Source organism: Gossypium hirsutum, chromosome D06 (genome assembly GCF_007990345.1).
Source record: "Gossypium hirsutum isolate 1008001.06 chromosome D06, Gossypium_hirsutum_v2.1, whole genome shotgun sequence".
Lineage (NCBI taxonomy): Eukaryota > Viridiplantae > Streptophyta > Magnoliopsida > Malvales > Malvaceae > Gossypium > Gossypium hirsutum.
The window spans coordinates 32,630,786-32,702,874 of NC_053442.1; the positions used below are offsets into that span (position 1 = coordinate 32,630,786).

General features: G+C 33.8%; 2 protein-coding genes and 1 long non-coding RNA gene across 9 annotated transcripts; 2 read left to right on the top strand and 1 right to left on the bottom strand.

Moving 5' to 3' along the window:
* Positions 1-4,454: 4,454 nt before the first annotated feature.
* LOC121218489 (uncharacterized) lies at positions 4,455-4,920 on the top strand. The gene is made up of 3 exons (XR_005914756.1): positions 4,455-4,490; positions 4,599-4,665; positions 4,745-4,920. It is a non-coding gene; the product is annotated as an uncharacterized lncRNA (long non-coding RNA).
* A 28,610-nt stretch (positions 4,921-33,530) lies between these two features.
* Positions 33,531-48,495, top strand: LOC107901771 (SWI/SNF-related matrix-associated actin-dependent regulator of chromatin subfamily A-like protein 1). Of its 7 annotated transcripts, XM_016827914.2 has the most exons (24): positions 33,534-33,848; positions 33,973-34,027; positions 34,125-34,219; positions 34,296-34,351; positions 34,461-34,536; positions 34,646-34,803; positions 34,896-34,949; positions 35,106-35,172; positions 36,085-36,168; positions 36,264-36,305; positions 36,402-36,557; positions 42,812-42,889; positions 43,361-43,429; positions 43,529-43,594; positions 43,691-43,819; positions 44,365-44,421; positions 44,870-44,959; positions 45,091-45,156; positions 45,761-45,829; positions 45,904-46,008; positions 46,160-46,285; positions 47,671-47,729; positions 47,837-47,873; positions 48,011-48,495. In XM_016827914.2, exons 1-24 carry the CDS (start codon positions 33,696-33,698, stop codon positions 48,206-48,208), a joined length of 2,145 nt encoding a protein of 714 aa, XP_016683403.2. In that variant the 5' UTR covers positions 33,534-33,695; the 3' UTR covers positions 48,209-48,495. The 7 variants fall into 7 exon arrangements, 6 of the variants coding, with proteins under 6 accessions (XP_016683405.2, XP_016683407.2, XP_016683403.2 ...); XR_001685410.2 differs by lacking the exon at positions 48,011-48,495 and having other exon boundaries at positions 33,531-33,848; positions 46,224-46,285; XM_016827916.2 differs by lacking the exons at positions 47,671-47,729; positions 47,837-47,873; positions 48,011-48,495 and adding an exon at positions 46,832-47,650 and having other exon boundaries at positions 33,531-33,848.
* Positions 48,496-55,335: 6,840 nt separating this feature from the next.
* Positions 55,336-55,825, bottom strand: LOC121218347 (uncharacterized). The gene is made up of 2 exons (XM_041095472.1): positions 55,769-55,825; positions 55,336-55,690 (listed from the first exon to the last, which is right to left on the bottom strand). Exons 1-2 carry the CDS (start codon positions 55,769-55,771, stop codon positions 55,358-55,360), a joined length of 336 nt encoding a protein of 111 aa, XP_040951406.1. The 5' UTR covers positions 55,772-55,825; the 3' UTR covers positions 55,336-55,357.
* Between the last annotated feature and the right edge of the window lie 16,264 nt (positions 55,826-72,089).

Genomic DNA, 72,089 nt, shown 5'->3' on the forward strand with positions numbered 1-72,089 from the left:
GAAAAAGAATAAGGATAGAGTGATGTTGATTTGGAAAGGTTGAGATTATCCATAATCAAACCTTACTGTCAATAATGCCTTGACAAAATCATGTCTACTTTATTGTACAGAAGAGTTCTAAAATGGCCTACCTCTCGCGAGGACAAAACCTCAAGTTACCTTGCCTGTATCTATAAGCTTTTTAGATATCTTGCATGGGTTCCTTCTGTATGATCGTGACTCTATGTCTAGAGTCGACTACAAGTGTCACTCGAATACTTGCTTATTTCATTCAACTTTAATCCAACTAATCCAACCCTTTTGGAATTAGACTCAGTTTTTAGCATGCGAACAACCTTCTATGTTTAGAGATCGTTGCATTTTAATTTAAGAAATAAGAAGAATCAGATGAAACAGTAAAGTAAATGAGATATATGCGGCATTCATAAACAGTTATGGGTTCATTGAAAGTAATCCCAACCCTATGAGATTTAGCTCATAGGCTGGGAATTAAAATTCCAAACCACAATATTATCTGACATCGTGTTCAACTACTACAATTCTTTGCTTTTGATTATTGTTGCCAAAATAATGTTTCAGCCTCTATCCATTTACTTTGAACTTGAATCTTATTCAAGAACTCTGTTATCAATCTCCTCATCTCTTATTCTTCAACTTAACTCTAGCGGATACATCCCTTAGTTTCTATTCATTATACCAAGGGTGTCACACTTCACACTGAGGTCATATCTTGCCTTTCATATCTTCTGTACCACTCTCGTATTCCTCGTCTTATTCTTTCATGATTCCTTAACCATTCCCGTTGTATAGGGCCTTTCAGACAGAAGGTTATAGGTTTGCCAAATACTCTGGTGGACTCTAGTCTCGTTGTTATTACCATGTTACTATACTGGGTTAATGATAACACTTCTTATGGAGCTTTTTTTTCAGAGTTTGTCATACTTATCGTTCCTCTAGAAGACTTCATACGTCATTTTATCAGAGTTCGACATGGGTTCTTTTTTGTACGTTCAGAGTCTGCTATAATGGCATTTCTTTCAAATGGTTGCCATAAGGGTCATTTTTTAGATGGTGCCATGAAGCCATTCCTTTTCAGAGATAGCCATACAAGCTTCCTTATCTAGAAGTTGCCACGAATGTTTCCTTTTCATTAAGTACACACCACAAAGGCTTTCCTTTCAGAGTCTCGCCACAAAGGCATCCTTTAAGAGGTTCACCACGAAGGCTTACCCTTCTAGAGTTTTACCATAAATGTTGTCCTTTAACAGGTTCACCATAAAGGCTTACCTTTTTGGAGTTTGGCCACAAAGCTTGTCCTTTACTTGTTGTTTTAAACAATAGTGTAACACCCCAAAATAGGGCCTAAGAGTTTTAGGGATATTTTAAGAATTTTAGCCTTAAAATATTTAAAATTTTGTGACATGGTTTATCAGTAATTTCTTTTACTATTATTTTTAGAAAATTAAATCAATTTCTAAAAATGAGTTTTAAATACCTTTAATTTTGAAAAAAGGACTGATTTGTAAAAAAAATTAAAACTTAGAGTTTTTAAGAGGAATTAGACCAGATTTTAAAATCCAACCTAAAAACCCCTATTTATAGTTTTATTTTCACATTAGTCTTCTTCTCCTCTTATACTTATACCGTCCATAGCTCTCCCAACTCTGCCAATCGATTGTGAATTACAAATCCTAATTCCTTGTGATCTCTATCATCTCTTAAGTTATAAATCTCCATAGAAGTTAAGAAAAACACCCAAAATCACCATTGATATCTCCATTGTCAAGCTTGTGAGTTTTTCGGGTTTTTCATCAAACACTCAGTTTTTTATTGTCTAAGGTAACAATTCAAATTCTAAATAGTTTTAAATGTTATTTAGTCTTTAAAACTAAATTTTTAGCCATTAAATCGCAAGGTTTGAATAAAGTCAAAAATTATCTCGTTAATGGTGGATTTCAGGATTTTGGGTAAAAACATGGTTTCAAAGTGTTTTTCAACTTATTTTGACATGATTAGAAGGTTTCTAAACTTACTTTAAGGTTTCGTTAAATATTTCTAAAATTTTAATGAATTTTCAAAAAGTAGCCATAAAACATGTTGAAAAAGTCGATACTATGAATTGAGTATTTTATTGTATTTTAAAGGTTGGGAATTAGTCATAGGTGAATTATAAGATGAAAAAAATTTGTTTTAAGCAAAAAGATTGAGTATAGATTGAGATATTTGAGTTTTAAGTTGGCTATATTAAAGGTTTCGGTTACAGGAGAACATAGCTTAGGCTTATGTTTTTGATTGCTTATGGTGAGTCTTTAGTTGATTTTTGAATGTATTGTTGTGTGAATTATTGTGTTGAAGCTTTAAATTTGTTAGGACCTTTCACGAGTAGAGATAAAGGCAAGGGAAAGCTAGTTTAAGCTTTCGGCATTTCGGTGAAAGCGTAATTGATAAGTGTTTAGGATAATTGCTTGTGGATATGATTCAATGTGTTATTTGGGAATTTAGTAGTAGCCTAAACCCCTACACTAAATTCCGAGTGTAAGCTTTCTCATACCTATGTTATCTTCTGAACTATGTGCTTATGTATTTGTGAATATGTGAATTGAGATGAGATGCTATAACATGTGATATGTGGTGATGATAACTAATGTGAAAGTGCAAATGAGCACTACAGCAAAACAAGTTTTTAGCGGCTTTTGGATAAAAACACCGCTATAGATAGAGCATTAGCGGCGCTTTTTAAAAAAGCCGCTATAGATCAAACATTAGCGGCGCTTTTTGAAAAACACCGCAAAAAATAAGCACAACGTCGTCGTTTTTTGTTGAGCAGTGGCATTAACGACGCTTTTTTAAAAACATCGCTATAGATCAAGCATTAGCAGCGTAAACGCCGCTATTGATCGAGCATTAGCGGCGCTTTTTGAAAAACACTGCAAAAAATTCAGTAAGACGCCATTGATATTTAGTGGCATTAGCGGCGCTTTTTGTAAAAGCCGCTATAGATCAAGCTTTAGAGGTGCTTTATCAAAAACGCCGCAAAAAACATTTTATCTGTCTATTTATTATTTAACTGGTTTATTTATATTAATTAAAATACAATTTATTTTTAATTGAATATTTAAATTCTTCAAAAAAAATAATGACACGTAGAAAAAATTTGAAAGTAAAAACATAGAAAAATATTTGTTAAAAATGAAAAAATTTAAAATACTATTATTTAAAATAATTTTAAAGTTTTTTGGGTACATGACTGATTTTTTTAATTTATATATTAAATAATTTCTTATATAATTTTAAAAGAGATAGTATTAATTTTAAAATATTGAATTAATTATCATTATAGTTTAGGGTTTATGGTTGACGGTTTAAGGTTTAGGAGTTACTATTTTAAGGTTTATGGATTATGGGTTTAGGGATTATGATTTAAGGTTTATGGTTTAAGGGTTATGGTTTAGGGGTTTAGGGTTCAGGGGTTATGTTTTATGATTTAGGGTTTAGGGAATAGAAATTAAAGGTTTAGGGTTTAGATTAATTAGTATTTTTAATTTATATATTAAATAATTTCTTATATAATTGTAAAAGAGATAATATTAATTTTAATATATTAAAATTATGGTTATATTTTAAATTATTTAAGAGATAATAGATCAACTTTATATATATTAAATGGTTTAGGATTTAAGGTTTACTTGAGATTTGTTAAATGATGAAATTTTATACAATCAATTAATGCTTTTATATTTAAAGATATTTAATCTAAACCATTTGATATATTTAAATATTAAATTTAAAAAAATTGATAAATAAATAAATAAAAAGTAACATGATTGATATGGATAGGTAACTATCTATTTTGGATAGGACCAAATTATAACAAATAAAAAAATACAAAAACTAAAATCATTCCACTTCAAACATCTAGCAAAATAGTTATATTTTAGTTAGGAAGAGATATCTCTAATAAAATGGAGATTAGATCGGAAAAGAATAATATAAAATCATTATTAACGTCTCAATCTTTAATAGAAATTTGATATGTGAGAGATTGATTGCTTACATTGGATAATTCTAACTTAATAATTAATTGCAGTCATTTAATCATTTTTTTTCTTAGTAAAATATACGATATTTATTTTGAGAGTACTTGGTTTTTTTATAAAAATCCAATTTATAAAAAATAGTAATAATAAATCTTTTATAAAATCACTTAACTAATAATTTTTAGCAAACAAAATAAAAAAATTTTAGCAGAACAAAACGGCGTCATTTTGTTCAAAATGAAATGATTTTTTGCGGCATTTTTTATGAAAAACGCCGCAAAAGTTAATCAAAATACCACTCACTACCAAAAAATGATTTTTGGTTACCCGCTCATTACTCCCTCTTCTTCTCATCTCCGTCGCGCGCCCTAAATCCCCCAAATAAAAGTTTGTACTTAATTCTTTTTCCCTTTTAATCTTAAAATTCCATGAGTTCCTTAGCCCCAACATCTCGTAATACCGTTCAAATCCCTAAACCTTTTCTTTTTCTCTCTATGAATTTATATATATGCATATAACAAATGATTCATTGATTTGGGGTTTTGTTTCTTTCTGAATCAGGACAAAAGGGTTTTTCGATCTATACCAAAAGACCACAGGGATTGATCTATGGAATTCCCATTATGAGGTTTACAATTTAGTTTTTAAGCTTTGTGGGGTTCTTTTTGTTGTTGTTCTTTATTCCATTTTTGTGTGTGTTTTTGCAGAGAATGGAAGAAAATTACAGGAGGTTGAAGGAGATAAACAAGAAGTTGAGAATGGAGATTAGGTGTAATGAAAATTATAGCCCTTTCCCATGGTGTATATATATATAAACCAAAGCTAGGGTTTATTTGTCAATGAAAAAAAGGGTTCATGCTTTTTTTGTTGTTGTTGATTAAGGGAACGAGGTTTTTATTTATTTATTTATTTGCAGGCAGAGAATGGGTGGAGACTTGAATGAACTTAACATTAATGACCTGCAAGCTCTTGAAGCTAAAATGGATTCTTAATATTATGATCATCCAATAGTTGAATGAAATGTAGGGTAAAGCAGGTTTCGCACTTTTTTAATATAGATTTTTTTTTTCAATTTGGTACATTTATTTAGTAAAGTTATATATTTTGGTTCCAAAAAGTAGTGATATAAAATTTTTAGTGTTTAATTCTGGTTTTAAGGTTAATTCAATGAAAGTTAATTATTAGTATTACTAGTGTTGAATTTTCATGATTTTGTTAATAAAATAGATTTAATTTTAATTGTGAATTTGTTTGATTTTGTGTTTAATTTGTTAAATAAGTATGATACTTCTGTTATTTTGGGTTATAGAGTTGAATTGAAGAAAGCTAATTGTTGATATTATTCATTAAGGGTAAGTATTGTAACACCCCAAATCCAGTCTAAACATTATGACGGAATCTGGCGATGTCTCATTGTAACACCCCTTACCCGTATTCGATGCCAGAATAGGGTACGAGGCATTACCAGAACACATACACTTATAAACATGTTAAACCGAGTTATAAAATTTCATTCAAATTTAAACTCTTCAAATTTTTAACATGCTTTTATAAATCATCACGTTATAACTTCAAAATACTATATTTATAACAAATCGGGCTTCTGAAACCCAATACATACTCATGCAATTCAATACTTCATTTCCATTTCATTTAATTCACGATTCTCATGTTCATGATTCAATTCAATTTCTCAATCCAATATACATTTCAATACCACAATAATTCATTTAATTCAAATCATATCATTTGCAATTTCCATTTAATTCACGTACAATTCAATTTCATTAAGTTCAATACTAATACATATTTATCGTTTAACTTAACGTCCCTTTTTTGCATAATTTTACACTTCAAGCATGAACCTAGTATTTCATTTCCTTTTCACTCCCGTTTCCTATGCATATCACACAAGATATAAACATTACACTCAACCATAGTCGCAAGCTAGTCTTTTTGAAGACTAACCACATGATAAACCATTTTAATAAAGATTACAAACTTTAAACCTTACCACCCTTTTAAGATCACAAGCATATTTCCATCTAGACTTTTACCATCTTAATGCATAATTTTATAAATTTAATGTGGCGTAATCCAAGCACAACTTGGCTAAAGCCTAAGCATACACACCAAACATGCTAGCCAAATAAATATATAGTATAAGCATTATAAGCATGGATAAGAACCGCCTTTATTTACCAACATGAGTTAACTCATAAACCATTTCTAACATTGCTACATACCAAATCATATACCAAGTATACCACATACACATACTATGAAACTTTATTTTCTCACATGAACTTTAACTATAACTAATAATGCACAATTATAAACATCATTTCTTTTCAATCGTTTATCGATTATAATCGAGCATATGGCCAATTATACACAAATCATTCATATGTTCTTCCAATTTTCCTCCTCCTCCTCTCCATTCCACATCCTTAATGTGTATAACACACTTAAACAACATTAACTACAATTTCACTATTCACTCACATGTATATTCAAAGCTGTCTACTCGGGTCAGAGTCACTAAATTATTTTTAACTAGAGCTACAAAACTCCAAATTAAAATCTGTAAATTTTTCCTGAAACTAGATTCACATATATTTTTACCATAAAATTTTAAGAATATTTGGTTTAGCCTAATAGTACAGTTTATTCTTTAAAGTTTCCCCTGTTTCACTGCCCGACAGTTCTGACCTCTCTTCACTAAAAATTAATTATCTCATTGTACAGAATTTGGATATTGTTTCTGCTTATTTCTCTTAAAAATATATTCATTCAGTATTCTAAACATATTAACTTTATCCCATAATTATTTTTTTACAATTTTTGACAATTTTCCAAAGTTAGAATAGGGGATTCCAAACTCATTCTGACTCTATCTAACTAAACTTCAAATATCTCAAAATATATAACTCTTTTACTTTCTCTGTTTCTTTTATTTGAAAATAGACTCATTCATCTTCAATTTCATATATTATTTAGCCTCTAATTCAATCTCCACCATTTTTGGTAATTTTTCAAAGTCACACAACTGTTGCTGTCTAAACTCTTTTATTGCTAAATGTACTCTTTCATAATTTCACTTTTGCACTTTCAATCACAATTCAATTGAAAATTCACTTTTCCATTTCTAAGTCGATATTCAATTCAATTCCACACCTATATTCATTATTCAATTACACTTAGTTAATTTTCCGATGAACACTTCGAAATAATAACAGATACTCGATGGATTCAGCACATAGCAACCACCTTATTAATCAATGATGTCCGGTGGAATTAGCACATAGCAACCACCTTACTAATCAATGATGTTCGGTTCACATAGTAGCCTGCACATAGTACTACACATGTGACCATTACCATCCGATACACGTAGTAGCCTGCACATAGTACCACACACGTGATCGAAACTATCCGGTACGCATAGTAGCCTGCACATAGTACTACACATGTGACCTATCATTCCGGTACACGTAGTAGCCCGCATATAGTACTACACACGTGACCATCACTTTCACTTTTACATAGTGGCCTACACACAATCCGTGCCACACATGTGATCATTTCTGTCACTTCATTTGTATCCTTTTTTATTCCAAAGGTTCATTCGGGAATTTTTCACTTTTTCTCACTTTTTCTTTTTATCGATGAATTTTAATTTCTCGTCTTTCTTGATTTATAACAATACATTTAACTTATATAACCTTCACACTATTCATTCCAGCCCAAAAATCATACTTTGACAAAAATTACGTTTTTGCCCCTAAAGTTTCACAAAATTATGATTTTGCCCCTAGGCTCGTAAAATAATTTTTATTCAATTTCCTTGCATTTTAGGCCTTGTTGAACCATTTTCATAACTATAGCAGTCCACAATACTCACTTATTCACACACTTGTGACATATGTTATAACTTTTACAAATTAATCCTTTTAGGCATTTTCATCAAAAATTACTTAGTACAAATCGTTTATCACACCCCAAACATTCATATTCTTCCATAAAACATCATAATATATGCATAACATTCATGGGAAAATTTTTAAACACAAACCCTAGTTCAAAACAATGGTAAAAATAGGTAAATTTTGTTACGGAGATTTCAAAAACGTAAAAATCATTAAAAACGGGGATAGAACAGACTTACAATCGAGCTTGGAAGCTTGAAAAACCCTAGCCATGGTTTCCCCATGCAATTTTCGGCCTAGGGGTTGAAAATGGACAAAAATTGGCTTTTAATTTTGTTTTTAATTCATTTTAATAACTAAATGACCAAAATGCCCTTAAAGAAAAACTTTAGAAACATGCCTAACCATACCCATTTTTGCCCACCAACTTAACCAATGGATTAATTACCATATAAAGACCTCCAATTTAAAATTTCATAACAATTGGACACCTCGAACATATAGAACTCAACTTTTTCACTTTTTACAATTTAGTCCTTTTGACTAAATTGAGTGCCCAAATGTCAAAATTTTTGAACGAAACTTTCACAATCCATTTTGTGAAATATTAGACCATAAAAATATAATGAAAATAATATTTTTCTCTTCAAATTTGTGGTCCCAAAACCACTATTCCGACTAGCCCCAAATTTGGGCTGTTACAAGTATAATTTTTGGTAGTTGAATTTGGATTCAATGTTCAAATTGATACATATGTTTATTTTTGCTCATATTAGTACCCAAATTTGACTTTCGTCACACCTTTTAATTTGTTTTTGTAACTTCATTGAAATTGGATGAAGTGGACCAAACATCAAGTTACATGTAATAGGTACATCAGATAATTATGTGGCATGTGTGTCACGTGTCTAAACTTAAGTGGTCCACGTCATCTAAATTTGACTAAGTTACAAAAATAGGTTGTCAAATGTGTGATGAAAGCCAAATTTAGATACCAATTTAAACAAAAGAAAAAAACACGTGTCAATTTCAACATTAAAACCAAATTTAGATACCGAAAAAATATATTTACCTATTAATAAATTTAAAGATACCATGTTAAACTCGAGTGCCAGACCATGTATTAATTTTCTTTTTGTGGTTCATTACAATGAGGCAAAGCTTGATGGTCAAGATGGAATAGTTGAAACCGGAGGATATTATGAATCAACAATGGGACTACTACCAAATGGAGCGTCTAATTTATATGCACTTCGCCTTTACCAAAACCAACAGCCTCCACTTGTTCTTCACCATGGAACCAATAATCTTCGCCTTTATCAAAATAGTGTAGTTTATAAGTTTAAATCGGTATAAATAAATATAATTTTCCTTTTAGCTCGTTTCTTTTTTACTTGTTTTTTTTCTTTAATAAATTAGTAAATACTTCAAGAAAGCAGCAATGGCATTTTTGCTGAAATATAAACAAGCCTCTATTGTCCAATGTGAGTTCGAACAATTAATTTTCAGTATGGTGATCTTGGCTTTGCTTAAATATCTTATAACCATGCAAGATTTGTCTATACAATACTGTCAAAGTTTAATATAAGCAAGTTAGAGAGGAATCGAGAAAAGAAGCACTTCATGTAGGAGACAAACAAGCTTTGGCTTTTTGTAAGTCTGTGTCCCCTGTATATGGTTGCTGCTTTCTTGAAGTATTTACTAATTTAAAAGAATCAGGAAAGTCGTTTTCTAGAAGTTGTTTATATTTCATGTGAATTTGGGCAGTAGAGTATACTTATGGTTTACTTGTAATTTAGGATTAATTATGCTTTATATGAGCAGCTTGATGCTGGGGATATGGAGTGGACGAGAGATGTGTACAGGTATCTTTATGTTCTTGCAATGGATTTATGGTTCTGTTGGTTGCTACTGTTGCTAAATTGCAAGTGAAATAATTGCTTTACTAATAAATCTTGTCAATTGAACTCTGCAAGAAATTTTCCAGTTGCCTACTATTTGAATGTTTGCATGTTTTGGTTTCATGTTCTGCTAATAGTCCATTTCATTACCCTGTAATGTGCCGATAAAAAGGGAAAAAGGAAGGAAGAAAATCTAAAATTTAACATTTGACATTAGCTTTGTTGCACCTTTTTTCTCATTGAGTGTTCTATTTCTTTGTGTTATCAGTATCTTCGTTCTTTTCATGGTAGTGTTTTTGTCCATATTTCCTTGGTTTGTATTGGTGCCTCTCTTCTGGTTTATTTGTAAGACAACTCATTATATCTAAAATGTCATGAGAAATGATGTTGTTTAAAATAGAGAGAACACATTTCAACATTTGCATTGTTTCTCTTTGACATGAGTTAATGTATTATCTTGTGATTATATGGTGGTGGTTTTATAGTAGTCAGTAGGTAGTGAATTATTGTTACATTTATAGCATGCATCAAATGTTATTTTGATTTTTTATCTTGTCTCCCTCATCCATAGGCATATGGTGTATTCTAAAGAATCATTCAGTTTTTGGGTGTTTTTCATCTTTCATATTTGTGGTTGGTTATAATAGACATTGAATGGTTCCTCATTAATTTAAAAATTTTCCAGGGAGTGCCTTAAGCTTATTCCACACGAGAAGTTTTCTTTTGCAAAGATCTGGCTTCTTGCTGCACAGTTTGGAATAAGACAGCTCAATCTCAAGGGTGCGCGACAAATTTTGGGAAATGCTATTGGAAAGGCACCTAAAGATAAGGTAAATGTTCAGCTTATGCTGAAAGTTTATAAATTTGACTACTTTTAACATGAACTTTTCTCATTATGTTGTTTAGTTCAAATTTAGATCTTTAAGAAGTATATTAAAATTGAGCTACAACTTGGTAATATTGACCATTGCCGAAAACTGTATGAGAAGTATCTAGAGTGGGCACCTGAGAACTGCTATGCATGGAGCAAATATACTGAATTAGAAAGATCTTTAGCTGAAACAGAGTGGGCAAAACCTATTTTTGAGCTTGCTATCTTAGACATTAGTTTTCTTATTGTAAGAATATTTTTAACATTGTAACTTTTAACATTATTGTAAGAATATTTTGAATTATACTTCAATTATCAATTTATATAATGTATCTTTCGTTGAATTTGAAGTATTATTTAGATTTGCTGTTTTTGGTTGGATTTCATGCTACAGGATGAAAATTGAATATTACAAATTTGCCAAAGTTAGTGGCCTTTTCTCATAAACGTCGCTAGTGGTGTTTGTGATAAAAACGCCGTTAAATGTCATGTTCTTTAGCGGAGTTTGTGATAAAAGCGTCGCTACAGGTCATGTTCTTTAGCGGCGTTTATCGGTAAAGCGCCGCTAAAGGTCATGTTCTTTGGCGGCATTTTCTTCACATAAACGTCGTAAAATTTAGCGACGTTGTCTATAGCAATTTTTTTGCAGCACTTGTGAAAGCACCGCAAATAGTTTTAGCAGCGCTCCTAACAAACGCCGCTAAAAGCCTGTTCTGCTGCAGTGGTGTACATGTGATGTATATGTTAAATGTTAGTGATAGTATTTTGCTAAAAATGTAAATATGTTCTAATAGTGCACGGATAATTGGTGAGTGATATGTGATTGATTTCAGATATTTTGGCCTTATGATCTTGAAATTGTTGGATATAGTTAACATGTTATAGGATTGTGAGTACTCACCTATATGTATAGTGATTTTAGGCGTTCAAAGCCCTGGGACATGTTGGAGGGATAAGAGAATGTGAGCTAAGCCTCATTCAATGGGATATGTGAGGGGAAATAAGGAGAGTGTTAGTTTTATGCTTCACTTTTGGGACATGTTTGACTCTATGAGTCTATGTGGTGTGTTGGAGATCCGTATATCCGATGAGTAGTAATAGTGCCCACTTTTACGTTTCATAGTTCAAGTGCCAATTTATCTATAAACGTGTTTTTGAGTATTATAATATATGCTTGAATGTTATGTGATTATATGAGTATTGTGATATATGCTTGAATGTTATGTGATTATATGATTATGGTGATATATGCTTGAATGTTATGTGATTATATGAGTATGGTGATATATGCTTAAATGTTATATGATTATAATTGTAATGTGATATGTGCTTAAAAGTGAATATGATTACCATGTAAGTGAACTAGTAAATAATGCATGAGTAAGAATAATATGACACTAGAGTTGGAACTGCTAAGGTTGTGCTATATTATTGTTTCGTTAATGCTGATGAATTGTTTGCATGGTAGTTGTTTTAGGCATTCACTGAGTTTGTTAAGCTCACCCACTCCTTTTAAACCCTTGTAGAGTAGTTAAGTGCTAGTGTGAGCGGTGTGGTTACCAGGGGTGATCTAATTCTTTGTCATCAAGCACATATGCAAGGTATGCTTTGCACCCTTTTCTTACATATTTCTGTGCCAACATTGCTGATATTACAGCTGGCATCCCCTCCAAGTCCGCAGACTCAATTCGGACTACTTCGTTATTTGCGCACCTCAAATCAATAGTCTTGCTCTTGCAATTCACAATCGCATCATGCGCGGTCAACCAATCCAACCCAAGGATAACATCAAATTCATCAAACGGCAAAAGCATCAATTCCGCTGGAAAACAGGAACCTCGAATTTCCAGGGGACATTTCTTACACACTTTGTCGACAAGCACGTAACGACCCAAGGGATTTGACACCCGAATTACGAACTCAGTAGACTCAATAGGTAAAGTCTTACTGGATGCTAAGGTTTCACATATGTAAGAATGAGTAGAACCGGGGTCAATCAAAGCAATTACATTAGTATCAAAGAGGGTGAATGTACCGGTAATAACATCAGGCGAAGAAGCATCCTCGCGGGCACGTATAGCATAAGCTCTAGCAGGCGCACGGGCTTCGGATCTGGTTATATCATCTCTAGATCCTCTCTGACCACCACCAGCATTGCCCATATTTCCAGATGGTCTACCTCGAGCAGTGGTAGCACCCGGTCTCCCACTCTGATTTGCATTCTGTCCCGACAACCTCGGGCAATCTTTAATGAAGTGGTCCACTGATCCGCATTTGTAACAGGAGCGGTCAGGAAATCTACAACTCCCCGAATGCCATTTACCGCAATATCGGCATTTCGTCCTGTCTCGACGTTCATTCCCAACACTGGCGACCGAAGTGCCTCGTGTACCCACAGGGGGTCGATCACGATCTCGTCCAAAAAGGCCCGAAGTGCCTCTAAACTGGCCCGCATCATCTCGAAATCTCTTCGATGTCTGTTGAAGAGACCTCCCCGAGGATGTTTTACGAAACTCTCCAGTTCCCTCATCAACTCTTTGCTTTTCTTTTCTAAGCTCTTCGGCTTTACAAGCTCGTTCAACAAGTACCACGAACTCTTGTATTTCAAGAACGCCAACGAACATTTTTATATCTTCATTCAGCCCATCCTCGAAGCGTTTACACATAACAGCTTCGGACGAAACACATTCCCGAGCGTATTTGCTAAGTCTAACAAATTTTCGCTCGTAATCAGTAACCGACATGGAGCCTTGCTTAAGCTCAAGAAATTCCTTCCGTTTTTGATCAACAAATCTCTGACTGATATACTTTTTCCGAAACTCAGTTTGGAAAAACTCCCAAGTTACTTGCTCTCGGGGCACAATAGAAGTCAGAGTACTCCACCAATAGTAGGCAGAATCACGTAGCAAGGAGATAGCACACTTTAGGCATTCATCGGGTGTACAAGATAGCTCATCGAGTACCCGGATAGTGTTGTCCAGCCAAAATTCAGCTTGCTCGGCATCATCGCTATCCATAGCCTTAAATTCAGTAGCCCCATGTTTTCGGATTCTGTCAACTGGGGCTTATGTGACCTTATTTGGTCCGTTACCGGTGGTATTGTAGGTGCGGGGGTAGTATTTGTTCGGGAATGGAGGTTGTGGAACAGCCATATTAGTTCGAATGTATTGGTTAAACCAATCATTCATCACGCTATAGAATGCTTGTCTAGCTTCATCATTCTGATTACTAGCATTAGGTTGAGAGTTTGCCGGCACTGTCCCTTGTGCGGGAGCAGGCGCTACACTCTCAAGATCATCAGCTACCTCTCGGTCACGATCGGGATCCATTACTATAAATAAACACATTTACAATTGTCGGAAATCACCACACTATCAAGTAATCACATAAAATGGCATGTATAGCTAGACCCAAAACATTACGGTAGTCCTAGAATCGACTAAACCGTAGCTCTGATACCAATAAAATGTAACACCCCGAACCCGAGACCGACACCGGAGTCGGACACGAGATGTTAACAAACTTTGAAAAATTTTTCCAGACACTGCCCAGTCTGAGTACTAGTCGCTTCAAAAATCATATCTTGAGTTTCACAACTTAAAAATCAGTTTTGTGATTTTTCCCTGAAACTAGACTCATGTCCCCACCTATGGATTTTTTTCTAGAATTTTTGGTTGGGCCAACTAGTACAGTTTATTAGTCAAAGTCTCCCATGTTACAGGGGTCGACTACACTGACCTTTTCCCATTACAACTGGGATATCTCTCTGCACAGAGCTTCAATACTGATGCCGTTTGTTTCTATGGAAACTAGACTCAGAGAGGAATCCATACATATATGGTATGACCCCTAATTATCTCTGGTCAATTTATAGTGAATTTCCAAAGGCGGAACAGTGAATCCAGAAACTGTTCTGGCCCTGTTCCACAAGAACCCGAATATCTCTTTCTGTACTGTTCCTATAATTGTTTCGTTACTTCCATATGAAAGTAGATTCATCAAGGTTCGATTACATAATTTATTCACTATTTAATTCCACTCCTACGAATTCTTGTGATTTTTTTCCAATCCACACCACTGCTGCTATCAGCTTCTGTTTTCAAAGTGAACCTTACCTAATTTGGGGTTTCATGGACCAACTAGGGCCTTGTCATACATAAGCCCACATATGATCATACTTAGCCATTCTAGTGGCTGATCATTTGCTCAACACTTCCATTCCAACATAGTTACATCATGAAACCATCTATACATTCATAAATACGAATGGTCTAATGCCATACTCCACTTCTACAAGCCATCTTCGCATGGCTGTACACTTATACATTTCATAAAGTACTCGAAAGACAACAATGGGTAGTCCTATACATGCCATAACAAAATTCAACCAAAATAGTACCCAAAAGAGCCTTTGATAGTGTGGGCGACTTCGACTTCAAGATCCCGAGTCCGATAGCTGGAGAACCAAAAATCTATAAAACAGAGGAGCAATGTAACGAGTAAGCAATTTATGCTTAGTAAGTTTGAGCAAGGAATTCCAGCATGCACAAAGAATAACACACATTTAGCTAAACGGAATATTTCATAATACGCAATTTACCGATATCAAACTTGCTTCACAACATTAACAACCCTTATGTACATACACAATAAACTAACTTGGCCGAAGGCCGGTAGCTCGTTTATCAACTGAGCGAACATTTATTTGTAAGGGCTCGATTAAATTCAACACATACGTAACATATCCCCATATTGGGATGTTTTTCGAGTATTCGCTGGAATTTTACAGCAAGCTCATTCATTACCAAATCACGTACCTTCGGGATTTAACCGGATATAGCTCCTCGTTCAAATGCCTTCGGGACATAGCCCGGTTTTAGTAACTCACACAATGCCTTCGGGACATAACCCGGATTTAACAACTCGCACGAATGCCTTCGGGACTTAACCCGAATTTAATAACTCGCACGAATGCCTTCGGGACTTAACCCGGATTTAATAACTCGCACGAATGCCTTCGGGACTTAACCCGGATTTAGTATCTCGCACAAAGGCCTTCGGATCTTAATCCGGATATATTCACTTAGCACAAAGCCTTCGGGACTTAGCCCGGACAGCATTCAATTAATCATGCACATCTAACAATAATTCATAGCACATTCATATTTCATTTTCGTTTACGAAACTCAAACACAAGGCACATATTGTCCTTGCACATTCGGCTCAATAGCCACACATAGAGCATGATTTAATCACATCGAAATTTAAGCTCTCTTACTCAAGAACTTACCTCGGGTGTTGTCGAACGATTCCGCTAGCTATTCAACCACTTTTTCCTTCCCTTTATCGGTTTTATTTCCCCTTTGCTCTTGAGCTTAATCAAACAAATAAATTGATTTCATCATTTTAGGCATCAAAAGATGAACACAAGGCACTTAGCCCATATTTATACATTAGACATTAAAGTCTCATACATGCAAAAATCATGCATCAACACCACATATTAGCTAATTTCTTGCCCTTGACCGAATATGCATGTCCATTTTTGGGGTCGATTTCAACACTTAATACACACATGTACACACTAGTAAAGCATCCTCCCCCTTTTCATCAATTTAACACATGCATTGCTCATTAACATGCAAAGTTACATTCGGCCTTAGCACACATCTTGCTAGCCGATTCTTCTCCATTTAGCAACCAATGCACATATGTGCTCACACAACAAAAAATGCTAAAAAGGAGGTTCAAGAATCATCAAGCCATCATCACATGCATCATTAACAAGCTTCATATTTTGCATGCAATGGCATTAACACAACCTCCACCTAGGCCGAATCTTAACTCATCCTCATGCCTCATCACCACAACATCAAACATCAACCAAGAATGATTCATCCATGGTCAAGTGCCATTTCCATCACATAGCAAGATTTAGACCATGGGTTAGGTAGAACTCAAGCTAACAACTAAAACATGCATGCCTCTCATGGAACATCATCAAACATACCTTAGCCTAGCTACATGCATGGCCGAATCTCTTCACCTTTCTTCTTCTTTCCTCCTTAAAATTTTTGGCCAAGGATGAACCAAAGGATGAGAAAATTTTTCTTTGTTTTTCTTTCTAGTTTTTGGCAAGCATGAAGATGAGAAAAGGATGAACAAAATTCCCCCTTTCTCTTGTTTAGCTCACGGCAATGGGGGGAACAAACACCACACACACATTTTTTTTTCTTTTGTTTTCCATTTCTTTATTACCCATACTCCTTATTTTATTCTTCCACTAACAAAACATGTTTCATGACATGTTTTGCCCATCCTTCCTTGTCATGGCCGGCCACTACTCATTAGGGGGGAATTTGACATGCAAGTCCCCCCCTTTGTCCACATGCACTAGTAGGTCCTCACACATTGACCTATCACATTTTAGAATTTTCTCACATAAGTCCTATTGACTAAATTCACATGAAATCAACCAAATTGAAGCTTGAAATTTTCACACATTCATAATTACATATTCTACACAATAAGTATCATATTCAAACATTTCGGTGACTCGGTTTAGCGGTCCCGAAACCACTTCCCGACTAGGGTCAACTTTGGGCTGTCACAAAACTCACACATAGTGAGGTTTGCCCCTCATCATTCTGGGACACATAGAGAACCACAATAGGTATTAACCTTCCTTAAAATTTCCTATATGATGCCATAACCCACTAGTTACAGTTTTACACAATATGGTCTTCTTCCCATATGATGTCATAACCCAATAGTTACGGTCTTACACAATATGGTCTTCTTTCAATATGAGGCCATAACCCACCAATTATGGTCATACACGATATGGTTTTTCAGCGCCATGGCCATGGACATGTCTTTTCAAAGATTCGTGTTTTTAGTCTCGATAGACCCCTTTGACAACTCTGAAGATAGACAAAGACTCATCATGCATCGACTCACTCATGATAGACATTATTTTGCTTACCAGAAACACATACACTTCTTATTAGACTCATTCTTACTTTTAGACATAAGCACATCATAGTCATTCAGATTCATAAGTCTTACATTTCTTATCAATATCATCACATCATACTTTCTAGGCTTAAATCTCATGGTTTTATATCTTTTCACCAAAGTTTCTAGAATGCATAACACAAATGCAATAGTCAGTTTAGGGACTCACTTGATACCCACGAAAAGTAACTTGATCTCCAGGTCCAAACATCCATCCTCAAACTTTCAAAAATCACTATTTATAAGACATAGGTATGCCATCAGAACTCATGCACATAACCTTTATTTTCTTCTAAAACCTAAATAACCCCAATGCAAGTTCTTTCTTCTTCTTTTTTCTATTCACGAATATATAACAAGACGTACTCTCAAAACAAGGCTACATGTGGGTCCAAAATACTTACCCGAGATAAGAAAATAATCCCTACGTAAAAACCTCAATCCTTAGTTTTAGTTTAACAAGACAAGTTTGTGATCAACTCCAAAGCAAGTTAAAAGTGTTGTTTTCAACAGAAGGAAAAAATGTAACTTTTCTTTCTTCAGAAGCTCACTTAAATATATAAATTATTATTCTCATAGTGGAACTTGACACATTTCTCTAAGTTTCTAAAATGCCCTTATTATTGGCTTACAGCTGTAGAGAAGCGTGTACAAGAATCCAAAAATCTTTTCATATCTATGACATCGTTCAGTCCTAACTATCTTGCTAGTAAGTAACTTATACATTAGCTAGACAAACTGAGCGTCCCTTAACTTTGGCAACATCCCTTATAACCCAAGAACCCTTAATTTATTCACCAATATTTCCTTCTACACATACACACACCTCCCGGAGAACATCCCTTACCTTACATCCAATCGTTGTCTATGCGCCCTATGAGTGCATTAGAAACATCTATGCGCCCTACGAGTGCATTAGAAACATCATTCGGGTGGCTAGTATTATGCCAATGAAATTGCCTTTGGGCTACTCACCCAGACTCAGGACTAGCCAAGTCTGGGTGTTACAATATTGCCATATCCATGAACAATTCCTTTTACAATCAAATGCCAATCCATGAGCTTATACCAATTCAATACCATTCATTACTCGAACACTTACATATAGTTAACTTTGTTAGTATTCCATCTAATTCCATATCCAATTAAAAACACTTATCGGTCTAACTACCTTTTAATCTCTTTTCTGGAGTCCTTTGACTCATTCACATTTGTTTTCGGTCCTCATGATCATCACAATTCACATAGAACATAAGTGAGATAATAATATCAACCATATCATTCCACAATGGCATTTATCAAGTTTTCCATTTATAACCCTATTAACACGACTTGGACTCGAACGGATATAGGGATCGTCTAACCAACAAACCAAACTAGTAGTATAGTGAATCATTTGACAAACAGAAGTAGGGTAAATTGGCACATAAAGTGCATATTGGTGTACATAGCACATACCGGCCCATGAAGTGCATCTTGACACATGAAGTGCATCCTGGTGCATAAGCACATACTCTCATACACAACCAAATCCTATGACATGCCAACTATATCCGACTTGGCCCAACTAGTTAATAGGATACCAATGTTCAATGGTATACAGCATGATACATATACCAATTCTTATTTATATGCATATGCATAAGCCAATTTCATTATTAAACACATATATTTCATATCATATAACATACCTCATTTCAATTTTTATACCACATATTGCAATTTAAGTATTTCATGACATTTTCCATTTTATCCATTTTAGTCATCTATTTCGATTGTTAGCTTAAATAATCAAACTGAAATTGCCAAGAGGGGGTGAATTGGCTTTCTAAAATTTTTTGGAAGCTAGAGAATAATGATAGAAAATTTTGACATAAGAATTTAGAGTGGTTCGACCCCAATTGCCTACTTCACTACCTTAGCGAACTACTAAGGATTTCCCAAATTCAATAATTTGATAACCTTTGAGTGTAACATCTCAGAATTGAGCTTAGGAGTTTGGGGTCTGGCGAGCTGGGGTTGCCAGTGGGCTTGGCAAGTTGCAATAATTGGTTTGGGCCTAGCAAATTGAGGTCGCCAACGGGCCTGGCTAGCTAAAATTGTTGGTTTGGGTTGAGAGCCAAAATTAGGAGTAACCAAAGGGAAATTATACCAAAGTTAGGAAGTTAACTTATTTTCCTCTTCACAACATCATTCATCCGCATAACTTTTTCCTACTTATACTACGACTAGGGCAACCTAAGAACATCAAAACACTTAGTGCCTATAAATTAAGCCATTTTCATTAAAAATTCCATATTCTTTTGGATGAAAATACTCTATCAAATTTCTTCATCCATTACTTCTTTCTTTTGTTTTCAAGTTTCTACGAAAACAAGAACCCAGCACTTAGCTCTTAGGATTAAAGTTAAGACACCATTTCTCTAATAGGTTAGACATATAGAAGTAATTAAGAAAGTTCGCAACAAAGGAAACTAGGTTCAACAAATGACTAGCATGTGTGAACCTAGGTTCGCTTATGTTTATGTATGAGTTTTAATGTTCTTTGATTGTTAGTAACTTGTTTATGTTTGTAAAACTGATACGAGTCAGAAAGGCCCAACTCAAGCTCAAGAACGTGATGGGCTTAAACTACCACAAGGCCCAATAACGAGATCAAAGGCCAAGCAAATGCGTACGAAACTAAATGAACCATTCAAGACTTCATTAGCAAGGCCTTAGATGCATATACGAAGGAAAAAGAAAATCAAGATTCACTTTCTTGTTTTCAAGAAAATCAAGAAATCGAATCTTGGTCCAATTTTGCTGTTTTGAGCGATTTTAAGAATCAAGAAAATCAAGATTTCAAATCTTGGAAATCTTGGTCCAAGAAATCGAATCTTGCAGCCAAGGCGCATTGGATCTCAGTTACGAGCATCAACGAACCAATTTTGAGAAAGAACGGATTACAAGCCCAAGTTCTTGAAGATACGGCCCAATAAGATGTTTCAAGCCGAATCCAGAAATTTAAATCAGACTTAGTTGAAAATCAGGCCAAATTGTCAAAGTGGCCCAATTTGTTAAGTTTTAATTCTTTAAATACTTAGTTTAAATATTTTACTTTATAAATTAATTTCTATGTAAACATTCAATCCAAGAGGCCCATTTAAAAAGCCTTGGCCGAATTTTCCTTTAAAATCAAATATGTAAGGCTTGGCCGGCCACACATTACACATTACATTAAAATTTCAGATTTTTGTTGAGTGAAAATTCTCTTAGAGTTTCTCCAAGAATTCTCTCTTGAGTTTTCTTTAGAAGTAGTTTTAACAATCTTTCTGATTGTGGGAGCCATCTTCAGCCTTCTTCTTGCCGTGTGCTTACATCGGAGTGGAGATTAGAGCCGTTTGAAGGGAGTTGTGAAATATTTTTTCAATTTCTAGGCTTCTTAGGACTTTTCCTTATCTTTATTGTTGTTTATTTTTCTTTAAATTTTTCTGCTTGTGCCGATTCATTGATTAACTTGTTTTATTCATTCTTGTTGCGTTTCCAGCCTTTTTCAATCTTCAAGAAGCTGATCGGCACCCTTCTTGGCAGCAAGAAAATATTTTCTATTCATAATTTGCAATTGATCTTGTCGCCCAATTATCCTATCTATGATTCAATTCGGTTTGCTGAGTTTTTGAATTAACTTGCTATTTTGTTTTCAATTGTCAGATTCGGCTGATTGGATTCTTTCTTAAAGCTTAATTTCGTGTTCTTGGCTTCCAAGAATCCCTTATTAATAAGTGTTTCGATTCTTGGTTGATTCTTTATTGTTTTGGGGTTTTTGTTTCAGATCTAGAATTCTAAGATTTAATTTTTTCTGTTTCGTTTCAAATCTAAGCGTCTAAAGCTTTCATAGGATTTTCCCGTGACTTGACAACTCGATCTTGGTCCGCACGCAACCCTCTATCAAAACCTGTGAACCCAACAGAACCATCTGCAAGCAAAGACAAGGGAAAGGCAAAGCTTGTTTAAAACTTTCAACAAATTGGTAAGTGTTCAGGGATTACCACTTTTATGTGTGAACCATAAAGTTAATCAGGAGCTTAGGGTTTTATCCTAGGTTTCGAGAGTAAGTCTTCTCTATATTCTTGCTTTGTGATTGTGATTATATATGATTTTTTATGAACAATGATATATGAGCTCTATATTACAAGCTAATTATGAACAATGTTTTGCGAGCTTCTCATGACCTGCTAGCTCTATGTTTAGTAAATGTTTTGACACTATAATCTTCTTAAACGATTGGATATAATGGCATATCATAGGATTTTGAGTACTCACCATTGTGTTTTGTGTTTTGGGCGAGAGCCCCTAGGATTTCGCACGATATATTGTGATTATATATGTGTTTTGATCACACGATATGTAGCGGTGAGGCGAGTGATCTAGGCGAAGCATAAACATTGGAAAGGTGGTACAAGCGAACTCTGGACATAAAGGAAATATGGGATTTCGCTTGGGCTTAGATATATTTTCTTTCTCTATGTTGACTTTGTCGATCATTCTAGGACTTAGGTTTTTTATGTTTTTCTTTATGTTCTTAGATACCTCTTGCAAACCGATAAAACTATATATACAAACCTAAATTTCAAGTATAAAATTATAGTCTAAGTCTAGTTTATGTTTTTCTTAATTTACAAATTCATTTTTAAGTCTTTAATTTCTTACAGTGTGTTCACTATAAGCAAAAAACATGGAATAACCAAAATTGACTAACTTATATTGAGTTCACTAAGGTTGATGCAAAGTGACAGGGTTATCAAACTATGCAAAGTGCGAACCCTGATAATTGACGAACCGGTACTTGTGAACCTTTAATAATTTTTTAAATATGTTTGTAGTATCTAAATATGTAGGGGTTGTTTGCGAAACTTACCCCATTTTAAGGAGTTTTGATTTATGAAGACTTAAAATGTGCGAGCTACACTGAGAGAGAACCTTGATGTTGAGATGTGTATCATACGTTAATAAATAACTGTTTACTTAAACTTAGAATATCGTCTACATAGAGGTTAGCTTAAATGTTTTGGTTAAAGTACTTATTCCGCTACATATTAGTAACTTAAGCATGTTTTATTTTTTAACTTGTGGTGTGTTGGAGGTTAGGTTAGTTTTAAATAGAGAGTCATTTAGGTGGCTAATGTGACATTCCATAGCTCGAGTTTGGTGACCGAATTGGGTATGAGGTGTTACATTGAGGACAAGGTTTAACATTATAATCTTCCTTAAGGTTTCTACCCAAACCGTAACACACAAACCCTCTAAAAGAAATACAAATAAGAAAACTAAGAACAAACCTTTACAAGATCAGAATGTTTGCAAATTAAGTTCAAATACAAAGAAGAACACTTGAGCTGATAGAATAACAATGAAGCTCACAAGTGTTTGTTAGAAAAGTATAGAAACTTTTAGCACAAAAGGTTATTTGATTGATCTTTAAGCTTGAATATTCTTTCTTGTTGTTGTAGGAACTTTGGAAGTTGATATTTATACTCTCTAATTCATTTCCAATCGTTGTGGTTGTTGAGGAAATAAATAAAGTCATTGGGAATGAAAACACCAGACCATTTAATTCACCTACAACGAAAAGTATCGATACCTTTTCTACGAGTATTGATACTATTAGCATTTAATGTCTGATTCAGTGACCGTTAAAATTCATTTACAACGATACCAAAGACCATTTATAGATACCTAGTAAAAGGTATCGATATTTCTTGAATGGGTATCAATACTTTTTGTGTTTGTCTGAAAAACCATCAAGTCAGAATGCAAAAGTGGTATCAATATAAAAAGATGGTATCAATAAAATTCAATAGGTATCGATATATCTTGAATAGTATCGATACTTTTTGCTTCTGTTCATTTTTTTTCAAGACAATAAGCAACTTTGGTATCGATAAAAAAATAAGGTATCAATAAAAATTGTATGGGAATCGATACTTTTTGGAAAAGATCGGTACTTCTTATAAGGAGCAGTTTTTCAATCGATTTATAAAAGTTTCAATCGAGTTAAAAAGTTTCAATCATTTTTGAACTTTGCCCAAAAATTTCAAAGTGTTCAAAACATTTTGTAAGATGTTTGGAAGTCTTGAAATGATTTTTATGCTTTGAACCTTATAATTTCTTTGTTCATAAAACAAACTTTATTTAAAAATATTTTTATTTGTTATATCAAAACAATTTATCAAATAAAGATAATTTAACACTGATAATATTTATCAAACCATATCAAACCATTGACAACATCATCATGTACTTACCTTAACATATATTCACCTATTTAACACATATAAGGAAACAATTAATCTATTTTGAATCATAAAAGTACAAATCGTAGTCTTGCATCACTCGTCAACAATTCTCACTTTTCCTTTTCCTCTAGAAGGTTCTGTATGGACGTTAGCTACGAATAGTCACAAAAACGTTACATTATCAATTTTCAGTCAATTCATAACTAAATACCAATTTACACATATTTTGTAATTTATTCAATTAGTCCCTAGAATATAGAAAAACATAACTTCCAATTTAAGGTTTCAGATTAAATTCCAATTTCACCATAACTCATTGGGGAACTTCAATTTTCTATTCCTATCGAAGTTTCATAGCAATTTTTTCAATTAATTCAATTTGGTCCCTAATGTTCGAAACCAACAATTTAGCTTTAAAATTTAGCCCTTTTCTTAAACTAAGCTTAATTTCTAACAATTTCACACCAATTTCATTCAATTCTTAACAATGAAAACTTTCAAAAACTTTAACATCTTTACAAATTAGTACATGAGCTAGCTAAATCAAGCTCCCATGATTCATTTTCCATAAAAAATTAAAGAAAAATGACTAGGGACTTACTTGAATTAATGGTCAAAAGCTTGAAACCCTTATCAATGACGTTTTTCTTTTTTCTTATGGTTGGTTGGAGAAGATGATATCTCATCTCTCCTTCCACTAATTTTACATACATATATATTTAGATTAAGCTCTAATTAGTTGAATTAACTATGTTTTAATCTTAATTAACTTTACTTTACTTAATTAATCAACAATCATCATTACTGTCCACTGGAACATGTTTAGTAATGGTTTATTAACCATTTTGGCCTTTTGGATAATTGCAGTTTAAGTCCCCAAGCCATTTCTTAAATATAAATCTATAACGATTGGACTTTATAATTTAGTCTTTAAGCCTTAATTAATCACAATTTCAGCTAAAATACTTATCCGAATTGCAATTCATCTATACACTAACTCCGTAAATGTTCTTATTTAATATTTACCGATTTGATTTACAAAAATAAAATCTCGAAATTGTATTTTCTAATACTACTGGAAACTAAGTTGTTACACAAAATGTACATATTAACTATGGAGGTATGTTGGCGAACTTAGTCAAAGTTAATGGAGGTGGTTGGTCGACGAGGGTACCTACCGAGTTACTTCATACAACAATGTTTATTGGTAATTTAATAATATGAAACTGACTTACTGGTACAAAATAGGTGCACTAACATGCAATATTTAAATATTTTTATTCAATTAGAAGCTAAAAATAACAAAAAAGCTAGAATTTTATTTTTATTATTTTTATTTAGAGTTTAATTATGATTTGAAGTTTTTTATTATTGTAAATTCAAAACAGATTGATACGAGTCACAAAGGCCCAATTCAAGCTCAGGAACGTGATGGGCTCAAATTACCACAAGGCCCAATAACAAGGTCAAAGGACAGACAAATGCGTTCAAAACTAAATGGAACCATTCAAGAACTTGTTAGCAAGGCCTTAGATGCGTACACGAAAGAAAAAGAAAATCAAGATTAACTTTCTTGTTTTCAAGAAAATCAAGAAACTGAATCTTGGTCCAATTTTGCTGTTTGGAGCGATTTCAAGAATCAAGAAAATCAAGATTTCAAACCTTGGAAATCTTGGTCTAAGAAACCGAATCTTGCAGCTAAGGCGCATTGGATTTTTGTTACGAGCATCAACGAACCAATTTCAGTAGGAGAGACGGACTACAAGCTCAAGTTCCTGAAAGCAAGGCCCAATAAGATGTTCCAAGCCCAACCAAGAAGTTCAAATCATACTTAGTTGAAAATCAGGCCAAATTATTAAAGTGGCCCAATTTGTAAAGTTTTATTTTTAAATAATTAGTTTAATTTTTTATTTTTAATTCCTAAGTAAAATTTCGGCCCAAGAAGCCCATTAAAAGCCTTGGCCGAATTTCCCTTGAAGTTAATTAGGTTTTATTTTATTTTTAGTTTTCCTAATAGGGATAGGAAATAGTTTGAAGGCCTATATTAAGGCTTGGCCGGCCACCCTTAGAAAACACCTTAAATTACATTAAATTTTCAGATTTGTTTGTGAGTGAAAATTCTCTTTGAGTTCTCCAAGAATTTTCTCTTGAGTTTTCTTTAGAAGTAGTTTTAACAATATTTTAGATTGTGGGAGCCATCTTCAGCCTTCTTCTTGCCATTGTTCTTCATTGGAGGGGAGATTAGAGCCGTTTGAAGGGAGTTGTGAAATCTTTCGGGATTTCAAGGCTTCTTAGGACTTTATCTTTATTTTATTGCTGTTCAATCTCTTTTTAATTTCTGCTTGTGTCGATTTCATTATCTAACTTGTTTAAGATTTCTTGTTGCGTTTCCAGCCTTCTTCAACACTAAAGAAACTTATCGGCGCCCTTCTTGGCAGCAAGAATCGATCATTAATTCATCTTTTCCATTGATCTTGTCGTCTATTCATCACAATTCTGATTAAATTCGGTTTGCTGGAATTTGGAGTTTGATTTGCTGTTTTGGATGTTAATCTTTTCAGATTCGGTTTGGGAAGCTCATAATCGTTCTTGATTATCAAAGATAATTCTTAACCCATAATTTCCCTCTTTCTTGCTGCACGATTCCTCATTCTAAATCAATTTTCGTTCTTTTTGTGATCTGTTGAATTAACTTTCTGTTTTGGTGCAATTGACAGATTCGGTTGAATTAGAGACTTCTTTGAACTTTATTCACTTGTTCTTGACTTCCGAATTCCCTAATAATAAGTGTTTCGACTCTTGGTTTATTCTTTGCTGTTTTAGAGTTTTAATTTCAGATCTGGAAATTCTAAGATTTGATCTTTCTGTTTCGTTTCAGATCCAAGTGTTTAGCGTTCTTCTTAGGAGTTTCCCGTGACTTGACAACTCGATCTTGGTCCGCGCACAACCCTCTATCATTTGGTATCAGATTTTGGGCGTTTTAGGTGTTCTTGGGTGATTTCTAAACTGATCTCCTTTTAAAAACATTAAACAACAGTTTTTACCCAGAAAATTTTTGGTAAAAAATTCATTTGAGTGGGTAAACATTTTCCGATTGGTCTGAAATTTTACATGCATATTTGTGGCACTCTGATAGAATATTAAAAAATATTTCCCGCAAAAAACAGTAGAAAAAGTCAAAAAAATTGAAAAATAAGAAATCAAGTAAAAATTAAAAAAATATTCAGCGGGATGATTTTAGTGCCAAAACTTTCCAGATCAAATATACAATATTTAAGGACATTCCAGTTTAAATTTCATGATTTTTGGAGATCGGGAAAACATCGAATGAAGTTGTCAAGTTAATCCGCAGTTTTTTCGGGTTTTCGGGTTTCAGCAATTTTTATTGATTCTTAGCTGTAGGTTTTCATTTGTTTTTCCTTTATTCTTCCTTTACACTATCTAACACATTCTTGTTTCTTGTTTTAGTAGGATTTAAAAGTGTGCAAAATTCTTCCTCGGTGCGACATAAATCAATTGGTGTCTCGTCACTTTTTTGGACTCCTAGTGCAATTAGGATTATTTGGTAGTTACGGTTCATACACTTTCCAAATTGATTGATATAGACTCTACTAAAGAACTCACAAGACTGAATTCTACCTCTTTGAGAATTTGATTTTCCTTTTGAGTGATTAACGGTGAGGTTTGTTAATTTTTTTTGAGTGTTAAGTGTTTGTTTTGCAGGTTTTAAAATAAGATGTCTAGAATTGGTCAAGACGATGATGAGAATAATGACCATAATGAGGTCCTTGTAGTCCGTCGCACCCTTAACATCCAAATGAGAGACGATGTTGATAATCAAAGGACCAATATTTTCCATTTTAGGTGTTTTATAAAAGGTAACTTATGTTCACTTATTATAGATTGTGGGAGTTGTTCGAATGTAGTGAGTAGTTATTTGGTGGATTCTTTAAAGTTACCTTGTACCGAGCACCCTAAGTCGTATCACCTTCAGTGGCTTAATGAATGCTCGGAAGTTAAAGTTACAAAATAGGCCTTGATCACTTTTAAGCTTGGGAATTACGAGAATGAGGTATGGTGTGATGTGGTCCCAATGCATGCGACACACTTGCTCCTTGGACGGCCTTAACAATTTGATCGTGATGTTACACACCAAGGCAAGCTCAATAGATACTCTATTGTGTTTAAAGGCCGAAAATTCACTTTTGCTCCTTTAAATCCCAATGATGTATATAAAGATCAATTAAAAATGATGAAATTTTGTGAGGGGGTGAAGGAGAAAGGACAAATAAAAAAGATAGAGAGAAAAGAGGCTAGTAGTGAAAAAAGTCAAAATTTAAATGGCCCAAAAGTGAGTGAATCCGCAAGTGGTAAAACTAGAGGAAAAAATTTAATTACAATAAAAAAAGATGTGTGGAGAGCCCTACTCAATAAACAGCTTTGTATCCTTGTGAGGTTTAGGCAAAACTATTTATTTCTATCTAACATTAATGAAAATTTGCCTAGTGTGTTTCAATGTCTTTTGCAGGATTATGAGGATGTTTTTAGTGAGGCCCCTAAAGGTTTACCACCTTTACGTGGGATAGAGCATCAAATTGACTTAGTACCCGGAGCTTCAATACCAAATCGACCAGCCTATAGAAGCAATCTTGAGGAGACAAAGGAATTGAAAAGGCAAGTTGAAGAGTTACTAGACAAAGGGTACATTCGTGAGAGCCTAAGCCCTTGTGCCGTTCCTGTCTTATTGGTACCAAAGAAAGATAGTACTATAGAATGTGTGTTGATTGTCGCCCAATCAACAAAATAACGGTAAAGTATAGACATCCAATTCCTCGCCTTGATGATATGCTTGATGAATTACATGGTTCAATTATATTTACTAAAATTGATTTAAAAAGCGGTTATCATCAAATTCGAATGAGGGAAGGGGATGAATGGAAAATAGCCTTTAAAACAAAATTTGGATTGTATGAATGGTTAGTTATGCCTTTCGGCCTTACTAATGCACTGAGTACATTTATGAGATTAATGAATCACGTTTTAAGGCTTCACTTGGGTAAATTTGTAGTAGTTTACTTTGATGATATTTTAATTTACTCCAAGACATTAGATGATCATGTTTTCCATATTAGAACCGTTTTAGATATTCTGCAAGCTGAAAAATTGTTTGCCAACCTTGATAAATGCACATTCTGTTGTGATAAGCTAATATTTTTGGGTTTCATAGTTAGTGCTCAAGGTATTCATGTCGATGAGGACAAAGTCAAGGCAATCAAGGACTGGTTGACTCTTAAATCGGTAACTGAGGTGAGATTTTTCCATGGTTTAGCTAGTTTTTATAGATGATTTGTGAAAGATTTCTCTACTATTGCTGCCCCATTAACAGAGGTTATAAAGATATCCGTGGGTTTCAAATGGGGTGAAACTCAAGAAAAGGCTTTTCAGACCCTAAAAGCTAAGTATTGTTCTACTCCTCTTCTTAAATTACCTGATTTTACTAATACTTTTGAACTAGAGTGTGATGCTTCAGGAATTGGCATTGGCATCGTTTTAATGCAAGATAAACAACCAATTGCTTATTTTAGTGAAAAATTGAATGGTGCACAATTAAACTACTCCACTTATGACAAAGAACTGTTGGCATTGGTTCGTACACTTCAAGTATGGCAACATTATTTGCTACCCAATGAATTTGTCATACATACAGATCATGAATCCCTCAAGTGGTTAAAGGGACAAGGTAAGTTGAGTAAACGGCATGTCCGATGGGTAGAATTCATTGAAACATTCTCTTATGTGATAAAATATAAAACATGTAAAGATAATGTAGTTAACGGATGCTTTGTCTAGACGATATGCTTTAATAACTACATTGAATGCTAAGGTATTAGGGTTTGAGCATATTAAGGAATTATATAATGATGATGCTGATTTCGGCCATATCTATAGAAATTGTGGACATACTACTTTTGAGAAGTTTTATCTCGTAGATGGCTTTCTTTTTTGTATAAACAGGTTATGCATACCAAAGTGTTCCATGCGAGACTTATTGATGCATGAGGCCCATAGTGGGGGTTTAATGAGACATTTTGGAGTGGCCAAAACACTAGACATCTTGCGAGAACACTTCCATTGGCCACATATGAAAAAGGATGTCGAAAAGGTATGTTCTAAGTGCATTACATGTAAACAAGCAAAATCTAAGGTAATGCCTCATGGCCTTTACACTCCTTTACCGATTCCTACTTCACCATGGGTAAACTTATCCATGGATTTTATTCTAGGTTTGCCTCGAACTAAGAAAGGCAGAGATAGTATATTTGTTATTGTTGACAGGTTTTCAAAGATGGCACATTTTATTCCTTGTCACAAAACAGATGATGCTACACATGTGGCAGACTTATTCTTTAAAGAGGTAGTAAGACTTCATGGCATCCCTAAAACAATTGTTTCTGACAGAGATGTCAAATTCCTTAGCCACTTTTGGAAGGTATTGTGGGGTAAGCTTGGTACGAAATTACTTTATTCAACTACATGTCACCTTCAAACTGATGGCCAAACTGAGGTAGTTAATCGCATTCTAGGAGCCTTATTATGATCTGTTGTGGGAAAGAACAATGTCTACCATTTGTTGAATTTGCATATAATAGGTCTATTCATTCTACAACTGGTTATTCTCCATTTGAACTTGTTTATGATTTTAACCCACTAACAGTACTTGATCTTGCGCCATTACCACTTGAACATATTGTTAATTTAGATGGTGAACAGAAAGCTGAGTTGGTGAAATCCTTACATGAGAAGGCTAGGCAACGAATAGCCAAAACAAATGACGTCAACACCAACAAAGCAAACAAGGGGCCCAAATGGGTTCTCCTTAACCCGGAGATTGGGTTTGGATCCATATGAGGAAAGAATGATTTCCTACAAAAAGAAAGACCAAGTTGGACCCAAGGGGCGATGGGCCTTTCCAAGTACTCGAGCGGATCAATGATAATGCCTACAAAATTGATCTACCCGGTGAGTACAATGTAAGTTCTACTTTCAATGTGGCTGACTTATCTCCATTTGATTTTTCAGATTCGAGGACGAATCTTTTTGAGGAAGGAGGGAATGATACGAGTCACAAAGGCCCAATTCAAGCTCAGGAACGTGATGGGCTCAAATTACCACAAGGCCCAATAACGAGGTCAAAGGCCAGACAAATGCGTTCAAAACTAAATAGAACCATTCAAGAATTTATTAGCAAGGCCTTAGATGCGTACACGAAAGAAAAAGAAAATCAAGATTCACTTTCTTGTTTTCAAGAAAATCAAGAAACCGAATCTTGGTCCAATTTTGCTGTTTGGAGCTATTTCAAGAATCAAGAAAATCAAGATTTCAAATCTTGGAAATCTTGGTCCAATAAACCGAATCTTGCAGCTAAGGCGCATTGGATCCCTGTTACGAGCATCAACGAACCAATTTCGGTAGGAGACGGACTATAAGCCCAAGTTCCTGAAGGCAAGGCCCAATAAGATGTTCCAAGCCCAACCAAGAAGTTCAAATCATACTTAGTTGAAAATTAGGTCAAATTATTAAATTGGCCCAATTTGTAAAGTTTTATTTTTAAATACTTAGTTTAAATTTTTATTTTTTATTCTTATGTAAAAATTCGGCACAAGAAGCCCATTAAAAGCCTTGGACGAATTTCCCTTGAAGTTAATTAGGTTTTATTTTATTTTTAGTTTTCCTAATAGGGATAGGAAATAGTTTGAAGGCCTATATTAAGGCTTGGTCGGCCACCCTTAGAAAACACCTTGAATTACATTAAATTTTCAGATTTGTTTGTGAGTGAAAATTCTCTTTGAGTTCTCCAAGAATTTTCTCTTGAGTTTTCTTTAGAAGTAGTTTTAACAATCTTTTAGATTGTGGGAGTCATCTTCAGCCTTCTTCTTGCCATTGTTCTTCATTGGGGGGGAGATTAGAGCCGTTTGAAGGGAGTTGTGAAATCTATTGGGATTTCAAGGCTTCTTAGGACTTTATCTTTATTTTCTTGCTGTTCAATCTCGTTTTAATTTCTGCTTGTGTCGATTTCATTATCTAACTTGTTTAAGATTTCTTGTTGCGTTTCCAGCCTTCTTCAACATTAAAGAAACTTATCGACATCCTTCTTGGCAGCAAGAATCGATCATTAATTCATCTTTTCCATTGATCTTGTCGTCTATTCATCACAATTCTGATTAAATTCGGTTTGCTGGAATTTAGAGTTTGATCTGCTGTTTTGGATGTTAATCTTTTCAGATTCGGTTTGGGAAGCTCATAATCGTTCTTGATTATCAAAGATCATTCTGAATCCATAATTTCCCTCTTTCTTGCTGCACGATTCCTCATTCTAAATCAATTTTCGTTCTTTTTGTGATCTGTTGAATTAACTTTCTGTTTTGGTGCAATTGACAGATTCGGTTGAATTAGAGGCTTCTTTGAAGTTTATTCACGTGTTCTTAACTTTCGAATTCCCTAATAATAAGTGTTTCGATTCTTGGTTTATTTTTTGCTGTTTTAGATGTTTTATTTCAAATCTGGAAATTCTAAGATTTGATCTTTCTGCTTCGTTTCAGATCCAAGTGTTTAGCGTTTTCTTCGTAGGAGTTTCCCGTGACTTGACAACTCGATCTTGGTCCGCGCGCAACCCTCTATCACAGATGTTCAATAATTTAAATAATATTACTTTATATTAATCACATAAAATAAAAAATTATTATATAATATATTAGAATAAATATGACATTAACAATATGACTTAAATATAGTTCAAGATTTATAGTAAAATTTAGGATGACAAATTTAAGTAAAATTTAAAAATATAAAAATTAAATTTGTAAAATAAATTTACTAGTGAAAAATTAATAGATGAAATTGGCAATACTTAAGACATTTTTCTACATGTATTCTTAAAGTTAATTCTTTATTGTTGTTGCACTTGAAAAGTACTTTTCAGAAATGTTGTTTTAGAAAAATTGCTTTTAAAAGTATGGTAGAAAGTGTTGTAAAAAAATGTAATTGATTAAATTTTAATGTTTTTTATTGCTGAAAAACTTGTGGTTGAATGTTAAAATGTTTTCTTTTTAACATGATAGTGAAAAATTAAAAATTAATTAAGTTGTATGATATTTAAATAATTTAATATAATAATACATGAATTATAAAATTTAAATACTTTTTAAGTAATTAATATAAATTATTTGAAAAATTAATGATACATAAAATATTTTAAAAATTTAAATATAATAAATAATTTAATATTACTATATATGAAATATTTAAATAATTTAATATAATGATAAATAAATTTTAATTTAATTTAATTTTTTTATATATTTTTAAATAGTTAGTATAAATAAAAATATTTTAATAAATTTTCTCCCAAAAGTAAAAATCAGCTACATCCCAGCTTTTGTTGCAGTTTTTAATTAATTTAAATATCATGAATAATATATACCAAATCAAAAAGAAAATAAAATTCAAATCTTATTCTATATTGTTCAAGATATTTTTGAAGAAAATCCCCGAACTGAGGAAAAAAATCAAAGCAAGAACCAAATAAAGAGAAGCATTTCAATTTCAATTATATAAGAGAGGGAACAAAGACAAACTGGGCGCGAAACTACTGGTTTGCAAAAATGGAGTTGGATGAATGGGAGTTGAGCGTTGAAGAATTGGATTTTCTTGAAAGAGATGCTCTCCAGAAGATCTCTCAGCAACGCCACTCTTCTTCTTCTTCCTCTTTGTCTACCAATCAACAACAATCCGTCATCCATTCTCTTTCTCAAAAGGCAATTACTTTCTCTTTTTTGCTTTACTTTCCTGGGGTTTCTTTTTCGATTATGATTCTGGGTTCGTTTTTAGTTTTTTTGGGTTTTCAATCTTCTTCTCTTTTCATTTATGATTATGATACAGGGTGAAGTTCCGTCCAGAACATTGCCTTCATCAATTGCGCCCAAAGCAAACCCTGGTAAGTTGCTTTCTTTTCATTTTTGTACTTGTTACTTCTATTGTTCTATATAAATGTAAGGCGCTAGCATTGCTTTGAACATATTTCTGTTCAACAGCTGATCAGTGCTCCAAGGAACAACTTCCCAAGGTTTCTCTCAAATTTATTCTCCACGCCACTGGAAACATTGCTGCAAAGTTTCCCTATAATCAGGTAAAATACATTCATTCCTCAGACTGAAAATGCTTTTACTTATGCACTTACCCTCTATGTTTTTATCCTTACTTAGGTTTTAGTAGATGCTTTTCGTAAGATCCCTAAAGCCACTTGGAATGCAAAAGAAAGGTTCCTCTTTCACTCTCAATTTATATCTGCCTTTTCTTTTTCATTGCAATTATGACTCAATGGTTGGTAAATTCAGCCATAGCCTGATAAGATGCTGTTGAACCCGCAGATTATGGATGTTCCCACAATCATCTTTGTCATTGGCAGAAAAAGTTCCTTGTGAAGTACCTGGTTGTAATATTGAGGTCATGGATAATTTCATTTTGTTTCTCCTCACATTAAGAACACATTACCTTGTTGCTAAACTGCTGTGTACTTCAATATAGCTCAATATTTTCTTCTAATGTTATCAAGGTAGAGAATTTACATCCCTTGGTGCAACGTGCTATTGCAGCTGCCTCTGCACAGCCAGATCTTCAAGGATTTGATATGTGCGGAAGAATGTTTCCTTGCCAACTTTCCTTGATAGACCATTACTCTTCACTTGTTGCCTATATTTCAGTTTGCTATTGGTATTCACTTTTATACAATTATGGAGTTAGTATTTTTCCCCTTATGTCTTGGCTTCTTCCTCTCTTTTTTTCCCTCAAGAGTTGTATCACAGGATTCCTAAGTCTATTGAGTCAAAGCTTCTACCGTTTCAGCGGGAGGGTGTTAGGTATGTGATAAGTACTGTGGAGAGTTTTCCCCCTCAAGCTTTTCTTTGTGATGTACATGAATTAGTGCCTTTTTCTAAGAAAATAAGAACTTTTACCTTCTCTTTCCATGGTCTTATGTCTGTGATGCTTTTACTATAGGTTATTCTTTTCCTCAGGTTTGTGTTGCAACATGGAGGACGGGCACTTCTAGCTGATGAAATGGGACTAGGAAAGACTTTACAGGCAAGTACTTGTTGGTACATACGTACGTACATACATACATACATACATACATACATACATACATACATACATACATACATACATACATACATACATACATACATACATACATATTTAAATCTGAACTGTTCTGTTCTACAATACATTTATATGAATTATCTAGCTACATAGCGGTCCACACTTGGTTTTAGCTCATTATAAAGAGTTAAAGACAGAATCTGTGACCATTCTGAGGTTTTTTCTTTTCTTTGGGCATTCTTGATATGCTTTGTTGCTTGTTGATGACAGCAGTGTGTATATGGTTGAAACTCATGTTTTTCTAATTTATTTATCATGTACTGACAATGTTATATTTTCTCCCCTGAAATGAAAATTATAATAAAGGTTTAGTGTATTATGACCTTTGAGATGGTCAATATGTTGATAACTTGCAATTTTTGGTTATGGGTAGCCATTTGAATCTTTTATTTTATGTAGTATAATAAGTAACTTTTTTTTTACTTTCATGATTGGTCATTTTTCATTTATTACACCAGCCATGAATCTTTACCATTTCCTTTTGGAGTTCTATGATATTGTTGTTTTTCACTCAAGGAATGCTATGTAGTAATGCTTCCACCTCTTTATCATTCTTCTGTCCGCAGACAACCTATTATAATAGAAAGATGTATCAAGGAGATATATTGGTGTTTGATGACTTGCTCTTAATTGTTTGGACTTTGGAGTTTGATGTTAAGTATTAAAAAGTTGTGTTTTGATCACAAAAAACTAGAATAAAATTTTGAAAAGATCATGTTGTTTCAACATTCTTTGAAAGTGTAACAAAGAGAACATGGTTTATATTTATTCTTTGAAAGTATTATATTTATTTTCTGTTTGGTGCTACATATTAAACCCTTCTGGACTTTGCAGGCTATTGCTGTTGCTGCATGCGTTCGTGACTCTTGGCCTGTTCTTATACTTGCGCCATCTTCTTTGCGTTTGCATTGGGCTTCGGTGAGTTCTCATCAACTTCATGTTTAAGGGTTTTTAGGATTTTTTTTTTAGTTCTTTATTTTGGGAAAATGCTTGTACTTTTTTCCATTATGCAGATGATTGAACAATGGCTAAATATTCCTCCACCAGATATTGTTGTATGTTCTCTTGATTCCTTTTCATGTTTCCTTTTACTTTTATGACTTGGAACAAAATTGAAGAAATACTGGAAAAGATACTATCAACATTTACAGGTTGTTTTCTCCCAAATGGGTGGGTCAAACAGAAGTGGATTCACAATATTATCCTCAAATAGCAAGGGTGATATTCATCTTGATGGCCTTTTCAACATCATCTCCTATGATTTGGTAGCAAAACTTGAAAATGTATTAATGGCATCTGAGTTCAAGGTGAGTACAATCTTTTTACCTTTCAAGTTTTATTCAATCTTTTTATGTTTTGCATTTTATACATTTCAATATGTTGTTATTGTCACCTTGAATTCATCGTCTATAACTATAACTAAAGGGTAATAGTGAGCAAAGAAAGTTTAAAATGGTGAAACTAGTGAGATGAATAAAAATTTTAAGATAGTCCAACTTTGATATGGTATCTAAACTGCCTATTCTGTAGAAACAGGTAAATGATTAGAACGGTGGGATGGATGGTCCGAAAGTTAAGAAAACATGGAAACTGATAACCAATAACAAATCCAAAAGTTTACAGGTCAATTTTTACTATTCAATCTCCAATAATAATTGTGTTTTCTGCTTGTATATATTTATTTATACTATACATGACACTAAGATGTTATGGACCTCCAAAAATAATACCAAATCATGAAGATGATACGACTCGCTTCTTAAATAGCGACATGTATACTAAAAGATCTTGGGTTATTTTAGTGTTGTTAAGAGCGCAAGGTGCATTCTAGGCATTATTTATTGCCTAAGGCGTAAAGTGCCAAAAGGAAAAACAAAAAACTCAACAAAATGAAGTAAGGTGCAATAGGTATGTTTGTGTTTGTGATTTTTTCTTATAAAACTACAAAATTATCCTTCTCTTGTGTTGCCAAATATGCATGATTCATCTTATAGTCCCATGACTTTATTGAGTATTCAAACATTTAGCCATAGTAAGTTTGATATTATCTCCTTTTTTATTAGTAAAGGTGTATTAAAAAAAAAAGAAATTAAGGAGAATATTAATCAGACGGCTTTTATTGTGCCTATTTCCTTACAGAAAGGCACACTAGGTGTCTGCCTTGTCAAATACTCCTTGCCTGAAAGGGTTTGAGGTGTGCACCTAGGTGCATGCTGTAGGAATTATAGAAATATATGTCATCCCTTCAGTTAAGGGATTTTGAAAATATTCTTTTTATTACAGTCCCTTATTTTAAGGGATCATATCTCCTGATATTAGTATTTTTCTTAACTTAGAGTTTCCTAAATTAGAGAAATAGTTTGTATATATAAAGGTGTAATATGTTCTATTAAATATATAGAAATACAGAGAATTACTCTAATTTCTATTTGGTATCAGAGCAGGTTACGATTTTTTTCTAATCTAGACCATGTTCGAGACTTCTTCTTCTACATCTCTTTCTATTCTGGAGATTACTTCAAAACCAGAAAATTTTTCTGGTTCTAATGCTCAATCAGATTCGTTTGGTTTGACTATCACCTGTCATCGATTGAATGACAATAATTTTCTAGAATGGTCCCAATTGGTTAAGATTTTTCTCTTGGGCAGAGAAAGATTGAGCTATGTTACTGGTGAAATCAAGAAGCCTGCTGTGCCTAACACTGATTTTGCTAAGTGGATGCGTGACAATGGTCAGGTTATGACTTGGCTTCTTAATTCCATGAACCTGAGTATAAGTAGAAAGTTTGTTCTTTACACCACAGCCGTTGACATCTGGAGTGCAGTTCGCGAAACCTACTCTAGCACTGATAACATTGCCGAATTGTATCATGTTGAAAATCAAGCAGCCACCCTTAAGCAAGGAACTATGCCCATTACTCTCTACTACAATACCCTTACCGCTCTTTAGCAGCAATTAGATTTGTATGCACAGCATGATTGGGCAGATCCCAGAGATGCTGCCCTTTATCAACAAATTGTCACTTAGCGAAGGCTTTTTCAATTTCTACAAGGCTTAAACAAGAACCTGGACGAGGTTCGCGGCAGGGTCCTGGCTATTTCTCCTCTACCCTCCCTTTGAGAGGCCTTCTTTATGGTCAAGAAGGAAGAAAACCGAAGGTGTGTGATGCTGCTTGATGAACCATATTCCACTCCTGAAGGATCTGCCTTACTAACAAATCACTCGTCTCCCTCTTCCAAATGGGGGAGACCTTGGTGTGATCATTGCAAAAAGCCCGGTCACTCCAAGGAGAAGTGTTGGAAGTTTCATGGTAAGCCTCAAGACTGGAAGTCCAAGAACTCTTGAGATAATAAATCAAGCCTTGTCGTTGCCACATTTATCACTAGCTTCACCAGAGAGCAGATTGCTGAACTTCAAAAATTGTTTGGAAAGTTTCAGGGGTCTTGTGAAGGTAATCTTGTCATGAAAAAACCAGAAGGTAAACCTTCTTCTACAGCATTTTTCTTCTCCCAGTTGACTCCTAATTGGATCCTCGATTTTGGTGCTACGGATCATATGACTCGTAACAAGGCCTTGTTTCATACTTTTTTCCAAATCTTTAGTAAAGCTGTCAAAACGACCGATGGTTCCTTGTGCAAAATAGGACATGACATTGTTGTTCTCAATGAACAAATTGCACTTAAAAATATTCTCTTTGTACCAAATCTGGCTTGCAATCTCATTTCCGTAAGTAAAATTTCCATAGACTTGCATTGTCATGCAATTTTTAATGATCTTGATTGTACTTTACAGGCACTGAACTCGAAGAAGATGATTGGTAAGGCTAGCTTGCAGAATGGCCTGTACATCCTCCCCTCTCTCCTAAAATCGAGATCTCCAAATCTTTCACCGCTTTAAAAAAAGTTGATACTGTTATGTTATGACACTTTCGTTTAGGCCATCCTAGTTTTTGATACCTTGCAAAATTGTTTCCTGCTCTATTCATTAGTAAAAGGCTAAATTTTTTTCTTGCAAAATTTGCTCTCTTGCCAAACATACTAAATCATCTTATTTTCCTTCTCCATACAAGCCTTCTCACCCTTTTTCTTTGATCCATAGTGATATTTGGGGTCCTCGGGTAAAGAATGCTGATAATTGTAAGTGGTTTATCACTTTCATTGATAATCACGGTAGGATAACTTGGACTTATTTGCTGAATGATAAATCTGAAACTGCTGGTGTTTTTTCGAAATTTTATAATATGGTTCTCACTCAATTTGTGTCTAAAATCTAGCTCTTTAAATCTGATAATGGAAGTGAATTTTTTGCTAGGTCTTTGGGTGATTTTTTTAGGGAAAATGACAGTTCAGCTTAGTTCTTGTGTTGGAACCCCACAGCAAAACGGCATTGCTGAAAGGAAAAATAGGCACCTCCTTGAAGTCACTCATTCTTTTCTGTTTACAACTAATGTTCCCAAATATTTGTGGGGGGAAGCCTTATTAACTGCCACGTATTTAATCAACCGAATGCCTAGTAAGGTTTTAAAATTTCAAACACCTCAATCTATATTTTTGCAGCATTTTCCCCATTTTAAGCCTATCTCCTCCATTCTGCCACTTAAAATCTTTGGCTGCACTATTTTTATCCAGAATAAGTCCAAGTTAGACCCTAAGTCTTTAAAATGTGTATTGGTTGGGTATCTTCACTTAAGAAGGGTTATAAATGCTATCATCCTTCTTCTAAACGATTTTTTACCACGATGGATATAACATTTTATGAGCAGGATCCTTATTTCACTCCGGCTGAAATTCAGGGGGAGCCATGGAGTGATTTTCAGCCACATCAGGTATCTCCTAATCTTCATTCTCAACCTTCAGAATTGCCACTATTTTCGTTTTTACCTGCAGATTTGTCACCCGTGACTACTCCAATTGATTTTCCTGTAATACCTATCACTAATTCACTAACACCTACTTTAAACACCCTTCTTGAAAATACACTTGCTCCCACTGAAAGTCTTCCAAAAACACCACCCAAACAGCTTCGTGTCTACACAAGAAAAAGAAAACATATCCTTGAGACTGTTTTGCAATCTGATTCTTGCCGAGAATTGGATTTGGGTCCAGCTGTCGAAATGGAAGAAGAAATCAGTAAGTCTAATACTCTAGATGACTTCCCTATTGCTATTAGAAAAGGGGTTAGACAGTGCATCAAGCATCCTATTGAAAAATTTACTGGTTATAATTTATTGATGCCTTTTTTCAAGCATTTACAACAACCTTGGATAAAAAATAGGTTCCCACAAGCATAGCTAAAGCTCGAAAGGATCCAAAATGGAGAAGGGCTGTTGAAGAGGAAATTTGTGCACTAGAGAAAAATATTACTTGGACCGTTACAGATCTTCCTCAAGGAAAAAAGGCTGTTGGCTGTAAATGGATCTTTGCTGTAAAGTATAACTCCAATGGCAGTATCAACGATACAAAGTTAGACTAGTGGCTAGAGACTTTACGCAAACATATGTGATAGATTTCACAGAAACTTTTGCACCTGTGGCAAAGCTTAACACTGTTTGAGTACTTCTAAGTTTGGCTGTAAATTGCGATTGGCAATTACACTAACTTGATGTAAAAAATGCATTTCTTAATGGCAAGCTAGAGGAAGAAGTCTATATGAAATTGCCACCTGGCTTAAAGTCTGTTGAAGGTAGCAACAAGGTTTGCAAGCTCAACAAGTCTCTATACAGGTTAAAACAATCACCCAGGGCTTGGTTCGAGAGGTTCACTAAAGTCATTCTTAAAAACGGCTACAAGCAGTCCCTTGCCGATCATACACTCTTCATAAAGGTAACTTTTACAAATAAGAAAGCTATCCTAATTATGTACGTGGATGACATAATTCTTATTGGAGATGATGAGGAAGAGATTAGCAATTTGAAGGAGTAATAGTTTGTATATATAAATTAGAGTAATTCTCTGTATTTCTATATTATTTAATAGAACATATTACACCTTTATATATACAAACTATTTTTCTAATCTAGAAAACTCTAAGTTAGGAAAGATACTAATATTAGGAGATATGATCCCTTAAAATAAGGGATTGTAATAAAAAAGAAAACACATGACTTTCCTGTAAGATACTAATATTAGGAGATATGATCCCTTAAAAAGATTAGTTGGGAGACTAATATACTTATCCTTGATGAGGCCAGATATAGCCTTTCCCGTAAATGTGATAAGTCAACACATGACTAATCCTACTGAAGAGCATATGACAGCAGCAAATAGAATTCTTAAATACTTGAAGAAAACTCCAGGACACGGCTTAATGTTTAAGAAGACACAAGACAGAACTGTTAAGATTTTTACAGACTCTAGTTGGGCAGGAGATCTCACTGAAAGAAGATCCACTAGTGGCTATTGCACTTTTGTTTGGGGTAACCTTACAACTTGGAGAAGTAAAAAACAATCTGTCGTTTCAAGAATTAGTGCTGAAGCTGAATTTAAAGCACTAGCTTTGGGAATATGTGAAGGAATTTGGCTACTTAAATTATTAAAAGAATTTGGCGCTAATCAGGAAGATCACTTTGAAGTTTTGTGTGATAATCAATCTGTCATTCAGATTGCCAAGAACCCAGTCAACATAACCGAACAAAGCATGTTGAGATTGATAGGCATTTTATTATTGACCAAGTCAACAAAAAGACAGCCACTCTTTCATACATTCCTTCAGAAGGACAGATTGCAGACATTTTTACTAAGGCTTTGCCAAAGCCTGTTTTCAATAAATTCCTATTCAAGCTGGGATTATACAATGTATAACCTCCAGCTTGAGGGGGAGTGTAGGAATTATAGATATATATGTCATCCCTTCAATTAAGGGATTTTGAAAATATTCTTTTTATTACAATCCCTTATTTTAAAGGATCATATCTCCTAATATTAGTATCTTTCCTAACTTAGAGTTTCCTAAATTAGAGAAATAATTTGTATATATAAAGGTGTAATATGTTATATTGAATAATATAGAAATACAGAGAATTACTCTAATTTATATATACAAACTATTACTTCTTCAAATTGCTAATCTCTTCCTCATCATCTCCAGTAAGAATTATGTCATCCACGTACACAATTAGGATATACATTGTATAATCCCAGCTTGAATAGGAATTTATTGAAACTAGGCTTTGGCAAAGCCTTAGTAAGAATGTCTGCAATCTGTCCTTCTGAAGGAATGTATGAAAGAGTGGTTGTCTTTTTGTTGACTTGGTCAGCAATAAAATGCCTATCAATCTCAACATGCTTTGTTCGGTTAAGGGACTGCTTAGTTTATAAAGAATGAAAATGACTGCAAAAATCTTTACAGTTTTCTATGTTAGGGACTTTATATTTTTTGGAAGGCCATAGGACACATTATATTTTGCAGGAACAGTTTGACTTGGTTTTTTGTACTTGTTAGGAATGCATGTTTGTGTGTTTTGAGTATACCACTCTTGCATGAAGCTTATTGATGTCCTGTTTACATGGTAATTGTTCTTGTTTGCATATGCTTCTACCATTGATTTTCCCCTTATTGTAGGTTGTGATTGCAGATGAATCTCACTTTTTGAAAAATGCTCAAGCAAAGAGGACAACTGCTTCCCTTCCCATTATAAAGGTATTTCTCTTTTAATAAGTGATGATGTAAACTTAAATCTACCTCTCTATTGACTATATTCACACTTTAAATATATTGTGAATACCTTAATTTGCTGAATGAAAATTATTCACCTTAAGCCACAACAGACACTTAGGTTTGGTGTTTTCAAAATGTTCCAGTTAGCTAATTTACCGATTGAAGCGGATAAAAATTTTATATAGACAATGTAAAAGGCCAGAGAAATACTGTTTCACCACTCAGGTAGTATGATCATGACAAATTGCCAGGGTGGGTGGGATGAAGCAAGCAGCAAGAAATTTTCCAAATAGAGAAAAAAGTGCTTAAATCAAATGAGCTTGCTGATTGTTAATATGGATGAAAAGAAGCATGCATGAATAAACATAAATAGCTAAAAATATTATGAACTATTTTACTGCATCTTTGATTCCTTTTAGTGTTTCTTATTGTTGCTTTTGGTTGAAATTTCAGAAAGCTCAGTATGCAATATTGCTTACTGGAACTCCAGCTTTATCCCGCCCAATTGAGCTGTTCAAGCAGGTTTTTTAATTGCTATGTAGGAAATATGGTTTGCAAGATTTTAGAGTGTTCTGATTTTGCATTTTAGTAATTCTGTCAAAATTTCTGTACAACTGGCAGCTGGAAGCCTTGTATCCTACTGTATATAGGAAAGTGTATGAGTATGGTGAACAATATTGCAAAGGCGTAAGTGACATTCATTTGAGGTTGGCAGATCTTTAAACTTAAGGATTGCCATTACATTAGGTATTGAACAACGTTTTTCTTGTACCAATCTTCCAGGGAGTATTTGGAACTTATCAAGGTGCTAGTAACCATGAAGAATTGCACAATTTGATGAAGGCTACAGTCATGATCCGCAGGCTTAAGAAGGATGTTCTTTATCAGCTACCCATGAAGCGTAGGCAACAGGTACAGATGTATGCTAAAGTTCTGTTGTCTGATCTTCCTTTTCAGCTTGCTTGCCTCATATTAGTGAGCTTCATATTGAATATTTGAATTATAAAAAATGTTGCTTTTGGCTATAATCAATTACATTATACTTTTCTTGTCTAAAGAAGTAAAAGAAGTGGGAACCATCAACAATTTATTGGACTACTTAACAACAAACATTTTGAAATTGAATAATAAGATTAATGATGCAGCTGCAGTCTGGTTGGAAACTTTCAGGACATGCATCCAACTCTCATGTAGTTGTGGATATCAATTAAGCATAGCTTCTTTTGTTCTTTTGGAAATTTATTAAATCTTGGCATTTAGGATAAAAAGTTGTTTTCTTTTGGCACAAAAAGATTTCCTAGTCAATGTTGTTCATAATATCCAATTTTTATTTCACTGGGTCACTGCAGCTATTGATACACGTATATGCATGTACATTATACCATTGTACGAGTGTTTTCTTGTACAGTGTTGATCTCTACTTTAACTTGTTTTTGTAATTTGAAATAAATACTCAGGTGTTCCTAGAATTGACTGAAAAGGATATGAAATGGATCAGTTGTTTATTTTGTGAGGTAAATTCAATCTGCAATTGTTGTTTGTTAATTTGAATTTACTCTGAATCAATGCTGGAATTGCAGTTCTACATAGATCTTGAATTTATTGGACTGATTTGTATAGTACATGATATATTAATATTGATAATTTGATATAGATATTGGCTGATCTTGTAATTCAGATTTTTGCTGATACATGAGTAGATCATTCAGTTTGGACAATTGTTTTCTACTTTTAGGTTCCCATTTAATTAGGTTCTTGTATGCTGATGTGCCTACAGTAGCTCATACTTCTTTTTTTTTCGTATATCAGTGACTTTGCCATCATGTTTGACTTAATATGCTATAATCTTAATGTAAGTCTGAGGTGGAAAAGTGTATGTCATTTATTAGCATTGAGTGCGTTCTTTTGGAAGGTTTTTCTAGAGTGATACAGATCTAAAAGTGCCGCCTAACTGCTTTTTAGTTGGAGGTTGTAAAGGGCAAAATCACCATGTGCAAGTCAGAAGAGGAGGTTAAATCACTCAAACTTGTGCAGAAGAATCTCATAAATAAGGTCTTTATAAATATTCCTCATTTATTCTGAGTTGAAATAGAAGACATGTGCAATTTCTTTTGTAGTATTGCCATCTTTTTCATCTATAATTGAAGCTAGACTAAATTCCTTATTCCATCCTCATCGTCCAGATTTATACTGATTCTGCTGAAGCCAAGATCCCTGCAGTTCTAGATTATCTAGGAACTATTGTTGAGGTACGTTTTATACTTGTCTTAATAAATCTGTGCACTGCATAATTGTACACAGGAACCATTTTGTGTAAACAAGTCTCATCATGATTAAGGATAATTCATATTATAGTTATAAGCTTAATTCTTTTTTTCCCTGAATCCACCATGTTAATAGAAGCCTATCACTAATACAACTTTAAGTTCCCAAATGTAACTGTTCTAACAATTTGCATATGTACTTGCATGCCAGTTATTAGATGTGGAATGTGTTATATCCAAATTTATTAGCTTATCTGGATCTTCTTTGGTTCTGATTCTACGGTACCATCCTTGTGAAAAATATCCTTCAAGATCTGAAATTCCATCTTAAAACTGATAAAATATAATATGGTGATCTACATTTGTTCTAGATATTGAGTTCCTCTACCTCAAAAACTTGATAGAAGAGCCAACGAGGATACCTGACACCTGAAATATTCGACCCTCAATGTTCTTAATATATGTTCTCATGGCATGTGTTTGCAATCATGATTCTCCTGTTTGCATTAACCTTGTATTGTTATTCTCATGATAGATTTTATTACTTATTGGTCCTTACATATTTATTTGTTATAAGTAATTATTGCAGGCAGACTGCAAATTTTTAATATTTGCACACCATCAGCCCATGATTGAAGCAATACATCAGTTTCTTCTTGTAAGGCCACTTAAATTCATCTTGAAATTTTCTCAAGATTTGACTCTTTCTTATAAGACGTTCCAAACTTACAGAAAAAGAAAGTAGGTTGTATTCGAATTGATGGTACTACCCCCGCATCCTCAAGGCAAGCTTTGGTTAATGATTTTCAAGAGAAAGATGCTATCAAGGCAGCAGTGGTATGGCTGCTTCTTTATATTTATACATATTATTTCTTGTGATTCCTCCAATAAGTTTTATGTTTTTTATTTTTCATTTTCAGTATAAATCAGAAAATCTATAGACAGACATTATTAAGTCCCCGTTTTCTTTTTGTATTGCTGGTTGCAGCTTTCTATCAAAGCTGGAGGTGTCGGATTAACTTTAACAGCTGCAAGTACGGTTATCTTTGCAGAGTTGTCATGGACTCCAGGTGACCTGATTCAAGCAGAAGATCGTGCTCATAGGATTGGACAGGTAAACCACAGACCATAGCAATTATATCTGTGATGAATATCATTTCGGACATTATGCAATTTATGATCATGATATTTGCATGACTGAAGCTGGACTCTGATGAGTACTTAAAGTTTTACAATTACAAAAGACAAAAACGATGTATATGTAATCTGAAAGTCTCATTAGAATCTCCAAAATATCAAATATTTTAGAATATCATTTTCTTATGAGTCAAAACTTAACACCTCAACCTTAAAGTAGTTTTAATATGTAGGTAAGCCCTTAACTGTAGTTGAAATGTAAAATACCAAATACAACCTTAAAGCTCTAATACTGGGAAAATTCTAATGAAATGAAATAATATGAATAATGTAATCTGAAAAATTGTTAATGTATATTAAATTGAAATTGAACTCAAGAATATAATAAAATATACAAATAAGATAAGTTTTCAAATAGCTTTCTTCCTTTCTCCGTTGAGTCACCTTGGAGTACATGACCCTTAGCCCTTGGTCTTTTCACCAAATGTTGAGTTCTCATCTAGCATTTTGAGTTGCATTTCAGATTGATATGCTTGTCAAGAGAGGGGCTATTGAAATTGCGATGGTACCAGATAACTAGGGATGGCAAGGGATAATGTAGATGTGGATATTTGTGGATATCTGATATTGGGGATTCAGATATTTTAATTACTATACGCAGTGGATATGGATATTATCCCTCGGATATCCATCATTTGATTCTATTTTACTTTTGCAGATAATGGATTTGGATATCAATTATCCAAATTTACTTTACTTTTACAGATAACAGATGTGAATTTGAATTCGGATAATCAAATCCATTGTCCACTTTGTAATTTTCTATTTTAATTTTGACTTACTATATTAAGTGAATTTCGGATATTCAATGAATATTTAATTTGGTATTGTAATACTTGAATTTAATACGGAAAATAACTAAAGTCGGATTTTAAAGTTATACAGATTCGGATTCTGATATAATAGAAATTGCAAATATTCAAACTCGATATCATTCGAAATTCTAAAGTCATGCTTATGACTTATTATGTAGCCAATTTAATACAAGTCTGAATGGACTGTGCTTGAAGGTTGTAAAGGACAAGAATCTCATTACTCACTGATTGGTGCTTTAGCTTTTTACCTATTGCTAAGCCTTAAAAGTTGTAACGCAATCACAATTTATAGATACGGGATCAATGTTATTAATAATCTACTAATCTTGCAGGGAAACAGAGAGAAAAATTGCTTATCACATATGTTATCTATGACTTATCTGGATCAAGAATTTTTCTAATCCTGTTATCGAATGCATTTCCTCTCACTGCTAGGTGTCCTTTTCATTTTTTTTGTTCTCTGACATGTATGTCTTCATATTCTTAGGTCTCTTCTGTGAATATATACTATCTGCTGGCAAATGACACGGTTGATGACATCATATGGTATGTGCTTTCCTTATCTCATTTGGTAAACTCGGTCTCTCGGGAATGTTGACACACAGATGTGATGATGACGTTTATTACATCTGATTATTGGTTTACTTTTTTAGGGATGTTGTTCAGAACAAGTTGGAAAATCTGGGTCAGGTAATTTGCTTCTCTTTCTCTCAATCACACATTCAGATACATGGCAAAGTATCATACGAATTTAGGTGGTTTCATAAAACAATGTTCTTCTTAATTTCCTTAAGTTGGTAAACTGAACTCAAATTATTTATGATTAGATGCTAGATGGCCATGAGAATTCCTTGGAAGTTTCAAGCAGCCAAGAACACAGAAGTCCCACAAAGCAGAAAACTGTCGACCTGATTCACCAAGGAAGTCCAGGGAAGCAGAAAACTCTGGATTCTTTCATGAAGCGTTGTATCAACATGGATGATGCTGAACATCAATCTAAGCTCAAATACCCCAGGAACATGTAGAGATCAGGCAGGTGGAGTTGTAAATTTTGTACTAATGGAACACATCATCCTCTTGGTCTACACTATCCGATCATATGTATCATCATCACTTAGGGTTAATTCTGGGAACGCAAGATTCCTTTGCCATTATCTTGAGAATGGAATACATGCCTGGATTTTAAACGTTACTTTTTAAGTTTGTAGTTTTGCGTTTCTAATAGTGTAAAGATATTAGAATTTAGAGGCTAATCTTAATAGGATCTTTTCCACATTCTTTTGGTAATGTGATATTTTTGACAATTTTATTCATATTTTTAATGGTCTCAATTATTTTACTTAGTGATAATGACAAATTAATCATTAAGGTTTGTATTCTTTTTTTTATCAATTTAATCATGTGGTGGTTGGAAAAACAAGTTATTGTTGTGCACAGCAAAATTTTAAAATTTTTCATGAATTTTTATTTATACAAATAAATTTCTATTAAATTTAGTATCTATGTTTCTAGTGTTAACAAGTTATAAATACAAAGATTTAGGGATTATAGTGGGTGAAATACTTAAAAATGTTGAACTTTTAAAAAGATTACGATATTAGACTTGCTTTTAAAAAAATTTTGGGATTAGACCGAAAAAATGAAAATGTTTCTAGTTGGAAATGTTTTTCATAACAGCTACCACCACCAATGGCTATTTAAATAGCCGTTTAACCCCCTCCCCCTAAACCTTTTTTTATATAAACCCTTAACTCCTTTCTTTTTTTTAATTTAATCTTAACTCATCTCTCTCATTCTCAAATTTGTCTCAATTCTCTATTAATTTCTCACTCAACTTTTATTCCTCTCAACTCTCTTTTTTTTATTAAAATTGTATTAAGGTTTTTTTAAATTAGTTTTTTGTATTACAATTTATTTCGTATTTATTGAAATTAGTAATTGCCAAATCTCTAATTCGTTTGGATAACAAGCACATTTTGATCAATCAATTGCAAATGGTAAGAAATTTTTTATTATATTTAATCTAATTGAATTTAAATATTTCCTTATTATACTGAAATTTAATATTTTGTATGTTTTTCTATATATATAGTCCGAAGATCGAATTTTGGAGACGTATATTCGTAATCTACCCGCTCTTCCATTGTCCTTAATTAAACCATACTTGAGAGATGCGGGATTTTTGCACGTGGCTCGTATGGGTAGGGTTGTAAATTGGACCCCACACTTGTAAACGCGTTGGTGGAAAGGTGGAGACCTAAGACGCGCACATTCCACCTTCCATGCAGCGAGTGTATTATCACACTCGAGGACGTGTAGTTACAGCTCGAGTTACCGGTGGATGGGTCAGTAGTGATTAGGTCAATTGTCGCAGCCGATTAGATAGATGTATGTGAGCAACTTTCAGAGAGGGTTTCAGACACGATTTATGGAGCCTAGATGGATAAGAATTGGTTGAAAAGAAATTTTGGTGGGCTTAATGCGGAATCGAGTGAAGTCCAAAAAGAACAACACGCTCGGGCTTGCATCCTTATGATCATCGGGGGTCTCCTAATGCTTGATAAATCACGAAATGTAGTCCATTTAAGGTGGCTGCTAAAACTCATAGACTTTAGAGAAGCATGCAAACTCAGTTGGGGCCCAGATAATATTTTATGAGAATCTTTACAAACTTTCGATGCTTGTATTTATTCTAATATATCTGGTTTCATGAGACCGCCTTTTTGAACATACACGCCAAATGGTTTTAAATGTTGTTTAAACCACTAATGATGTACATTGAAACTTGCTAATTACATGTATTATTGAAATATAATAAATCAATATATGCATTTCATATAATATGAAATGGTATACACTTGACCACCAAACTCCAAAGCAACAAGTTCAAAGAAGTTAAAAATTTTTGATCCATCAATTTGTGCAAGGCCCATTAGCATATGTGTAACACTCCCTACCCGACCCGAACACCAAATTTGAGCGAAGAATGCCACACAAATCGAAACAATCAAATTAATGACACGACAGGAAAATGTTTTTAAAACAACACATGGCGGAAGCCTTGTACGTTTTACAAGTTTAAATATATATAACATAAGACAGGTTATTTCCATACAATAGTTTCAATGTACATCATTGACGGTTTAAACAACATTTAAAACCATTTGGCGTATATGTTCAAAAAGGCGATCTCATAAAACCATATATATTAGACTAAATACAAGTATCGAAAGTTTGAAAAGATTCTCATAAAAAAATATCTTGAAAAAAGTAGTAAATCTTTATACAAGTCAATTTCAAAATATAATTACACACCATCCCAGAAGGTCATTCATGATACAAAACAAACTAGATGGTTCACAATTAATAGTTCTTAGGTGTAGTCCCTTCAATAGAATTTTTTCCTTCAATCATCATGCCTGAGAAAGAAAATATAACAGAGTAAGTTCATATGAACTTAATGGGTTCCAAAGATAAAGAGAGCACATATAAGCCATTCACACTAATACACCAGATAGTACCAAACCTTTCAGAAAGGTCTAAACCACATGATCATAATACGCTCGATGGCATTCATAACTCATCGACGATTGCTATTCGCCAACTTACATAACTCATTGACGATTACTATTCGCTAACTTAACACGACACATACAACCTATTCTTATGCTAGCCTCATACCCAGGTTTCAGAATTAAAAGCATATCTAACAATCAAATTCGTATACATACTCCCCATTAACTCCTCAGATAGTTTCAATTCATCCAAGTATGCTTTCTAGTGATCTACCAATCCGGTTTGTAATATAGTTTCCCTATCGAAGGCATCACAAACATAATGCCCTTCATCATCATTACATCTCACATCTCACATATTGGTGTTACTGGCTTGAGCATGAAAGACAATGTTTACTTCATAATACAAACGAACTACATTCACATTGCTGACGCTAGATCACCATTACTAAGATAGAAACTATTCAAACATTACTGAGAGATTACTTTCCTTACACAATATATATACAACAATGGAATTTATAGCATATGGAAGTAAGAAAGAACTCAATAGAAACTCTAATATAGTGATATACACAATAGGTCATTTTCCCTGGTCATTGGGACCTTCGTTAGTTTCTTGAGCTAAAAGAAAGATAAATATTCCAATCAGATCATTAAACTATCGAAACTTAACATGGGTACAAGATTCGATGCCAAATAATTCAGAATAAGAAAGTTTCATTCCTCGTAAATAGTTTCAAGGTCTAAGCATTCAACACTATAAACACATGAATTTCTTCTATAATAACCTAACGGTTTTCTAGAAATTACCGTAAGCTGGTACAATTGTAGGTTTTAGCTAAACTCTACGAACTCTTTCGAAGAAGCGCTTTTTAGAAACTTATAGCATAATTCAAGGGATAAAAATATGTAAAGGTAATTCCTTATGGCGAATGCTATCCTTATCTACTCATGCAACATAGACAAGGTTTAGTGGGAAAATCAAATAATTCTAGTAACACCCTTGATTCCCGTGATTAAACATACTTAACAAGTTTTAAGTATAATCATCTACGGTATTCTAATTTAGTTCTAACTAGGTCTTAAATAATCCCCATCATGATTAACTAAGTAATCAAAATATACACTAAATATAGAAATAAATCTATTAAAATTGCAAACTTAACGAGTTCGCCCAAAACATCTAGGGTGGGCAGATGCTTAACAAAAAAGTCTGCCAAACCCTAGAGTTCCCAGATACATAGAGTTCGCCAGATGGCGAATCCCACATAGTATACTACCCAACCAAAACAAATACTTTACTTACTCAATTCTACCCTTGACTTAACCAACTTATACACCAAACAGTAACTTGATATTGAGTCTTCATTAGGCGAGCTGTTATAATTCTCCCCTACTTAAAAAATTTCATCCTCAAAATTCGTACCTGTGAAAAGTTGAGGATACTACTCTTTCATTAAAATTTCTCTTTCCCAGGTAACTTCTTTTGTATTGTGATTTCTCCACAACACCTTTACCAATGGGATTATCTTATTTCTTAACTCTTTCACTTCTCTGGCTAAGATGCAAACAAGCTCTTCTTTATAATATAGATTTGGCTCTACTTTTATGTCTTCAACTTGTATAATATGATTTAGATTTGATCGATACCTTCTTATCATAGATATATGGAACACATTATAAATCTTCAATAACTCTGGTGGTAATGTCAACCTATACACCACTGGTCCAACTGGTTTTAAAATCTCATACCGTTCTACGAAACGTGGGCTTAACTTTCCTTTCTGACCAAACCTTATAATTTTCTTCCAAGTAAAAACCTTTAGAAACACTTTATCACCCACTTCAAACGAGATTTCTTTCCTTTTCAGATTAGCATAAGCTTTCTGGCTATCTTGGGCAGCTTTCAGACGATTTCAGATGATAGAAACTTTTTCCTCTATTTTTCAAACTAACTCAGGACCAACCAATTTCTTTTCATTGAGTTCTATCCAACAAGTGGATGTTCTGCACCTTCTTCCATACAGAGCATAAAATGGTGACATACCAAAACTGGCATGATGACTATTATTATATACAAATTCTGCCAAAGAAAGATATCTTTCCCAGTTTAGCCCAAAATCTGTCACAGAGCTTCTAAGCATGTCTTCCAAGACTTGAATCACTCTTACAGACTTATTATATGACTGAGGATGAAAGACAGTACTGAATCGTAGTTTGGTGCCCAATGATTCTTATGGTTACTTCTAGAACCTCAATGTAAACCTGGGATCTTGGTATTAAACTATAGATGATGGAATTCCATGAATGCGTACTATGTGATAGACATAGAGCTCAACCAACTTCTCCAATGAATAATTGGTTCGTACAGGAAAGAAATGAGCTGATTTAGTGAGTCAATCTGTAACACCCAATTTTGGTGGGTCTTAAGTTTGGCGCGTAACCCAAAAGTAGTCTGAATGGTGCAGTTCTATACGCCAAATTAATACTCTTGGCGTATACATCGGGCACATAGTTGATGTTAGAGTATCAGGCAAGGATTGTTCTCTGACTTTGTGGAAATGTAAAAAAGAAGAGATTGGTATGAGTATTGAGGGTTTTTTGAGGTAATATGGGTATCACTTAAGGTATAGTATGCCAAGTTTGTTTAGTTACTATGCTAGTTAAGTTCTAACGAGATGAGCAGGAATGAATGAGGGGATGAATTATATATATAAAGATATTGAATTCTCATATACATTTCTCTACAACTACAAACCATTAATTAAGGTAGCCTTAAAAGCTTGTAACACATGTCAAGTTCCACTAAGAGAATATGAGTTTTTATTTATATATATTGATAAGGGCTTAAAAAGAAAGAGAGTTATCTTCTTTCTTCCATTTAAAACTCCATTGTTGATTTGCCTTGGAACTAAGCATAGATCTTGTTAGAGTATGCCTAAAGATCAATCATGAGATGTTTGTAATAACATACTTGATTTATCATGTTTATTAATATAAGGCATTACCATTATTATTTCAGTTTCTTTTCTGTGTGTATAAATAAACTATTTTATAATAATGTCCTGAGAATAATATGATTATTCTTAAAAGGTCCTTAGTCAAGTATTATTGTTGGATGGATAGGACAACATTAATGCATTAAGACTAACATGTAGTTGATTGATGATAAAGAGTTTTCATTGATATGGAATGTCAAAATCGATGCATGAATATGTGTGTTAGAGAACAACATATTGGACTGGCCCGTTATGAGTATGTTTCTTGGATTATTATGTAATTGTCACAACATTACTCATAGTGATTAATGTGTATATGATCCTCAGACTTTTGAGATCATCATAATCCCAACATCGTGAGTTGTATATTCTGGTACAGTCAAACGTACACCGTAACTGGTTGTTCTATAAAGGCTGATGTTGGATATACCACGATCTATGTAGAGGGATATGGTTGATCGATATACGATAAGTCCCTCCTACATAATGGGAGTAATATCTTAGGCCACTTGATTGAGTGAGACTAGAAATGCATGGCCATGCTCAAATAAGCTGATATGAGATGTCATACTTATTTGTATATCATAGTCTACTTAAGATATCAAAGAACATGGAATGGACTATGCAAGTGTGAGTATCCCATGACTTGTGTCCAATCCAGAGATAAATGACTTAAGGATTATTGCATGAAAGGTTAATCATAAAAAAGGTTATGTTGAATCATGATTTCTTGTGACTTAGTTAGCAATGATGCATTGCTAGGTGCCACTCATTGTTTGTAACATTGGAATCGTTCTAGTATTACTGCTAACGTTACAAGAACCTATAGGGTCACACCCTATAGTTGAAATGAACGGAATAAAACATAGTTGGTATTGTGTTTGGTTGTCGCTTGAATGAAGGGTCTGTTTGTTTGGCAGTAAAATATTTTCTGGAAAATGATTTTTGGAAAATGATTTACTGGAAAATATTTTCTGGTGTTTGGATGAATCTGTGTAAAATATTTTCTGTTGTTTGGCAGATTTCCTGAAAATATTTTTCTGAAAAATTGTTTTTACATATATTAATATTATATATTAATAATTTTTTATATTTTTAATTGTTTTTACATATATTGCAATGATTTTGTTGTTTTTACATCATATATATATTAATAAATTTTTATATTTTAAATTGTTTTTACATATATTGTAATGATTTTATTTATAATCAAATTAAATATATAATAATACTCAATTATTAAGCTACAATATTAACCGTCATAAATTGAAACCAACCAATATCAATATTTATAATTGTGTTAAAATAATAATACTCAATTATTTGTAATTGTGTTAAAAAAAATAAAGAACAAGGATTGAAATTAGATTCGAAACCACAACTAATACTAGAAATTTATAATATTATCCAAATGCATAATTAGTAGTACACCACATAGTAACAACATTGTCCAAGTGCATAACTAATATTACACCACATAAAAGTACCAATATCTTCAACCTTGAGAAAATTTTTGAAGCCAAATTTTTTTATGCTTCTTACTTTTAACTAAAAAAGCTTTGGCTTCAGATTCATAACTCACTAGATAATCAAATACAGAACACAATAAGTTATCATCAAATCCTTCTTCCTCCATCGACATCACTTGTTCGTAAAGCTATGGTGTCTTATCCGCAGTAAATTGTTCCAAAGCATTAGCAATTTTACCAAGTTGTTCACCCACAAATTTTATTTGTTCATCAACGACACTTTCTTGAACATTTTTTCTTTTACGCTTGGATGTGCCAGATGGAGATACATTTGTTCTTACCTCTTCAGCCTCTTCATTGTCGCAGTCTACAGGCATTGAATCTTCATTACCATCATCCAAACCTATGTCAGCAAATGTTCTGGCAAAAATCCCTGTTGCCATATCTTTGCCAACAACCAAAGCCATTTCATCATAATGATCAATGCTTTTATTCAAAAATGGTTCATACTTCTTGTGTGCCTGTTGGATATTATACACAATTAGAATAACAAGTAAAAAACAATTGAAATATACTTAACATATATATATGTATATTACCATCACTGCTGCATCCTATGTCGCTCTATCACATGTGATCATTTTCATGTTATCATCCCATCCGAAACCACTTTCACCTCGAATTTTGCATATAATTTGCCACTATTTTTTTACAGTCCTCAAATGATTTTCCACATGCTTCGCATCACATTGGACTTGGAATCTTTCAAAAATAGCTTCGACAACTCAATTAATAGAAACTGCTCTAAAAGTATTAGAAGGCTTATTTCCTTTCTAGGCCTCCTCTGCTAGAATTTCAAGGAAAGCATGTTCCATCGGTTTTGTCCACCTGAATTTCTTGGAGGTCTCTTCTTTGTTGCCCTTACCCATTCTACATTAAATTATTGTCATTGTCAGTCGTTTCAATATCCAACAAGCTTAAAACATAATAATAAATTCAATATCCAACAAGCTTAAAACATAATCAATATCTAACAAATTCAAGACATAATATCAAAATCCAACAAACTAAAATTTCAATATCATTATCCAACCAACATTAACAAAAAAAAAACAATCTTAATACTAAAACATACATAACATAGAAACAATAACCCTAAGCCCTAAACCTACCTAATATTTCTAGCCACATATTTAGTCCACATAGTTTGTGCAATTTCGTCTCTCTTAGCAGACCATTCTCTTGCTTCTTCTTTTTCTTCTCGCTCCGTGAGAGTTGGTATGATCAAATCAGACTCAGACGCCTCGCATAATCCTTGATTAAGTAAATCACTAGGATCAACTCCCATTATATGATTATGAATGATACAACAAGCCAAAACTATATCTACTTGAGTTTGAAAATTCCAAAATGGTTCAGCATCTAATACACGAAACCGTTTCTTCAAAATCCAAAAAACACGTTCAACAGTGATTTGTAATGATGAATGATGAATATTAAAGAGTTCCTTTGCATTTTCAGGCCCTTCAGCACTAAACTCTTTTAAATGATATCGAACACCACGATATGGGGTAATATATCCATTTCGGATGCCATATCCAGCATCAGCAAGATAATATTTACCTATAATTTTACAATATATAATTAATACTAATAAATTATGAGCTTACTAGAACTATTTGCTATTTAATGATAATTATTACCTTCCGGAATTCTTCACACAGAAATAACCAGTTGAAACAATAGCCCTTTAGCCATTAATTCTTCACGCAGAGCTCTAACAAAGTTAAGATATGTATTTGACGTTACAAAAAAGCACTTACATGCTAATCTAATAGGACTTGAGCTGGGAATTTAAACTCATTGTAAATGTAGAACTTTTAACAATACATGGTTTCATAAAAAAAGTAGAGTAGACAGAATTTTGCCCTGTACAATACCATTGAATCCTAATGGACTACTTTGGTAGCCTTCTCTGCAAGCTAATCTTATGTTACTCCTACTTGATTTCGAGTATAATATTATTTTTAATTTAATTTTTGCGTAAGTGTTGGATATTTGTATCCAACTCAAATACTTCAACCCTTTTGAATGTTCATTTCAATTTTGGATGCTTTTTTCACTCTAACTTCACCACAACAAGCTATTTGGGAAGTGTAAAATTCATGGAATATCTCACTGCTATAACTCTATTTCAATCCAAATAAATCTCTCATTTATATTTTCAACTGATGGAAAAAGATTAAAAACAGGAACTACTATGAAGAAATCTTCGATCAACAATCTCGAATCTAAAATATCTAAACTACTATGGGAAAAAACATACCAAAGGCATCGACTATCAATTTCTAAACAATATCATCCAAATGCAACGACCTAAGCCAAGAAAAAGCTTCAGGAGCTGGAAGGATTTCGGCCATGAAAGTATCCAAATTACCCATTTTCTAGTTAGGTTCTGATTTTAATGGTATAGTATGGTATCAAAGGAAGCCGTCTTCTGTTAGCATCAAATACTAACCCAGAAACTGATTCACAATACTATGGACAAGAAATTTAAAAAAAATAAAAAGATAAAAAGTTTGCAGAAACTAAAACACATCTACAGCAAAAACTTGCAATAAAACTTGCAGAAATCAAGAGATCCTCTACAAACCAAACTCGAGCAGAAGAAACCCCTAACCTAGAGCTTGATATTTTACCTTCGATAAACCAGCAGAGGTGAACCAGCACGCTAACGAGGCAAGCAAAGAGAAGAGGTGAACTAGCAGAGAAGATGAGGTAGAGATGATGAGGCTGCAATCGTTAGGGTAAAGAGAGTGAAAAGAGGAGCTGTGGAAAGGGTGAAGAGAGTGAAGAGATGAGCTGTGGAAAATGTCTTACCCCTTAGAAATCAGTAAGACATTTTCCGGAAAGATGAGATGATTTTACCCGTGTTTTGGAAAATGTTTTCCTTAGGAATTCATTTTCCAACAAAACAAACACCGTAAAATCCGAAAAACGTTTTCCGAAAAATATTTTCCCTATCAAACAGACCCTAAATTAATTATAGAATTAATTTAATTGGGTAATCAAATATCGAACACATTATGTACAAGGTTGTTGTACGCATAATGAGAACATAAATTTGGTTAGTATATAAATTCAAATAAATATATAGTTTACTGAAATCATTATTATAATTAATGTAATTATAATTTTCGGTTTAAAACATTGTTATATTTATTTAATTTCTAGAAACCCTAAAAATAGATATAAAAATCTCATTTTTTCTTTGCTTGGGGTCTAGCAGCCGCCAAAGAAAAGTCTTTTCCAAAATCGTTTTGGGGATTCCTTCCATTCATTGTCAACTGGGTGGATTACATAGAGGCCAGAGTCACAATTGATTGCGTCTTGGTTCGATAGTAGATTAGATTACTCGTTGCTGAGGCGTTGCTGTCTTCTCAGAATAAAGATTTGGTAATTTCGAAACCTTTATTTCACCCTGATTCGTTCCTCATACATGGATCCATGGTTAGGATCGTCGAATGTTTTATTTTTTCGCTGCGCCGTAGGGGTGCCGGCGTTCCAACAGATCTTTCTTGACTGAGCTAAAACAATGGATTCGAGTGCATATAGAGGGTTGTTTAACTTCCCGAGTAAGTATTATGGTCTTGCATCTTGACTTCTAAAAGAGTAAGTATGTTTTTATGTTTGTGAACAGTAAGATGAAGAACTAAGGCATTACATAGTGGTTATCTAGGTTTCAGATGATGGTAAAAGTTATACGAATGAGTTTTAATGGTGTTCACGTATTTTATAAGTAGCGGTTGTTGCATTTTTTGTTGAATGATGAATTTAGAGTCCTACTTATTATTAATGGTTGTCAAGCGAGTCTCTATACTGGCTTCTGCATGTATACCATTTATGCTAGATATTTCTGTGCAAATTGAATAAACTATGAAATTGACATCAGAAAACTATAATATGAAGGTTATGCTATTGTATGAATGTTTGTTGGGTTTTGCATATATAGTTCGCATGAATTTGACAAGTTAAGTATGTGAAGTTTGAATATGGGTGTATTGTAACACCCCATATCTGACTGAGTGTGTTCGACTCAAAATCTGACGAGCTACATTAGCCACTGAAGTGACTCTCCTTTAAGTCCCAACCTGACTTCCAACACACCACTTACAAATAACAAATATTGTGCATAATAATAATACAATGACGAGCGTGTGGAACAAGAGTCAATCAAGGAAAACAAAGGAATAGCTCACAGAATGAAGGTACCTATAACAACAATAGTGGCACATTGCTCATTAGGTTCCCTTACAGCATAGACTCATACAAGTCCTCTTGACTCTTCTTTTTGGGTCGTAATAGTATGAGCTAAATTCCATTGCTACATTGGCTTTATTTCGCCACCTCTTCCCCTTCCTCAACTACGAGTACCAGCTTGCACTTGAGTGAGGGTTGTAGTTTGAACGTGCGAACCCTCCCGATGTTCTAGATAGTTTTTTTATCAAGTGATCCTTAAAACCACACTTGAAACAACCCCTAGTCATCTTACGACATTCCTCAATATGTCTTCTCTCATAGTGCTCGCAATAAGGCTAGCTCGTAGTGTAACACCCCTAACCCGTATCCGTTGTCGGAATAGGATTATGGAGCATTACTGGAGTTTACATTTCAAAATTATCAAAAATTTTAAACATTTAATTCATATCATCAATCACAGAAAGACCAATCAATAGCATACATATTGTCCCTTATACGAGCGTTCGTGGCCCTAAAAACACATTAAAAACAAATCGAGGCTAAATTAGAAACATATAGAAATTTTAGGGAAAAGACAAAAATTTACAGGCTGCAGGGGTCACACGACCATGTGACTTATACGGCCAAGAGACACATCCGTGTCTTAGGCCATGTGGGCATTCGAAATAGGGACACACGACCATGTTCTAGCCCGTGCCTGTGCCTATGTAACTCACTAACTTGGGTCACACGGCCAGGCCACACCCTCGTGTGCCAGGGCGTGTACCATTCGAAATAACCTCACACGCCCGTGTGCCAGGCTGTGTGCTAGGCCGTGTAAAACCTGACTTGCAACCATTTGAAAACTATAGGGGACACATGATCGTGTTGTATGGCTGTGTGTCACAAACAACTGAGACACAATCCCGTGTCTCTGCCCGTGTGAACAAAAATAGGTCATTTTACAAGCCATTTTTCTTACCCTTTTCAACATGTAACTATAATCCCTTTTGCACATATACATAAGCCCTCAAAAGGCACTAAAAGCATGCATAATTATGCCAAACACATATGGTATAATAACATCCAACAAATATGCCCAAAGGCAGCTCAAATGACAACATTAAAACATGTATAACCATGTACTCAATTTGGTCCAAATAATTAATTAACTTCTAACTAAGTTTGCATCATCACATACCATTGAATTTACTTATCAAACATACCAAATGGTACTAAGCATACCATTCAATCACTAGCATCAATAGTCATATAAGTCATTCACAACAAAGTACCAATTCACCACATTTACATATGCCACAAGACATTTACAATGTGTATATTTAGACTTTCATTTCATCTTCCATCATTCAAACATAGCAAACCAAATATTCACCATTGTAAGGCTAATATTTACGTGGCAAAACTAAATTCATTACACTACCAAAATATCATAACTCAAGCCAAACCAAATGACCATATCAACAACCAAAACACATATGTCAACATTAGCCAAAATACCTATACATGCCATTATAACCGTAACCAAGACATCAAGCTCTACTGATATAATCACTGGATAGTGTGATAAATCTCCGACGAGCTTCTAATCCGATCGAGCTTCCGATAGTCTAACAAGTAAAGAAAAAAATAACTACGTAAGCAATGAATCTTAGTAAGCTCGTATAAACTTTAATCAGATCAATCCATTTCCAACTTGAAATTTATACATATCAAGAATAATCATATACCGATACCACACGGTTCATGAAACCAAATTCAACAACTCAGAAATTGAATAATTCCACAGCATCACTTATACCAATCATCGCTAACAAAGTGGGATTTTATAAAGAATTTAAATCTCTTTCAAATTTCTTCCTTTCGTTTGCATGTCATTACTTTCCATTACATTTACTTTCTTTAGCTTAAATAACATCATCAATTCAACTAAGCATTCCCTTTTTCTTCACTCATTTCATATGTATAATACACAAGACGCAAGCATATCATTAACCATAGCCACAAGCTAGTGCATTTAAACATACCCATTTTCGAATTAATCACATGATAAGCCATTTCGTAAGAAATTGCATAATTTAAATCTTACCACTTTTTCATGAGTACAAACATATTTTCATTTAAGCACTTACCATTCCAATGCAACTTATAAGTAAACAGAATATCATTCAACCAACAACACATATTAGCATGCTTGAACATATTTCATATAAATCCAACTTTGACAACCTTACTTTCTCAACATGTCACACTTGAGTTTATTACTCGTCGCAACTTACATAATTACCATGTATCAACACATCAAAGATATTCGTATGTGTACATATCATTATCTTACCATTTCATCATATATGTATATCATCCATTTCAATATATCAATATATCATGTCCATCATTTCCATATATTTCATGTATATAACTGTATTAGTTAGTATCAAACTCATATCATCTCGTAACAGAACATTTCTTGTTGAACCACTGGAATAATATCAGATACATCGAAATCTTGCAGACTGAGTGCCAACATGTGGTCGAAGCCATTACTATCACATATCTCTTATCAGTTCTCTCTTTCGAGCCTTATATGGGTCTGCTCACACAAACTGTCAGTCAGAACGTAGCTACATGTTGTTATTCACACAAGTTGTCAAGTAACCGCAACACATGCCGGAAACTCAGCCACCAGTAGGACATACAAGACCATCACCTAAAACATGGTAACTCCTAAGGACTTGTCATTTGTATCCTAAATATTCCTAAGGTTCAAATGGGACTTGACAGTCGTCGTGCATCGTTGAATTTTCCACGTTTCATTATAAGCTAAATTTGTATAATAACATATATATATCGATTCATTTTCAATAAAATTTATATAATAATATTCAATTTAATCAACAATATACATAGTATAGTTCATATGAACTTACCTGGCTAAATTGTAGAAATACCAAAGTTTAGGGGTATTTTGGTAATTTTTCTATTTTCCTCGATTTTCCACCTGTTCTTTATCTACATTAATAATTTCATTCAATATATTAATTTAGAAAATAAAAAAATTCATTTCATACAATTTGGTCATTTTTGAAATTTTAACAAAATTACCCCTTAAGTTTTACTTTTATTCAATTTAGTCCCTGAGCTGAAAACATGAAAATTAACCATTTTTACCAAGAATTTAGCTTAGCTGAATGTCCATGGTATCCAAAAAAAACCATTTATGCAACAGTTTCACATTAAATCCTTGTACTTTTATTAATTTAACAAATAATCCCTAATCGAAAAATTCATCAAAATCACTTAACAAATACTTCTAAATATAAATCAACATTCCAAACTCATCAATGGAAACAGTAAATATCTTTAACAGTTTCAAAATTGAAGGTACTGGCTAGCTGGACCTAGTTGCAACGATATCAAAAACCTAAAAATCATTAAAACCGGGACGAAAAATACTCACATGCAAGCAAAAATAGGGATGGCCAAATGAATATTCATCCATGGCTTCCGTTTTTTTGAAATTTCGGTTGAGGAAGAAAAAATAAAGATGAAAGCTTTATGTTTTCTTTATTTATTCATTTAATACCTATTTACCAAATTAACCTTACCTTACCTTAAAAATTACTCTAATGCCAAGCCATGCACATCCACTATCTCATTTAATCGTCTCATTACCATATAAGGAATTCCACTTTAAATTTATATAGCTATTTAATACTTTTAGCTATTAGAACTCAACTTTTACACTTTACGCGATTTAGTCCTTTTTATCAAATTGAGCAAGTAATCGGTAAAATTTCTTAACAAAATTTTTAGATGGTAATACCATCATGTTGTAGATAATAAAATAATAAGAAAATAATATTTTTGACCTTGGATTTGTGATCCTGAAATCACTATTCTAATTTCACTAAAAAACGGGTTGTTACACGCAAGCTTGTATGAACTCTCCTTCCCATCCTAATTGTTGTTCATCTGTCGCGTGTGATCTGACTTGAAGTTTCTCTTGACATTTATTTCAGAATTTCAGAGTCCTGAACACTCGCCCACTAGCTCGTCGAAGTTTACAGTATCATGAGTCACTAGGTAGAGTTGGATATCACGATGTAGACCAAAATGAAACCTTTGACAATGATCCTTCTCTTGCGAAACCATCTCTAATATGTACTTGCTTAGTCGCACAAATTTTGCCTCGTACTTAGCCACAGACAGTTCACCTTGTACCAGATTGATAAACTCACACTTGCGAGCTTCCGAATACTGCTCACTCATGAACTTTTTCTGAAAAGTTCCCATGAAGAACTCCCATGTCAACCAATCCGCAACAGTTTCTTACCTCATGGTATTCCACCATCGATAAGCTTTGATAGTGAGTAAGGACACAGTGCATCCTAACTTCTCTTCATCAGAACACACCATCTGCTCAAGGGTTTTCTCAACACCCTCAAGCCAATATTTAGCCTTGGTAGGGCTAGCTCCTTGAACACCACTGAATTCCCTACCACCTAGAGCTTCAAATGCTCCAATAGAAATCCACACTTTGCAGATCCAGTGTTGGCACCACCAGCTCACTGAAAATCCCCAATCATAGCTTGCACTAAGGGCTTCATACCTTCTTCCAAGATGTTTGTCCTGTGAGGTCGCTCTTGCGTAGCTGAAGTCTGGTCACCTTCAGAGGGGTTAGCAGTTTTGTTCATATTGTTCGCATTCGCTATTTGGGGAAACATTCTTGCTTACTCTAAACGTACATGAGATACTAACTTAGTTAACACACATAACTAGGCATCCAGACATATAGACATGCTTGTGAACACATTTCGCACTTGACAAACTTACATGCGAACACAGTTCGCCAAAACATAACTTACTTACTGGGATGGCGAACAACAAAGGGATGATTTGAGACATAACTTAGGCTTTGCATACAACAACATAGTTTGCACAACAAGAAATCACATGAGTTCGCAGTGTCATATAAGGCATAAGTTCGCATACTTGTCAGACTTCGTGTGGCACATGAGTTTTCATAACTCGTAAAGTATAAGCTTTGCACAAAAACAAAGGTTCGCATAGTATTAAAGATCTTAACATGAATCATAGTTTCATAAATAACAGACTTCGCAAGTGAAGGAAACATACAAGCATGGGTTAACATACCTTTAGCAAGGTTCGCATAAATACATGGGTTCACAAACTATAGGGTTACACATGTAATTATCGAGGTCACAAAAAAATTGTGCTCAATAAGAAATCAAACATGTATATAATAGTAAAAGAAATACACATAACATTCATGCATGAATAAACATCATCTTTATTTATTATAAAAGACAATCAAATATTCCTTATAGTTTGTAAGCAATGTAGCTAATATTGTAAAAAAAACTATTTTGAATAACACGATATAATAAATCTAAAACCCTATATAAAGTGAACCTCATCGCCTATTTTCCCAGGTTTACCAGTATCTAAATAGGAATAAGCCTCTCCAAGTTATCCACTTCGCCATTGCTATTTGCGACCTACTTACCTGAAAAGTAAGAGAGGATTGGGTGAGTTCATTGCGAACTTAGTAAATAATCAAGAATCTACAACGTATGCTTAAAAACTGAGCTTAAAAAAACAAAAAGAAGACTTAGTCTTAAAATTGTTTCGTATATAGGGTTCACAGGTGAGGTTACGAGACCTAGTTTGTAGACTCTGTGAATGGAGCATAGCTCGACATTCCCTTATCTCTCCACATTTCCCAAGGCCTCAACGCCCGAAATTATAGAACTTATAGACTCACAATCATTTGGAATACCAATATATCCAACATAAGGCTCGCAAAGGAACATGCACAGAGACTTATCACAAAGAGCTCGCACGAAATTTCATAAAAACATAGTTTATAAACAATATTTTAAAACATACTTTAAAAAATTAACTCTCTTAAGAGAATGCGTAAAACATATCTTTAAAACATAACTTTAAAAACGTATACTGAAAATAAAGTCTCAAAACTTGAAAACAAAGTTTTGTAGAAAACTTACTCTTGGAAATTAGTTTTAAAAGAAAGGTTCTTGAAAACCATCACAGATCACACGAGATACGAACCTTTAACATTCATACTAAAAGACATATTAGTTGGCATACTCATGGTAATTCTTAACTACTCACCGAAAAATTAAGAACTAAACAAGCTTGGCTTTGCCTTTATCCTTGTTGTAGATGGTTCGACTAGTTTGCAGTATAAACACACAATTTACTAAGTAGACAGAACTTTCAAAATTCATACATGTAAGTGAACCTAACATTTTAGATAATCAAACCTAACAGAATAGAGACTTACCTTGGGTGTTATGAACTTGATTCAAAACAGAGACTTGATAGTAAAATATTCTATGAGAAAATTCTCATGGAATAAGGCTGAATTTATACACCTAAGTGTCCTAAAAATTTTAGGATACCCTACTTGACTTAGGAAATGTGTTACTTACACGTAAAGTATTCTCACATACACCATATATTTATTTTCTAATTCGAAACTCAAACTTTGATTGGCGAACCCCCAGTTCGTATATTACCTAGCGAACCCTAACTCACCAAACACTCTGATAAAAACTAGCTCTCCAAACACACTGGCGGACGTCCTTACCACATCTTTTGGCAAAATCCTCAGTTCAATGAAATATTGGTGAACCCTTAGTTCGCCGAAACACTAGCGAACCCTCTCTTTGAGATAGCAAAATTTCCAGGCCCGATGTCGGGATGTTACATGTATGGCACATTTGAAATGCATGTGATGAAGTGTATGATTAGCGACTTATAGTGTTGAGTCTTAAGCGATGTCAGTCCATGATGAGTCTGTTAAGTAAGTCTATATTTGTTCACCGTGGCGGAGTCTAAAGGTGTCCGTACTTTAAACATGATCTCTGAAAAGAAAAGTCCATGATTGTGGCATTTTTTGAAAGGAACTAAAGGACGGTGATTACCCAATAGGGTTCTTTGCGTGTCCCAGGATGATGATGGGCAAACTAACATAACGTGAGTTTAGGCAAATCCATATTGTAAACATGTTAGGAAAGAAAATCCTTTATGGTGTAAAATGAAAGAAAAACCTTTGTGGCGTAATATGAAAGGAACACCTCTGTAGGATAATATGAAAGAATAGCCTTTGTGGCAAACTCTGAATGGATCGCCTTAGTGGCATGTTCTATTTGATTGCCTATATGGTGTATTTTGCTAAGTCTATGTGGCGTGAACTGCCAGGAATATCTTGTAAGCTACGAATCTGAATGTCTGTCTCTGTGGAAATATATGAGTAAGTTCTAGTAGTTTTGTCATATGTATAACCTAGATAAGGTATTTATATGCTTTGGAATAATAATATGTGAAAACTAAGACAAGGTTATGTGTTCTCGTATATAGAAGTCCGCAAAATTGTTCTCATATATGAATCCACATATATATGACAGTCCGTTGATACAAAGGAATGAGATCGATGATATAAATGAAAGTGCCCCGATGAACGTAGTAAAAGACTCATACACAGGGTTATGTGTGATTTCCTAATGATTCCAAGATCCATCATTTGTTATAGACTCAAAGATGCATGTGACACAGATTAAGCCTTGATTGGTAATTTGATGTCGTTTTAAAAGTTTTGCTTGGACTAGTAAGCTTACATGTATATAAAGCCTTGGCCAAGCTATTATTGTATCGATAAAGGTTTAACCCGGACGGGTAACCTGACACCTCTGTATATGATTAGCTCAAATGAGCCTCTGATATGAAACGTACTTGTGGTATGAGTTATTTTATGATGGACTTATCAGGATGATTCAAGTTGACATTCCGCTAGTCTCATATTCATGTTTCAACTTTAAGAATTCAAGAAGGTTATCTTTCACAGGAGTTAGTAAGCCAATTATCTAAGAGTCTACCAAGGAATTAGTGTTAAGTCAAGAATCTGCAATGACTATCCGCTAAAAAAGAAGTTATTAGTGACTCCTTCAAATAAGAGTCTTGTAGCAGCTATCGGTTAAGATTGAATTCACAAGAAAGAACCTGCATATATGAATTTGTGATGATAATTTTCACACATAGAGGTTCGCCAGTATGTGTTCGCCAAGCTCCAGTCCACGTATATAAGATTTTATGTATATATTAGCATGTAAAAGCTCGCCATGTGTGAATCCCCATGCATGAGTTTTCTGATGTCAATCTATCATACGTTAGTTCAAAATGTTAATAATTGTTCTGGCAAATTGCATTTGTTTTGCTGGTAAGATAGATAATGATTCATTTTGTAAGAAACTGGAGCGAATGGGTAAGCGAAGTTTTTCTGTATTGTAGCTTATAGTATGAGTGATTGAAATAAAGGATTTCAGCAATGCTGAAAGTGTACAACTTCTTAAATTGAGCCAATGCAAGGGAGGAGAAGATTACACTTAGAAGATGTATGATATACACTCATGCAAATGATGTCAAACAAGAGATTTGACCTATAAAATTTTAATTTATAAATTCATAAATGGTATGAAATATTAGAAATTCACTATGTTCCTTTGAGCTTACTTAGTTTTGTTATTTTTCCAGGTATAACGGTTTATATACGGAGTTGAAGAGGGATCAAGCCAGAATTAGCTCAAGTTTAGGTGAACCTGTGTTTTTGTTTGTAACATGTATATAGCGGGGTAAACTAGAAGCCAAGCCTCAAGGACTAGATTTTGTAACTGCGTATGAACTGGGTATAATATATTCTATGATGTAAAATTGTTTATGTAACACCCTTTACCTGAGACCGTAGCCGGAGTCGAGCTCGAGGCATTACTTTACTTAACTTATTAGTTCGGGGCGTAAAAATTTGCTTTTAAAATTTATCTCACTATATATGATAAAGCTATCCTCTCGTGCAGCAGTCACTAAATAATTTATAACTCGAGCTACGGAACTAGAAATTTAAATCTAAAAATTTTACATGAAACTAAACTCATATATCTTCTTACCATAAATTTTTCAGAATTTTTGGTTCAACCAATTACTACAGTTTATTAGTTAAAGTCTCCCCTATTTCACCACTTACTTGTCCTGGCCTCTTGCCACTAAAAATAAGTTTTCTCATTGTAGGATTTTCATATGGTGTTGTAACTTGTTTCTACAGAAAATAGACTCAATAAGGAAACTAGAAATATAAATTAAAACTCAATAAATATTTTTTTACATTTTTTAGTGATTTTCTAAACTCAGGATAGGGGACTTCAAAAATAGTTCTGACCCTATATCACCAAAATTCACATATCTCAAAATATAAAATTCCTTTTGCTAAACCGTTATTTTTCCATGAAAATAGACTAAAAAAGATTTCATTATATATATCATAAACCCTCTAATTCATTTTGTAATATCCTAAGTGATTTTTCAAAATCACGTCACTGCTACTGTTTGAAATCTATTTCTTTGCAAATTATTACTCTTTCATGATTTCTATGCATAATTTATCACATAGACATGTATAACAACAAACACCTTCATACTTGGCCATTTTGACAACCATTCATCATTTGATATTTACACATCATTCTTTAGCAAAATCATAATACAACATTCAAAATAAGTAAGTCCCTATACATGCCATAGTTCAAACATAGTTCATAATAAAATACTGAGTCATTGTTGTTGATAGTGTGGACGATCTCCGACGTCTTTAGGATCCTCGACTTTAATTATTAATGCAATATAAAAAGAAAATAAAAAAGTACGCATAATGCTTAGTAAGTTTACAAGTAAATAAATAGCAACATTAAATACAAATAATAATAACCAAGTGACATAATCTTTAATTTCGTCTTTACTTGATCTCTTACTCATTCACTTACTTGTTTACTTAGATAAGTCATAATTATGACTTACTTTTCTCTTGCTGAAATGTTGATTCTCAATGGGTAACGTAATATACTCTTAACTCTTATAACTCACTTGAACTTGCCATTTATGCTTTTAACTGAACTTCATGGACATAAGCTATTTACTAGCCCGTTGAACCACAATGGAATAATAACGATACTTGGGTCTCTTTCTGATAATAACATGCCAAAGCCATGTCCCAGACATGGTCTTACATGGGATGTTTCATGTACTGCAATGCTATATCCCAGATGTGGTCTTACATGGGAGTTCTCATATCGGTGCCCACGCCATGTCCTAGACATGGTCTTACGGGGGACCTCTCATCTCGGTGCCAACGCCATGTCCTAGACATGGTCTTACATGGGACATCTTATCTCGGTGCCAACACCATGTCCCAGACATGGTCTTACATGGGACCTCTTATATCAATGCCAACGCCATGTCCCAGACAAGGTCTTACAGGAGACCTCTTTACCCAAATGTCATGGCATCTGTATCCTATACATTCCTTATGTTTCAACGAGACTTTTTAACACTGATTCTCTGTCATCTCATACTTTAGTCAACAATAAATAAATTCATGAAATAAATATATAATTTTTGGAAAATAACAACGTTAATAATAATTATTAAAATATTGCATTTATTTATCGTAAACCTACCTCGGTAGCAAATATAGCCAAACTTATCAATTTAGTCTTCAACTTTATTCTTTCCTTGATCTAACCTCGAATTCCATTCTTTTTGATCTATAATACCAAATTTAACTTATTTAATACTCACATTCATTAAAACAGCCCTCGACTCTAACTTTGGCAAAATTATAATTTTGCCCCTAAACTTTTACATAATATCGCTTTTGCCCCAAAGTTCGGAAATTAAACTTCATCTCATATTCTTATGTTATATAACATTTTTTTCTCTTCTATGAAAACATCAAATTCTCACTCTAACACTTACTTATGCACATTAGGGATTTTTACCGATTATGTCAACTTACTCGTTTTCGCTTAAAATCGGCTAGCAAAAGTTGTTTAACATAATTTCGAGCTTTATATTCTATCATAAAACATCAAAATAAACACTTTTCACCTATGGGTATTTTTCCAAAAATAAACCCTAGGTTAAATTATTGCTAGAATAATCTAAATTAAGCTACCGGGATCTCAAAAACGTAAAAAGCATTAAAAACGGGGCTTAGAATCACTTACTATGAGCTTGAGAAAGTGTGAAAACCCTAGCTATGGTGTCTTTCCAAATTCGGCAGCAAGCTATGGATAAGATGATATTTTTTCCATCTTTTTCCTTTTTTATTGTTTTTATTATTCATTTACTAAAATATCTTTCATTAAAACTTTAGTTATTTTTATCTATGCATGCCTATCTTTGTCCATGGAAATTTTATGGTCTAATTCTATTTAAGGACCTCTACTTTGATTATGCACTTCAAATAAATCCTTTATCATCTAAAACTCATATTTACCCACTTTTGCAATTAAGTCCTAATAGGCAATTTAGGCACGCAATCAATAAATTTTTTTATCAATACTCTAATACTTATATCTAATCACTCGATAAATCATAAAAATTAATAATAATTTTATCTTTAAATCAGATTTGTGGTTACGAAACCACTATTCTGATAACCTTGAATTTGGGCCATTACGGTTTAAATGTTGTAAAGCCATTTTTGTTAATATTTTTATAAGTTTGCATATTAATAACTTAAACTAGGAATTTTGTAACTGTAACATTTTATTTTGGTGGACCACTTCTTTAAAAATTTGATATGAATGTTTCTGGTAATTTTTGAAAATAAGTTAAGTCTAGTAAGTAGGATGTGACACTTTGAATCTGGACCCATTGATTGGGTTGAGTATAGGGTGTTACAGTTAGTTGTATCAGAGCTTTGGTTTAGTCGATCCTTAGGAAATAAGACTTTGGAAGATAACCCCTATATGCATGTTACGTTATTATGGCTCAATCCCTCATTTTTCTATTAAGTTGTGATATGTTGTATAGTTTATTTGCTTTGGCGAGTGGATTATGAGAATTATAAGATGAGGGGGAGAATTTGCATGCTACTGATTAAATGTGAACATTCAAGAACCTCATAGAAAAGAAATTGAGCAAGGAAAGCAAATAAAGCATGTAAAATAAAATGGGTTTTCATAAATTAAGATACAATACAGTAAGGGAGGCAATCACAATCACAAGTAGAAACCTAATTTTCTCCTCCATATCTCTTCTTCCTACTGGTCAGCTTTTTCAATGGGGATGGAAGAAAGAGTTTTCCAAATTCTTTCTATTTCTTTTGGAACTTATTCCCCTTTGTGTCTGAGGGACAGAGAATGTTAAAGTCGAGATCAAAATTTGTGAGTTTGCACAGGCAATTGAAATATACCTGGCTCACACCAAAAGGGCCCACAATAACTTGGGTGCAACATTAGATTTGACCTCAACTAAGGTAGGTAGTTCGTCATAATAGCCTTTGTTTCTACCTTGAAGTTCTCCAGAGCCTCGTTGCTTTCCTTTTGAATTTCTTCCAAATCAGTGAGGTGTTGCTCCTTTAAAACCTTCTTCTCAGCCTCCAACTGACGGCCCTTCTCCTCCATCTCCTTCTTTTTTGCCTATTAGGAATTTCATTTTGTAACATCCCTTACCCAAGATCGTTGACGGAGTCGAGCATGAGGCGTTACTTGACTTAACTTAAAAGCTCGGGGCAAAAAAAATTTACTTTTGAAATTAATTTCACTATTCACAACAAAGCTG

Coding starts and splice junctions, on each gene's coding strand:
- LOC107901771 (XM_016827914.2), top strand. CDS start 33,696: ATGGAGTTGGATGAATGGGAGTTGAGCGTTGAAGAATTGGATTTTCTT. Junction 34,220..34,295: donor CAAAGTTTCCCTATAATCAG/GTAAAATACATT, acceptor ATCCTTACTTAG/GTTTTAGTAGATGCTTTTCG. Junction 36,169..36,263: donor TGCGTTTGCATTGGGCTTCG/GTGAGTTCTCAT, acceptor TCCATTATGCAG/ATGATTGAACAATGGCTAAA.